Source organism: Candoia aspera, chromosome 1 (assembly GCF_035149785.1).
Source record: "Candoia aspera isolate rCanAsp1 chromosome 1, rCanAsp1.hap2, whole genome shotgun sequence".
In the NCBI taxonomy this organism is placed as follows: domain Eukaryota; kingdom Metazoa; phylum Chordata; class Lepidosauria; order Squamata; family Boidae; genus Candoia; species Candoia aspera.
The window spans coordinates 21,440,127-21,509,928 of record NC_086153.1 but is presented as its reverse complement, the minus strand read 5'-3'; the positions used below and the strand labels follow the sequence as shown (position 1 = coordinate 21,509,928).

Below are 69,802 nucleotides of genomic sequence, written 5' to 3'. Positions count from 1 at the left end.
AGTAATATACAATCAGGTCTATACTGGAAGGCAACACTCTTAACACAAAATTGGGCTAAATCTTCTATTATCTATAATCTCAGAAGGTTTATTTCACCATATAGAAGAATCCTGTACAAATATGCTTAGAGATGAATGTCTTGAGCAAGCACATGCTGACACAATACTGTCCTTTCATCAGATACTTTTTAAAAGCAGACTTTCTGCAATCTGAACAAGAACGAGCAGTTCTGGTGAGCATTCTGGCCCATCGGTCTGGCCCATTCAGACCCTACAGCCACAAGTGAGGCACTTTTCTCCCCACTGAAAACTGGCCTCCTCCACAGCAGTCAGGCATGGGCTTGTGGATGCTCCACCTTCAGCATTAATAGGCATGGTTCTTTCTACTTTCACAACATCTCAGAGGTGGTTTTTAGGCTGGTTAGAGATTTCCTAGGGGGCTGGTTCTGAGGAACATCAGTATATTGTAACATATGTATTATTTTGTTGGTTTGGTAAAGATTATTAATTGTATGGCTTTGGGCATTAGTAGTATGGGGAGCAGTGGTTTTGTGACGATGCTACAGATGGTCTCTGCAGTAAAATGGCCCAAATCTCAGAAGATCATCAAATTTCACAAAACGTTGGCATACTGTCCTATAATCTGTTGAGATCTAAATATTATTTTCCTATTGTCCTGGAGATCCTATGGAAGTGGGAAGCCCATTAAATGGCTGCATTGTGTGTAAGTTTAAGATGTACTCTCCGCTGTCTTTTTGTTATTATAGTTTTTTAACTGGGTTTAACTGGCTTTGAATGGTTGTGTTTGAATTATGTTGATCGTTTAGCTTTGTGTTTTAACTGTGTACACCACCCAGAGTCACATGTATGAGATAGGCGGCTATATAAATTTGATAGATAGATGGATAGACAGATAATTACTCCATACCTTACAACCTTTTAGGCAGGAACATCCACATTTCAGCCATTTTTTAACAATAAAAATAAACTATGAATTTAATTTGAATTTAACTTTGAGATCCCATAATCATAGCCATCAGGAGGGTTACAAGTGCCATAGAGACTTCAAGTACTATATTGCCAGTTCTTGGTTTATGGTACACTCAAATTTTAGATTTTAGTGGTCTTCATAAAAGAATAGCTTGGGACCATTGCTTTAAGGAAAGCACAAGGCCCATGTACTTCGACATATTTATTGTTGCAGTAAACCCCCTGATCCAGGTCTAGTGATAACATTGGTGTTTTGAAATATATACAGACCTTGTGTGGACACAATTCAGCTATTTCACCTAAAAGAAGACTGCAACTCAAAAACATAATCACCTTCTTAATATATTAAGGAACTGATAAGACTTTTGGGAACTGGACAAGCTCCTAAGTAAACAGAGACAATGTATAACATGATGTCAAATTATCAAACATTCAAAGCAAATATACATTAACAATTTATTTTGTATTCCATCCGGCATGTCAACATCAGAATGTGTTTATTCAGGCTGATTGCTGAGAAAATTTAGAGCACAGCTGTTGACATAGTAAAATGTTGAACCATAGAAAGGGATGCTACGAAATGGCTTTACTAAACCCTTCATAGATGGATCTGATTAAATGTTTTTCCAACTTCTTTGGATATGAACCCTGAAATATATTAATTTGCTATAAATAGTAGCTTAATTTAAATCTTTAAAAGTGAAGGATTTACTAGAAGAAATTTAGGACCTTTTATGGTAAATCTGTGTTCTAAGGAAACAATCTTTTTAGTGAAGTAGCCCCAGTAATACACTAGCCTTTATGAATTGGTATAAAAATATTCTAACATTTCCTTAACTAGAGAATGACATTTGTTTTTCTAGCTGATATTCAAATGTCTCAATCTACTATCAACTTTTCTAATTTCAACAATTCATTGTATTGGTAGCATCTCCTGTAATCCCAAAAGGCTGATTTTTTTTAAATGCAAAGCATGTGTTATGGCTGCAGAAAGGTGGCCTATTCCTGCAATAAGCCATGATGTAGTCTGGTTAGTTTTTAATTAATCTCTATTATGAGCCATCTCATTATGGTTTATCATACTAAAGCACAGTTTGATTGTATAAACTAAGAAATGCATCGTAACAGATTCCAAAATGCTCTGTAAGATTTGTTCAATGAATGGCCTAATTTTCTTACCCTGACCTGATTAATTTTGTAGCCAGAATTCTCCCAGGTCAATGCTTGTCAGTGTCCTCTTAACAGACAACTTATCTTGGTTCAGTAGAACTCTGTGGCAGCAAAGTTTCAAGGAAGACAATGGAGGCAGACACAGAAAAAAAACTGGGGCTAGCTTGTTTATTTGCTTTGTTTGTTAAATTTCTAGGCCACCCAACTCTAAAACAACTACGCAGTTTCACAGAGTTAAAACAGACATTTTAAAAAAAGGCTGTCTGAGGGAACAACATATTTCCACATCACACACCTACCCAATTAAAAGGGGCCAGCCTGAAACATCCTAATTCTATATAGTTAGGCTATAGCTTCCAAGTGAGCTTCAAGAACATATTGCAACAGTCCACCCACAAAGTGACCAAGGCATGAGCAACTGTGAGGGGGGCCTCTCAGTCCAGAAACAGGCACACAAATTGAACTGTTGGCCACAGCTGTAACTTGCTTGTCAACCAGGAGCTGAGAGTCCAAGAAAACCCCCAGTCCAGAGTGGGGCAGTGTAACCCTATTCAAAACCAAGGGTGGAAAGTCCCCAGAACTAGACAGACCAAGCGCCCATAGCTACTCAGGCTTGCTAGGATTGAGCCTGAGCCTGTTCCTTCCCATCCAGATCAACCTCCAGGCACTGGGACAAGACCTTGACCACATCACTTAGTTGGCCAGGGACAAGATGTACAACTGGATATCATCAGCATACTGGAGTACCTCCCCCAACATCCTCATGCAGGTGTTAAATAGGAGGAACAAAAGTATTGAACCTTGAAGCACCTTGCAAATCAGGGGCTTTGGGCCCAACCTCTCCCCTCCTACCAACACAATTAAACTGGCCACGGAGAAAGGAGGCGAGCCACTTTAACACCGTGTCCCTTCTCCTACTTCCCACAATGGATCCAGAAGAATATCATCATTGATGGTATCAAAAGCTGCTGAGAGATCTAGGAAGGTCAGGATGGTAGGACCAGCCACATCCCAGCTCCCCGTTTTACCATACATCATCATCAAGCCCAGGTGGGAAAGGAGGATATGCAACATATTTTAAGGGTGTCTGTCTTTTCTCACATCTAATCAATGTCTTTTATTGTTTGATTTGTTGCTTTTAGACGCATCACATATATCAAATGTATGCATTGTTTCTTTCTGTACCCTATATAAAGACTTGACCCCCCTTAATAAAATGCTTTTCACTTTACCTGAAGTACTTGTGGTTCATGTTGTGGAGGGGGGCAAAAAAGCCACTTTGCAAAGGTATTGAGTGTGTCTCTCTCAAATTCAGGGACTAGGTTCTTTCCAGCTCCACACCACTCAGGTGCCTGAGTTTCAAAGGCAACAATGTCATATCCAATTATCTGAAGCACAGAAACACTAAAACCCATCAAGACTCCCTGGAATTGCAGCTGATGCCAAACACTAAACTCAGGTGGGCGCATCTCTGAGAGGTTACCCTCCCACCTGGGCCCACCTAGGTCTTGGCCATACAACCCTGGTTGGCTGAATTCTCCACAATCAAGTCATGAATAAGGGTGGATTTACTACATACCAACCTGGCGGCAGCAGCCAGATATCAGGGCCACCAAGGATCTGATGACATGGCCCTTGGGGTGAACACTAAGCATGGGGGTGATAAGTGGGAATGATCTCAGCCATTGGACATGCCAACCCTGGGCTTGGCTGGCCCCCGTTTCCCCTTCATATACTTCTCTGCCCTAATGGCCACCTACCTTTACCTCCCCCCATTGAGCCTCCCCCACCACAACCTGTCTCCATCTTCCCAGGCCATGGGACCCATCCAAACCACATCCATATCCACTTTCACACCCCACTCCCACTCCCAACCACAACTACCTCCAATTGCTCCTGCCTCTGTAATTCAGCAGCCCAGAGGTCTGGCCAAGAGGGACCTCAATCATTGTCAGCCCCAACCAGACTAGGAAATCAACTCCACAGGAGGGCTAAAACTACTTTTATTGAGACTGGCTATAATAACAGAATCTTGCAAGTTGATTGTGCTGTACCTCCTCTTTGTTCTTATAGTGAATTGAGGAGGCATATGCCTGAGCCATTTAGGGTTGGACCCATTTCAATAGAACCCATCTTAGGACGCTGACCAGATCCTTGGAGATCTTTCTTGACTTCCTGCCTGTTCAAGGACAGCCCTGATAAGGACAGCCATAAGCAATGTAGCTTGTAATTGGTACTTGTGGTCCTGGGAAAAAGATGGACAGGTATGATCTTTATAACTTTGCATGCTCCAATAAACCTTTTTGATTTTAAAACTGAAGTACTCCACAGTCCTAATGTCTATGATTCAGGATGCAAAAATAACTATCAAGATTAATAGCTTCTGAAGGATCTGATTTACTGTCAACCCTTCTTGACTGTTAACTACAGTAACAGCAAGGACCTTATACTAGTAAGAAGTCTATGCCCCTCCTCTCAGACTGACCCTCTTGCTTGAACAATTGTAATGCACTTTTAAAGTATCTGTCGCTAAAGAAACTGGAACTTGTGCCAGAGGTAATACTCTGTGGCCTACTTGGTTAGGCTCCTTTACTTGCTAATGTGCACTGTCTGACAACTAATTCAGGACCAAAGTAGGCTTCTCTACTTGCTGAGATTGACAAGGAAATTTCCGGCACAGGTTCTGCATAATTTCAGTTGATTGCAAATAAAACTAGAGGTCATTTGGAAATAGTGTTGAACATTAAAGCTTCCCAGACAGGTCTCCTATGTAACCGCATTATTAGCAAGAGCACAGTGTATGGAAATAGATGATGGAAGTAAGGATCAAACTGAGTGGTGAGGCATATATTTTAGAGGAAAAGGGGAAGGGGAACCACTTTCCTGCCAGCTGAATTTTTTATCAGCAGATATTAGGGCTGGAAAGGATCTTTCTATTCACTTTCCCACTAGCAATTTATAGCATCTCCTAGAGTCACCCAGCCATCATTGTGCCAAAATAACAGTAAAATGAAGATAGGGCTTATATCATTTCAGGACTGTGAAGACACTATAAATCACACACAGAGAAATGGCTTATATCTCCAGCCTTAGAGAAGAGCTGCCAGTAGAGTAGTAGATCTTTTAAAGTAAAGCAAGCTTCAGTATGTTTATTGGTGCAGCTAATCAAGCAAAACCTTGATAGTAGTATCTAATGTTTCTCAACCTTGGCAACTTTAAGGTGTGTGGACTTCGACTCCCAGAATTCCCCAGTCCACACACCTTAAAGTTGCCAAGGTTGAGAAACGCTGGTAATATCTTAAACATTTGACCCCATTTACTTGGTGAGCAGATAACCCACAGGGAAACCTGCAAGGTCCTCTGGATAAGTACTTCTCCGATTTTCACGAGGGCTCCACTCTCTTTCTTCCCTTCCAGAGCAAGTAATGCAGACTGGCACAAGTGCAACTCTTAATCACTGAAGCCAAGAACCCTAAATCACCTTGATATGGATGCCTCTCTTGTTGTTTATTCGTTTAGTCACTTCTGACTCTTTGTGACTTCATGGACCAGCCCACGCCAGCTTCCTGTCGGTTGTCGCCACCCCCAACAACCCCAAGGATGAGTCCATCACCTCTAGATATCATTGACCATCTTCCAACCTGGGAGTCTCGTCTTCCGATGGTATACCAACATATCTCTGGTTGTACTGATCCATTTAGTTTTCACTGCAAGAATACTGGGGTGGGTTGCTATTGTTGAGGTTTTCCTACTAATAGATTAAGCTGCTATTGTGCCTAGTCATTTTAGCCGGGTGAAAAGGTTGCAAGTGATTGTCTCCTCTCATGTGCTTCATGCAAAATAGCCTGGGGGGAGGAAACCTGCCCGGACTTGTTTCTCACTTCCTCTTTTTTTTCTCTCTGCCGGCAATGTAGCCAAGCAAGGCTTGCTCCAAAGGGAGCTAAGTCTTTTAAATGTTTTGCTTGTTTTTGCTTTCTGTAAATAAATTATTTTTATAGAAATGCTTGGTGTGTGACTTTTTTGACCTCTCCTGGGCTAAAGGCTTTCCCAGCATCTGCCAACAGGTTATGTGCCCAGTAAGCCCAGTAAAACCCAGAGAGAAAAGAGAGATCAGCTCCACACCTCGTGCACAATTTAAAGGCAGGTAGCAAAGACCTGTGAAGATTTTCTTTGGAGCCACCTGGAGATTTTCCAGCAACTGCCGGTCTGCAGGACAAAGAAGCCAGCTGAGGTGACTTGCAAAAGAAGGAAGAAGCCATGGCTACCTCCCAGCCCTCAGCGATGCCTCTGGAGCGCCTATCAGAGACCAACTATTTGAATTGGGCCCTGAAGATGGAGATGTATCTTCGCAGAGAGAATCTTTGGCTGCCAATTGGTGAGCAAAACCCCCAAAATCCCAGTGCTGAATGGCTGAGACAGGATGAGCGGGCTAGAGCCACCATTATCTTGGGAGTTGAGGACAATCAGCTAGTCCACATGCGAGGCATGCCGTCTGCAAAGCAACTTTGGGACGCTTTGAGAGGCTTATATGTAAAGGCAACAGCAGGGAGTAAAGTTACTCTGACGAAAAAGCTGTACAGAGCCTACCTTGCAGAAGGAGATAGCCTTCCTGAGCACCTGCATTATATTCAGCAGCTGTTTGTTGAGTTGCAGGAGAGAGGAATGGAATTTACACCTCTCACAAAATCCTATATCCTCCTGTCCTCACTAAATGAAACGTGGGACACGCTGATTTGTACCCTGGAGGCTATGCCTGAAGCAGACCTCACCCCATCGTATGTTATACAGCGCTTACTCGCTGAATGGGAGAAGAGAGAGGAAAGATCCCCCCCCATCTCTTCTGGAAAGCTGCAAGACCAGAAAATGAGGGAAAAGAAGGGAAAGGAACCTGAGGCCACAGCGCTAGCAAGCCAGCGATGCTTCACTTGTGGTTCAGCTGGACATTTGCAAAGAGACTGTGCCATGAGACCCAAGAGTAGAAAGACAGAGAAGAAGAACACAAGGGCAACACAGAAGAAGGCTCTTCAGACAACCCAAATTGCACAGGTTACTGAGAAGGGTAATTCTGATGTATGGGTGTTAGATTCTGGGGCCAATGGTCATTTATGTAATTGTAAAAGCTCTTTTGTGTCACTGTCTAAAACTGAAAGACAAAGTGTATCTTTGGCTGATGGGTCTGTGACCAAAATTATGGGACAAGGTGACTTGTATTTATCCTGCTTGGGAGAAACTGTAAAGGTGTGTTGTATGTGCCAAATTTACAATCAAACCTTTTATCTGTGGCACAATTGGCTGCAACAGGGTATATCATAACATTTAAGAAAAATGGTTGTGAGATACATAAAAATGGGAAATTGTGTGCTACTGGTATGTTAAAAGACTCCTTGTACATTGTGCAAAATGCAAGGAAGCCAAGCTGCAAGGCTGCAGTTGGCAACACTCCATATCATGACCAATGTGTACACCTGATGCACAGGAGATTTGGTCATGCTAATTTCAAGTATATAGCACAAATGCCACAGCTGTGTGCTGACCTAAAGATAAAACCCTGTGATAAATACTTAGACTGTGTAGTTTGCAAAGAATGCAAAACACTAAAAGCTCCTGTGAGTAAGCACAGTGACAGAGTTACAACTAGACCTTTGGAAATTGTACACTCTGACATTATTGGTCCTTTTGCTCCAAGTCTTGGACAAGCAAGGTATGCAATGACCATCATTGATGATTTCTCAAGATACACATTTATCTACATCTTAAAACATAAAGATGAGGCATTTGAGAAATTTAAAAGTTTTGTGACATGGGCAAATGGAAAATTCCCTAGGCCTGTATCTGCACTCCAATGTGATAGAGGAGGAGAATACCTTTCTCACAAATTCAGAAGGTTCCTAGTGGAAAAGGGGATAGAACAAATTCTTTCTAACCCTTACACCCTTCAGCAAAATGGTGTTGCTGAAAGAAAGGGCAGAACCTTGCAAAATGCGATGGAATGCATGTTAAAAGATTCACGATTATGTTTTAAGTACTGGGGAGAGGCCATATCTACTGCCACTTATGTACAGAACAGGTTGTATAACTCTGTGATTCAGGACACTCCATTCCATTTGTTTTATGGTGTGAAACCAAAGGTAAGCCATCTTAAGAGTGTTTGGTAGCACTGCATGGGTTCACATTCCAAAACAGCAGAGAAGGAAAGGAGGCCCCACAACAAAGAAAGCCATCTTTGTTGGCTATGAACAAAGCCAGAGGAGCTACAGGTTTATAATGGGAGAGAAATTAATAATTAGCAAAAGCGCTTCTTTTGCTGAACAAAACTGGGGGAGATTAAATTCTAGCTCTCCAGTTGAACTGACCACCACAAGAGAACAGCAAGGACTTGCTGATGGTGATCTTTTGCCTGATGAGGACATTAAACCAGAAAAGCAAACTGAAGATCTGTCTGATGAGACAGATGCTTCTCAGGAAAGTGATAGGAGTCAAAATTTAAGCCCTGTATTACCTCGCAGATCTCAGAGGAGTAATAAAGGCGTTCCTCCATCACGTTTTCAGGCTGAAACAGTAAAGGCTTTTCACATATTCACAGAACCTGAGTCTTTAGAACAAGTGAATGTTTTACCACCAGAGATTACACAAAATTGGCATTCTGCCATGCAACAGGAATTAGCATCCTTGAAAGAAAATAAAACATGGAAACTGGTAAATCTACCTCCCAATGAACGCTGTCTGGGTTGTAGGTGGGTTTTCAAACTGAAAAGGGATGCTGATGGCAAAATCCAAAAATATAAAGCAAGGTTGGTTGCAAAAGGGTTCACTCAAAGGAAAGATTTAGACTTTGACAAGACTTTTGCACCAGTTACTAAAGGTGAATCAATTAGATTACTGTTAAAAGTTGCTGCACTCAAGGGAATGTCAGTTCACCACTATGACATTCAAACTGCATTTCTCTATGGTGATTTAGACCACAGATTATACATGCAGCAACCCCCTGGCTATGAAAAAGGGGAGAATCTAGTCTGTGAACTGCAGAAGTCAATCTATGGGTTGAAACAAGCTGCTAGATCCTGGAACCAAAAAGTAGATGAAAAACTGCAGAATTTTGGTTTTGAAAAAGGAAAAGCAGATCCCTGTGTATATATGAAGAAGGACAAACAAGGCTGTATGAATCTGTGCATTTATGTTGATGATTTGCTGCTGTTCACATCAACAGAAAAACAAAGGCTTGATTTTGAAGCCTGCATGAAAAGCCATTTCACATTAAAAAGCCTTGGAATTATAACAACCTAGGTTTGGAAAAACACAGGAAGAAGAATGGTAGCTTTCTGTTAAACCAAAGGGGAGATAATGGTAAAGTAATGTGAATGGAAAGACATATAAAGTTGTCAGAGAAGATTGGTTACGCATCTTAATCTGTAGTGTAAAAAGGGGAGTGTTGAGGTTTTCCTAATAATAGATTAAGCTGCTATTGTGCCTAGTCATTTTAGCCGGGTGAAAAGGTTGCAAGTGATTGTCTCCTCTCACGTGCTTCATGCAAAATAGCCTGGGGGGAGGAAACCTGCCCGGACTTGTTTCTCACTTCCTCTTTTTTTTCTCTCTGCCGGCAATGTAGCCAAGCAAGGCTTGCTCCAAAGGGAGCTAAGTCTTTTAAATGTTTTGCTTTTGTTTTTTGCTTTCTGTAAATAAATTATTTTTATAGAAATGCTTGGTGTGTGACTTTTTTGACCTCTCCTGGGCTAAAGGCTTTCCCAGCATCTGCCAACAGCTATTACCTTCCCCAGGGATCGTATTTAGTCCGACCTCTCTGTCATGACCTTCCTGTCTTGGGTGGCCCTTCATGGTTTAGCTCATGGCATCATTGAGGTGCTCAAGCTCCAGCACCACGACAAGGTAACAGTCCTTTGTTGAAGGGATGCCTCTCTACCATCCTAAAACAAGCACATGGGGAGAAGACAGCCTGGGAGGTTTCCAAATGGCACATTTCAGCTGTAATTGCTGATGTGGGAAGAAGTGTCAGCAAAAAGGCACTGAAACAATCTATTTGTTGTGTTGATTTGTTCAAGTCAACACATTTGCCCTGCATAAGTGTATATCCTGGACCAAGCTAGCACCATATTTAACCACTGCGTGGGCTTTTAGTATAATAAATAGTAGATGCATACCACAGCCTGGGAATAAGTGTGGAGGTAATGCCAGGTATAGAGACACTGAGGAGTTCACAGGGAAAGCATTTGACAGGCTGAGAAGTTAGTTTCTCACACATTTTAATGGGCAGTCTGTTCTGCACCCATGATCAATGAATGCTCAGTGTGTTGGGTGTAAAAGCTTTACAAACCTGACATGCCATGGCGGAACATTGCATACATACCCAGTGTCAGTCCCAGGGAGCACTGCGTGTTTACTCCTGTGAGTATTTACCTTTACTTAAAGCTTGTAATGATCACTGTAGCTTTCAGCTCCTCTTTCTTGGAAACCTCTCGTGGATGTTCGCCACTGGAGGGCATTTACATTTGCATTTACTGTACACCTGGAGAAACAATTATTAACACCAAAGTAGAAAGCTTCTGGCTGGAGTGCCAGTTGTGGAGAAGTGCCATCACCCTCTTCTGCAATTTAGATCATGCTCTTTTCAGACACATGGGCCTGAAGCCTCCAGAAATGGGGCAGAAGAGATTTTTTTTTAAGCACTGAAATGCAAATAGACCCCTCACCCTGACACTGGTTGGCTGGGTACTTATTCCTTCTTTCCAACTCCCACTTTATCTTTGCCTGCAATCTGGGCCCAACTTTACGAAGTAGCCAACAGGCAAGCCATGCATAGAACATCTGTTTATACAACCTCCAGTTAAGGTCAGTTAGTGGCTGCATTTTCACCTCACGCCACGCTTAGTGCTACCCTTGGCTTGGTTTTCTGCAACTTAGCCTCTTGTGTGAACCCAACTTCTTTATGATTCAGTTTATTAAGCCATCCCAAAAGCGTGTTAATTCGGTAACAACGTAGTATGCTGTGTGAACAGGACAGGACGGCCCTTGCCAGCTTCCTTCTGAACAGCAGTTCTAGACATGTAAGGGTAGGCAGGTGCGGCTCAGGCCGGCCTTACTTCATCCGCCCGCGGTTGAGCAACGCTTAAACCGAGTTCCGAGCTCCAAAGATGAGGAGGGGGGGGTGGCACTGGAAGGGGGGGCGCCCACTAGATTGGCAGTCATACTTCCTCGCGGGGAGGGAGAGGCCTGTAAAAAAAAAGAGAAAGAACCCTTTGATCCAAAGGGTAGGACTGATTTGCATACCGTGGAGGAAGCCAATCGGAACCGGCTGTGATGCGCTTCTGCCAATGGCTATGCGACTGCCTGGCACGAGCGGAGGCAGCCGCTGATCTGGGGTGAGATCAGCCGGAGGAAAGAGAGCGCTGAGCCCCAGCTGGGACCAGCGTAGTGACAGAAGCCGAGGAGGACGCCCACTACGACCGATGGAGGAGAAGCGTATTTTGTGCGTCGGCCTTGTGTGCCTGGACATAATCAGCGTGGTGGACAGTTATCCGGAGGAGGACTCGGACACTAGGTACCGCCGCTGCCCCCGCTGAGCAAAGGAGGAAGGCCCAGCTATGAGGCACGGCTGAGCGCAGACTGCGGAGGAGAGGAACAGAGCTCCTGCCTGGCCTCAGCACGTGCCCCAGCTTTTGCTCCGCTCGCACCAACCCGCTTTCGCGTGCGTCTGGCTCCGGGTTCCAAAGCCCTGATAAGCAGGAACCGGCTCGTACTTGGGGGATGTTCCCCCGGCCAGGGCTCAGAGCTCTCGTAGCGCGCGGAACCGGTTCCTGGAGGGGGAGGGGGAGGGGGAGGGGGAGGGGGCGGGGGAGCTGCGGCCTTTGCGTCCCGAAACGGCCTTTCTGTCTGTTTCATGATCTTTGGGCCCCTTCCGAAGAGGACTGAAATAAATGCAAAGCCCTGAAGTGCTGCGGCTCAGTTCGGCCCCTTGCCGGAGTGCCGAACCCTTGACTGCCTAGAGGGCCTGTCAGAATGGGACGCTGAGGCTGCTGTTGGCTGTGCTTCTTTCCAGGTGTTTGTCGCAGCGCTGGCAGCGTGGAGGGAATGCCTCCAACACCTGCACCGTTCTGGCCTTGCTGGGGGCCCCCTGTGCTTTTATGGGCTCACTAGCTCCTGGTCATGCTGCAGAGTAAGTGCCAGCTGAACTCAGGGACGGGGATTATGAGCTACCCCAACACTGGAAACCAGAAGGGGAAGGGGAGAGCTCTGTGTCTCCACTTCATGAAAAATGTATTTGTTTTATGTATTTATATCCCAGCTCACTACCTACGTGTTCAAAATGCTGTTTCTTCTCAGTGTCCCATCTCAAATGTTCTGCAGATTTTTTTTTTCTCTTTGTCCACTGGTGCGGCTCCTTGCCTGGAGCTGAGAAAGGTGTAGGGGATTTGTGCCATAGATGGAACCAGCTCAGTTAAAGACCCACTAACTATATTTTCACAACATGCTAAGCTTGTGGGCTATTTTGTGGCTTAATGTTTTTTTTATGAGCCTAGTCATTTAGTTTATAGTTCAAGGTATGGTGCAGATCAAGAGAATTGGATTAATTCAGTAAACAAACTATACATGTTGTGCAAATCCAACTGTACTGTTATTTGGTTGTGACAAGTAAGGAATGGGACCCTAATATATGTCCTCTGTTATGCAGTGACCATAAGGTTCACTCTCACAACAGCAGAGTTCATTCCACATGTTAAACCAAGTCAGATAAAGACCTGGGGCTGCATTCACATAATACATATGTGAAATAGGTTAACTACTGTAAAAACTTGTTTTGTATGGCTTAGCAAGTTGTATGAACCCAGCCCATTTAGTTCATGGTTCAGTGTATTGCTGGTACAACCCTGAAAATGAATTAATTCAATTATCCAAGTTAATTATCCATTAATTATCCAAGTTAAAGGTTTGGTCTAGTGGTTAAGGCTCTAGGCTAGAAGCCAGGAGGCTGTGAGTTCTAGTGCCACCTTAGGCCTGAAAGCCGGCTGGGTGACCTTGGGCCAGTCACTCTCTCTCACTTCACAGGGTGGTGGTTGTGGAGAAAATAGGAGGAAGAAGAAGTATTAGGTATGTTCCCCACCTTGAGTTATTTATAAAAATAATAAAGGCTGGATAAAAAATCTAAAAAAAAATCTAAGTGTCTTCTGGTATTCCAAATAAGGTTCAAATTAGGCTACAGGGGATTTGTTTCAATGTGATGGTGGGCCTGGGTTCCTTCTGGCTCTAACCATTCTCCAAAGATCTCCCTGATTTTTGTCTCTTATTTGCCTTTGTTCTCTCATTTCACCTTGTCTCTCTTCCTAGCTGGGAGGTCCCAAGCCATGTCCTTGGAATGAAAATCTATCACGTGCTGGTGATAGTCAGATGATGAACATGTTAGACTTGGCATGAGATTCAAACACAGATGCCAGGCACAATTCCTGTTTCTGCCTCTGCTTCTAGAAGAACTTACCTTCATTAATATTTTTCTATTTTTAGAAAAGAATTGTTTCTTTTAAAATAATTAATTTCAACAAGGAATCTTGTGACACTTTAAAGACTAATCATATTATTTTATGCCCAATGAATAACACAGTTGTGAAATTCTTAAAGTGAATAATAGAGTAATCCTCTGCATGCCTACTTAAAGAAAGAGTAATTAGCTCTTACTCCTAAATATGCATGCCCAAGAGCACAGCAAAGAAATGCAGTACAGTAGAAGCTTCTGTGAATGAGATGCTGCTTCACTGCATGTATGAATTATTATCCTCAATTAGCCAATCTTTGTGAGGTATAGATAGAAAAAATAGAAACTAGGGAGTAAGTCAATGAAAGGCAAAAAGTATGGGCTGATAACTTAATTAAAGTTTAAATTACATGCGATACAAACACAATGACCATTCAGACTGGCAGTAATTGGCGATTACACAGAGTTATTCTAGCATTGCTAAGTTAATTAACACTTGTGGTAGGACGGAAACTGTTAGAAGAACAGAGGCAACAGTTAATTAACTAAGTGATGCTAGTCTTATCACGGGCACCAACTATTAAGAAATGGCCATTATGTTTCTCTGTGTGTGTGTGTATGTCTCTGTGTGCGTATGTGTGTGTAAATATATATATATCTCTGTGTGCATATGTGTTTATGTAAGTAAATGGTCAGACTATAAATTTCATTGCCACTTGACCTTATAGTTTATACTACACTAAGCTTTCCATCCAGATATGTGAAGGACGTGGAACTTGCAGTCCCAAGTTTTCATGTGGTCCCTATGTCTCATTTTTGTGGCCTTCAGGGTTGACTTCAGCCATGGTTGCTGAAACTGCTGGCACATTTTCCTACCTTCTTTTAGATGGGAAACACATGGAAACAATCATGTAAGCCCTAGAAAAGGTACTTCACAAGCAAAGGAAAGACTCCCAAGAACACCCAAAATTTACTTACCTACTTACTTATGTATTTATTCAGTTTAGGTGCTGACACCAAACCAATCCTGGGTGGCTTGCAATATAGCAAACCGAAATAAAAAGACAGTACAGAATAAATAGACAAGATGGGAGTCCAGCTGCTTGATCCAAAACAGACACAGAAAACAGATGCAACAAGGAGATCCACCCTAACCCAAGGTGCAACGGCCCATCCTATTTGCATCGCTAAGGACCACAAAATGATAAATGTGCCTCTTGGTTCACTGCTGAGATGTGCAGGTGGCTTTCATCCATCTGGAGTTTGCATATCTGATTGGAAGGCTTAGACCAGACCTCATTAACTGCAGTAATGAGTTTCATATTTTAGGAGGGATTTTGATGTATTTTGCACATGTGCAAAATGATAGGCTTTTGCACATGGTAAAATACATTTTTCATTATCTTGTTACCCGTTGACTCATTAGCCACGGTGGTTCAGCTGTAACAGAATCCTACAAACAGTGAGGGCCACTTATATAGACTTAAACTCCCAGAATCCAGCCATCCTGGTCATTCTGGGGGATGAAGTCCATACTTCTGGAGGTTGTCTAGACTGGGGAAGGCTGCATTACACAGTATAGTATGTATATACACTGTAGTGGAATGTGCACCCAAAACAACTGGGTAGGATGTGAATGGTTATTGTATTCATTACAATGAGTCACTGGACAGATCTCTGTCCCATAAGTATTGCAATCTAAATATATACAAAGACACAATGCAGGAAGATAGAAATGGAGGGAGAATATGCAGGTATAATAATTTTAAATGTTGCACCTTAGTTATAAAAGAGAATCACAATAAAGGAAATACTTTGGGATATAGGTAGCCCATGGAAGCTCTAAGGCATATCTCAGCATAGTCCCACTTTTTACCATAGGTTATCCTAAAGCTCAAAAGGTTGCCTACCCCAGCAGTCTGATATAGGGATTACAAAGGAGAAGTAATCCAGAGTCTTGCCAGAAAAGGAGGAGTGTGAGGAGAGAACAGCAAACATCTGGAGATATTCTGGGAAGCAGTTCCCAGTATTAAGGGACAGCAAGGAAATAGGAGAGAAGTTGTTCTAGGGCAAATAAGACCTTCAGATGGCTGAGAACACAGGATTGGTAAAGATCACAGAGAGGGAGGAACTATGGAAATACTGTATAAATGCAGAGAGATAAAGAGAAGCAAGGCCACTGAAAGATTAGAAGGTAAGGGCAAGACATTTACTGAGGAACTTATTCAGACTGAAAGCCAGTGAGGGAATTCAAGGAGTGGCCTTTAATAGATGAATAATCTTGGCAAAGAGAGCCTGGCTGGACCCGGGGAATGAAACCCCCTGGATAATTTGATCTGAACCCAAGAAATCTGCTACAATAAAATGTGTTTGTATGTAACACTTAATAACAAATCAACAGGACAATCGAAAGCACATTTATTGCCAAGTATGCATTGGAACACAGCCAATTTCAATTCATTTATTTTTAGCTGTTGTAAAAACTTCAAGAAATTAGAATGCGCAGTACTTGTTTACTTTTGTCTATTAATAATCACAATATTAAATCAGTTCCTAGTTTTCCAAAACAGTATTTTTTCATAGCTGATTTGAGAAGGCAAGCAAACCATGATGTCTCAGTGAATGGCCACAGAGCCATCAGCCCTGAGCCTCAGTGTTTCATCCTGGTGAATCAGTCAAATCTTTATTACAGCCATAGACCAGCATAAATTCTTTTACATGATTTCCAAAACTTGACAAAATCAGGCTGATGTATAGTCACCTTATTTCAGTTCTGGAGCCTGGTTTTAATGTCAGGGCTCACTTTGCCAATTAGAAAGAAATCAACACAAATAAATACAAAAGACTGTCTTGATATGTACTGAATGTACTGGAGCTGCTGAGAGTGCAGTTTCAGGTAAAGAGTTTTAACAGGTGTGGATGGGCTGCCGAATGGCTACTGACAATAGTTGGACTTTCAGATGAAAAGGTAATGGAGAAGTCTGAGCTTAGTAGCTTGTTCAAAACAATTAACCTGAGGTATTTGGAAGTGAGATTTTATGGCCATATTTGCACAACATGCTTTATCTGGGTACTGAATTAATCTCCTTTTCAGCTCACATACAGTAATACATTGAAACATAAACTAATGACGCAGATGAGTTCACCCCATATGCTAAGCCACAAAATAATTATTTTATTTATTTATCAAATTTTTATCAGCGCCTATCTCCCCCTTAAGGAGAGACTCTGGGCAGTTTAAATTAATTAAACACAAAGCAAACGGCATGTTGTGCAAACACATCTGCTAGATCCTGAAGTGAACTGGTGAAGCAAGTTGGTGAACGTAGCCTATGTAAATCAAAGATTAAGACACTCTCAAGCTCTAAATTTATGATTGGCTTCAGGAAACAGGCTTTTATGGAACTGATCTGAGGCAGATCAAGTACCATCCTATTCCCATCCTTCTGCTTACTACAGCAAAAGCCCTGCTGGTTGACTCGTGGGCAGCATATGCTGTACTGGGCAGAACTCTGGAGCAAATGAAATGAGATTTTTTTTGTAATGAGTACTAAGCACAGAGGGCATCAGAGCCCTCAGCTTCCAAAATGCAGAGTTCATTTTTATCTGCTTTCTTCAGACAGTTACCTCCCTCTGTCCTCACGGCTCCTAGCACACTGACAACCCTTGCCAAGCAGCAATAACGGCCCTGCTGTCTGGAAGAGAAGCTTTGGAGCATCTGCCTTCTATTCCTCCAGACAGAGAATCTCACCCCCCAAGAAGATGCTCATGTTTTCTGCCCTCCCAGCTTCGTCCGTGACGATTTCCAACGCTATGAGGTGGACCTCACCCATGTGGCTTTGCATCTGGCTTGCAGCTTGCCCATTTCAGTGGTGATCAGCAACTCAGCCACAGGCACCCGCACGATCCTGCACGCTGCTAGGTGCGTAGGTTGAGCATTCCTCACAGTGAATTCTAATGTTTTTTTCTCTCCTCTTCCCTGGCCCCAAGCTTCATCTTGTCTGATTTCCAGCGCCGCAAGGTGGACATTGCCCACTTGGTCTGGCAGAGCCAGGGGGAGACACCGTGTGCCTGCTGCCTCATCAACTGCCGCAACGGTTCTCGGACAGTCACTCTTTATGACACGTAAGGCCTGGCCCACTTTGGCTCTGCTGCCCCCAACTCTCCCCCCTCTGCCAGTGGGTGGCACAAAAGGACTCTGCAGCCCAGGAAAGGCCAGGTGGCCTTGACTGCTCTGTGGAGGTGGGGATTGGCCTGCTACAGCAACCATCTTTGTCTTTTTAGGCAGACATTGCAAAGGTTACAATTAGGACCACGTTTATACTATTAAACATGGTTTTTTATTGTAAACCACCCAGAGTCCCTCCTTTGGGCGGTGATAAAAATCTGATAAATAAAATAAATAAAATGGTTTAATAGACCCTTCTTAGTTTCCTATTCTAGCTGCCTGCATACACAGTGGAGAAGCAGGCTCATAAAATTTCATCCTGTTTGTTTCGGCACATGGTTCAAGCTTGTCTAGATGTTTTTCATTCTTCTTTTCTCTTTTAAACAGCTTCTCCTTCCCCTTCAGCCAAGTCATTAATAAAAATGGTAAAAACCTTAGGAAATAGCTGTGTGGCATTCCACTTGATACTACTCTCCAAGATGATGTGGAGCTATTTATGAGTACTATTGGGATGCAATCACTGGGTCAGTAGTTGCATCATGTAGCCCATATTTTACCATTTTATTAATGAGGATATCATGAACCTTGACTGAATGCTTTGCTGAGGCCAAGACGTACTATGTCCATGGCATTCCCAAGATCTATTAAGCTAGTAATTCTGTGGGAAAAGGAGATAAGTTTAATCTTGTTTATGACAAGCCCATGCTGGCTGCTATTAATTCTTGCATTCCCGTCTAAGTGCTCATAGACATGATGTTTAAAATCTGCTTGAAGATCTTGCCCAGTATAGAGAATGGGAAGTATGAAATGAGAAATATGAAAAAGGATGTTTGGTAGAACGATGAACAAGACGTCAATGAGAAATAGATGCATATAAAAGAAAGATTGCTCAAAACTGAGGATGAGAGTAAGAAGTTACATAATGTGTATAGGGAGAAAAGGTAATCACAAAGAATATGGTTAAGGAGAACAAGGAACAGTTATGATGAAAAGAGGCAAAGAAGATGCTAAACAGTTTGAATGGAAATAAAAATTGTTTTGGAAGTGGGTTAAGACAACTAAACAAGGACCTTCCAACAATTTGAGTGGTTATGAAATTAAAAATAAAAGTGATAAAATTATTTGGGATGAAAATGAAATTAGGAGAATTCTGAAAGGAGTATTTTGGAGTTGTGTGAGATGCTATAAAGGTCAGTGTCCAAATACATATTGGTGATAAAGAAATCATAAATCCTGTGAGAATATTGGAAAATATTAAGACTGTGTAGCTGTAGGTATTGTAACTGTTTTACCTATGGAATGATTGTGGTTTATTTAATGTGTTGGAAGACTACTACTGAGCCTGAAGATGTTATGCTGTTACTATTCCCCTATATAAAGGGAAAGGTAAGAAGAGTGAATAGAGCAGAAGCTACAAGTGTATTAGTATGTTAAGTGCCTGGTAAGTGTTTGGTAGAATTCTGATTGAAAGGGTATGAGAAGTGACAAGGAGCATAATTTCAGAAGTGCAGTGCAGCTTCATGCTAGACAAAGGATGTACAAGAGAAGTTTTTTCCTCTTCAGTAGATAATTGAGAGAACTATGTGTGAGAAGAGCATTGCTAATAACAAGGCAGCAGGAGACGACGGCATCCCAGCTGAACTGTTCAAAATCTTGCAAGATGATGCTGTCAAGGTAACGCATGCTATATGCCAGCAAATTTGGAAAACACAAGAATGGCCATCAGATTGGAAAAAATCAACTTATATCCCCATACCAAAAAAGGGAAACACTAAAGACTGTTCAAACTATCGAACAGTGGCACTCATTTCACATGCCAGTAAGGTAATGCTCAAGATCCTGCAAGGTAGACTTCAGCAGTTCATGGAGCGAGAATTGCCAGATGTACAAGCTGGGTTTAGAAAAGGCAGAGGAACTAGGGACCAAATTGCCAATATCTGCTGGATAATGGAAAAAGCCAGGGAGTTTCAGAAAAACATCTATTTCTGTTTTATTGACTATTCTAAAGCCTTTGACTGTGTGGACCATAACAAATTGTGGCAAGTTCTTAGTGGTATGGGGATACCAACTCATCTTGTCTGCCTCCTGAAGAATCTGTATAACGACCAAGTAGCAACAGTAAGAACAGACCACGGAACAACGGACTGGTTTAAGATTGGGAAAGGAGTACGGCAGGGCTGTATACTCTCACCCTACCTATTCAACTTGTATGCAGAACACATCATGCGACAAGCTGGCCTTGAGGAATCCAAGGCTGGAGTTAAAATTGCTGGAAGAAACATTAACAATCTCAGATATGCAGATGATACCACTTTGATGGCTGAAAGCGAAGAGGAACTGAGGAGCCTTATGATGAAGGTGAAAGAAGAAAGTGCAAAAGCTGGTTTGCAGCTAAACCTCAAAAAAACCAAGATTATGGTAACCAGCTTGATTGATAACTGGCAAATAGAGGGAGAAAATGTAGAAGCAGTGAAAGACTTTGTATTTCTAGGTGCGAAGATTACTGCAGATGCTGACTGCAGTCAGGAAATCAGAAGACGCTTAATCCTTGGGAGAAGAGCAATGACAAATCTCGATAAAATAGTTAAGAGCAGAGACATCACACTGACAACAAAGGTCCGCATAGTTAAAGCAATGGTGTTCCCCGTAGTAACATATGGCTGCGAGAGCTGGACCATAAGGAAGGCTGAGAGAAGGAAGATAGATGCTTTTGAACTGTGGTGCTGGAGGAAAATTCTGAGAGTGCCTTGGACTGCCAGAAGATCAAACCAGTCCATCCTCCAGGAAATAAAGCCAGACTGCTCACTTGAGGGAATGATATTAAAGGCAAAACTGAAATACTCTGGCCACATAATGAGAAGACAGGACACCCTGGAGAAGATGCTGATGCTAGGGAGAGTGGAGGGCAAAAGGAAGAGGGGCCGACCAAGGGCAAGGTGGATGGATGATATTCTAGAGGTGACGGACTCGTCCCTGGGGGAGCTGGGGTTGTTGACGACCGACAGGAAGCTCTGGCGTGGGCTGGTCCATGAAGTCACGAAGAGTCGGAAGCGACTAAACGAATAAACAACAAAATGTGTGAGAAGGCTGATTGTACTATACAGTTTATTTCTTGATATGTGATAAAAGGAATAGGATTGCATAACTGTATAGAATTTTGTGCAAAGATGGAGTTGAAAGTTGATTGCTGAATGCAATGAGATGGGAATAAAATATACATGAGAATAAATGGAATGTTTAGAGATTAGTCAGCCTTGAGCAGGGACTAAGGCAGGATGTGTGATGTTCCCTTACTTATTTAATATAAGAATTGATAAGTATATAATTAGGAAAGCTTGTGGTAAAGTTAGAGATGTGTTGGTTGGGAATATAAAAGTACACATACTTTTTTTGCAGATAATGTTGTGTTGTTGTCTGAGAAACTAAATAACTTGCAGCAAATATTAGATTGTATGATGCACCAAGCAATATGGATCTGAAAATAAATGTTAAAAAACCAAGGTGGTTGTGTCTGACAGGAAAATTGATTGAAAAATTGTGAATTATATATAAATGGTGAAGAACTAGTAGATGAATTTGAGTAACTTCATAGAATGTTTACTAAAGACATAGAAAACTGGATAGATAATTTTTTTAAGACATGCAACATGTTGGTAGAAAGGTATATGGTCTATTGTGAGGAAAGATTTGCCTCTTGAAAGGAGCAAAAATGGCTACACATAAGTTGAAGGCTGTTGGAACTGGGTACTTTGGAGGACACTGTATGTATGTATGTATGTATGTATACTGCATATGTGAACTGAACACAAAAGCGAATGACTACAGTAGTATGAAAGAAGTAAGTGTACGTGGTTTGGTTTTATAGAATTAATGAGGATCAAACTGCAAAACAAATGTACAGAGAAAGAGTGAATGGGCCAAGGGGAAGACAGAAACACCTGTTGCATGGAGTTGATGAGATCTTGAGAAAAGAGAGGGCTGAGAAGTTAAAAAAAACAAGCACTGTATGAAGTGTGTATGAAGAAGTGAACCAAGGATGGAAAGGTCTTGAGAGTATTGTGAATGGTGTTGGTGTAAACTAGATTTAGTTATAATTCCTTTTATTAATCTCGCTCCTTTAACAGCTTTGCCTTATTATTTCTTTTCTAAGCTCCGTATAATATTGCTTACCACAAAAGGAAGTAGCCTGGTGGGTGTGTATGTATGTAAGTTTTCTTCCTTCCCATCTATTACTAATTACTATTTGCTAATATTAATTATTAATTTCATAATTATTTGATAGCCAAAGCAATATAAATTATAAAGCACTTTGTACTTTCAAAGTGCATATGGATTAATTATCATGCTGGTTATCAAATATTAGTAACTTGACTCTTTTTGCCTAGTAAGGCTTTTAACACCTACACAACGTTCACGCATCACTTAACCAGATCACTGAATCAACCCATTTTCAGCTCATGGACTGACGCAATGCATTAAACCATAAAGTAACCAAATGTAGTGGATTTGCATAATATGCTAAGCCATTAAAGAATCACACACAAGTTAATGCTAGCCAATGCTAAATGCAGTAACTTGTTCTTTATCTGACCTGGTTAAGCATATTGTGTGAACGTTGTTTGTGAGGAGAAACTCTGCTTTGCATGCAGTAAGCAGTGTGCCACTGCATGAACTTTTCTTTGCCTGATAGCTCATAGTTATCAGCCCTGTTGATAACTTACCATCATTGATTCCATTTTACAGATTGGAATCCCTGAACCTGAAATGGATATCACCTAATAAATAATGTGGTTGAATAACCAAGAAATCCAGGGTCATATTGAATTACTTACCTTTCATTATTATTTTGAAGCGATAAAGGCTACCTTGCGCTGAGCTCCTGATTTATTTTGGCAACAGTATGACAGTGGTTTCCCATTGCTTTCTTCCAGGATGTTTTTTCCCAGACTTATCTTACACCTATGGAATTTCTTGGTCAACCTGAAACCCAACCAGGACAACCTGTCTTGTTTTTTTAAAGATCAGCCAAGATAACCGGAAAATAAGAAAAATATCTTAAAACTACCCCCTCCTCATCGGAGATTCAACAACAGTGATTCATTTAGAGTCCCCTCTCTAAGTTCAGAGCAGAACCACATAAAAGTGATCCTAACTTTGTTAAGAAATAGCATGTCCAGTTCTTGACTCCTTGGACCACATAACAATTCATATTGCTCTTGTTCCAGTTTATTGGGGGAAGAAAACATTGCTTAAGCGGGTCGAAATGGGACTTAGGCCTCTCCAATTCCTTCAGAGGTGCCACCCAATGGGAGAGGAATAAAAGCATCCATGCATGAGCTATTAAAATCTTATTTATTATTAATTCTTGGTCAATTGGTAATTTAGTCCAGATTGCTGCCAATCATCATTGCCAATGTTAATTCTTGATGGCCCTTCCTGAGTATGATTGTGTCATCTTGTGACCCTCCCCATCCCCACAAAGCTTTTTGGCTCACAGAATGAGAGATGCAAATGTGACTCCCACCAGCCTACAGCAGGAAAGAACCTGGGCTTTTGACAATAGCAGGTGAGAAGCAGGCTGGACAGAGCTAAACAAATCAGCCCTGTAGGATACAGGAATCAACTATCCCTACAGGCTGGGTCTACACAACTACAAAAGCAGAACAAATTAAATATCCAAGGGTAACCCATCCAAGTTTGTATCTTTGTAAGTGCAACTATCTGGTCTTTATCTGACCAAGTTAAGTGTGTTTTGGGTCCACAGCCAGTGTCTGTGCATATGTGTGTATTCTCCCTCCAGAGATTAGGATGGCCCAGACCCTGCTGGCTGTTGGTAAAGCCCTAAAGCCCTGGTTCTGGGCCTGGGCCTGGGGACCCAAGTGGGTGAAGGGTCCCATCTGTTTCCTGTGCAGGCAACTGTCGATTGTGATATCTTCCTACTGTGTATTTTAATTTTTATATTTGTGATGGGAATTTAATTTATTTTAGGATTGTTCGCTGCTCAGAGTCACTTGTTGAGATGGGCAGCCATAATTGAATAAATAAATAAATAAATATGTGCAAATGTTTGTGTGACCCCCTTGCCCTTGGCTTTTCTCAAGTGGTAGGAAGTGTACAGCTTTCCACCTCTCATTACCAGTAGAGTTATCAAGGCCTGGTTAATAATCTGGGGAAATGCAGAAGGCCCAAACCTACCATCTTACTGAATGGTGGTTCTTGTGGCCTTTGATCGAAGTGCAGGTTCTGTGTCTCCTAGGCTGGTGTGTTAATCATTAAAACTGGTCCCATTTCAGCTAAAGTTAATACATACAAATGAGGACTGAGAATTAAATGTTAACCGTTTCCATGTTGAATATCTCCAGTTGAAGCTATTGAGTATGGCCTAGTGCTAAGACACTGTTTTCAGTGTGGGGGAGCTATGAAGTAAAAATAGCATGCCAAGAATGGAGGATCAGACTCAGTTCTACTCAGACGTCCTTTTTCCCCCGGAGTAGCATAAGGAAAGGAGGGACAATGTCCTGGACAGTCCACAGAAGCAGAACAAGGGTATGCAGGCCAATCCCATTATTGCTGAATGGCCCTATTAGGGCTGAATGTGCAATTATTGCAGACTTAGCAAGCAGTCAAGATTAGCCTTTTTTTCTCACATGTTTTTGTCTTTTTTTTTAACACTGCACAGAATTATGGCCATCACTGTTTTCTATGGTAATGTGTTTCACAGTTCAAGTATATACACTGTCTGCTTTCTCTGTTCTCAGTACATTACAAATTAACTGTAATAGATGGCCCCAAATTCAGATTATCATTATTATGGAAAGCAGGCCAGAGGTTGGCATATTATAGCTTATTATACTTCAGTTAGATGCCTAAGTACAGCTTTTGATTTCTAAGGTAAATAAATCCCATTCCAATTGCAGTGGTGCATCTACCAAGAGGTTTCTTTATATCTCTTTTTTGTCGAATTTGGGGAAAAGAATGAAATTATAGAGACATTCTTACATGAGATGGCTGCTTAGAGATACACAGCCTAAAGCCTTTGGATGTGTAGATCAAAGCCAGTACTTTGGAATTGCTCCCAATAGGAGGTGAAATTAACTTTAAGTTTCCAAAATCAGTCCTGCATATAACTAAACCACCATATTCAGAGGTAGTATGTTTATTCATTGGAAGCTTGGGACAAACAATAAGGAACCATTCATGCCCTGCTTGGATTGGCTAGATTACCTGGATTGGTGCTAAGAAAACAGTACACTACACCAGGTAGAGTACTTTGAGCTTAAGAAGTCAACAGGTGTTGGGTTTCCTGTCTTAGTTAATTGTAAGGATGTATGTGCTTGCTTACTGTTTTCATTGATTTAAGATGGAAGAGAAGCCATTGTGTTGCATTCATTAGACATTTGTCTTCCTATCCCCACTTTCCATTCTCCTGTTTGCAGCAATCTGCCAGATGTGACAGCTGCTAACTTTGAACAAGTCAACCTGTCTCAATACAAGTGGATCCATTGGGAGGTGAGACCTTGTGTGGGGTTGGTCTCAATTGTTTATGTGGTGAGGTGATGGTGGTAGGACTTACTACCCTTCCACAATATGTGGGCACCCTTTTGCACACAGACAGATGATGTTTCATGGCAGTGAATTGTCAGTAGCAATTTGAATTGTGCCTTCCTCCCTGAGTAGCTGCCTATGGTTGGCTTGCTCTGCTTCTTTACTTGGGCCAGTCTTCCACTCTTCCCTCCTACCCCCTTTGCTTTTTATCTTCTGCATGTGATTTTTTTTTTGAGTCAATATAGCTTTGAATGCAAATTTAAGTGAGATGTATTAATATAAAATGGAGAATAATCATAACTAAAATCCAAATACCCAGTAAAAGCAAAGCCAATATATAAACAATAGAACAAGGAAAAGCAGAAACTGTGGCTGTGTTCATGTATATGTTTAACAAATTCATTTGTCCAATATACTATGCTTGGTTAGAATTAAACCATAAGTTAACCAAACAGAATGGGTTTGTACAACAAGATGATTTATAAAATTGTTCTGTAAATTATCATGTATGAACCTACCCTGTTGGTTAGTTTATGGTTCAGTGCATAACCCAGAAAATGGGTTAATGCAGTAACCACATTGAGTATTTTATGTTAACATAGCCTATAATCAAAAACTGGAACCTTTAAATGATCATGGCAATAGGCTGAACAGTTAATGCAAAACTTTCCAAATACATACCAATGTGCCTGTTCACTGTTGAGAAAAAAAGTATTCCATCCTAGCTGGAGTTTCTTGGATCATCAAGCACACTGCAGTCCCCTAGTCCAAACCATAAGTGAACGTGGCTGGGTCTCTATTTTGAGTAGCAGGTACAAATGGCCCAACCACTAAAACTGGTGGAGGCATCTAAGGTCACAGAGGCAATCAATAATTCTAGGAATAATGTCAAGTCCAGAAATCCCAGTTTCTCCCACTAACAGTAATATTTTCTCCCAGGGGAGGAATGCTTCGGAGCAGGTGAAAATGCTGCAACGGGTGGAAAAGTATAACCAAACCTGCCCACCATCTGAGCGAGTGACCACATCTGTGGAGGTGGAAAAGACAAGGCCAGAACTGTACCAGCTGTTTTGCTACGGAGATGTGGTAGGGGGTCAAGGGTGAAGGGCTGATGTAGGTGGAAAGCAGGACTGGTCAAGAAAGAAACCACAATGATGAAGAGCAACCTGCCCTTCAGTTAAGAACCTCACATAGGATTAGACCTGAGAGATTTTGCCGCCGCCGCCGCCTCCTCCTCCTCCTCCTCCTCCTCCTCCTCCTCCTCCATTGGCTACCAAAGATGTACTTGCATCCCCTTTACAATCATCAAGGATTCCAAGTTCACTTTCTGAATGAATAGTAGCTGTTTCAGTCACTCATTTCTAAATAAGTTGTTCTGCAGATGAATCTTGTGTGCACACCAGAGTAAACAGCAATACTCTTAGGGGGTTTCTACAGCTGTCAAGTGATTGTCTCTGAGAGTCTGGCCAGAATACACCTCCCACCCCCATGGTCTTGACAGTCACAATCATTCCCACACAGTACTCTGAGCACTGTCTGGCCACCCAGAGATACTATATAATAAGGCCAGCCAAAAATTGGTGACTTTGTTGTGGTTCTCTTCCTCCAGGTCTTTGTCAGCAAAGATGTGGCCAAGACATTTGGATTCTACTCAGCTCCTGAGGCTGTGAAGGGGCTCTACGGGCGTTTGAAGCCAGGGTAGGAGGGAACCAAAACATGAAGAAGGGGACAAACCTGAGTACTTCACCAGTTGTGGGTGGTATGAAACAGAATAGCAGAATGAGGAGTATCTCAGAGGCAAAAGTGGGAGCCCATTAGAGGGCATCTACACCAACTTCAGCAATTGTAAGACACCTCAGAGCCCAAATCACAATGGTCATTTTATGCTTTGGGGAGCATGATCCTCTTCTCCAGCAACTTTAGAGATATTTCCTAACAGCTAAGCTCAGATTGGATTCACACATGAACTGTGCTAAACCATGTATAACTGGGCCTTGTTGAATAAATTGCAATAGGCTGGGTTCATACCATGCTAAGCCAGAACTGCACCAACCATAGTTGGTTGATTGGTGCTACAAGCTGATCTGCCAAAACCAAATTAAATGCTTGTTGTGTGTGATATATAACCCAGGGTATTATCTTTTGCAGCAGCTTTTGTTAGCAATCCTATGTGAGAAGCACTTAATCCTTTTAATACTTCATTGATTGGATTTATATCATGCCTTCCTACGTAGTGTTCCCTTATGGTCTATCTTCCATCTTTCCTTCTGTTTAGGCCAAAACAGGCTGAGATGCACACACCTCCATTTTGAGAGCTGAAAGGAAAGCCAAGGCAGGGGAATAGTTCAGCTTCTTGCCTGGGTACATGTTGGGATGGGTGAGGACAATCAACAAAGTCAGCCTCCCCAGCTATATGGCAGAGTCTCTGGCAGCAGCTCATCCTTCTTCAGCAGCTTTGCTGTTAGGTCCCAAACAGCTGGAATAGAGAATGCTTTGTATGGAAGTGATGGGAAAGGAGGTATCTGTTAGTGCAGGGTTCCTCAACCTTGGCAACTCAAAGCTGGCTGGGGAATACTGGGAGTTGAAGTCCGCACAGCTTAGAGTTGCCAAGGTTGAGGAACCCTGTGTTAGTGCTGTCCAGTGCTTTGGATTCAGTCCCCCCAAGTGCTGTGGGGCAGGCAGGTGTGCAAACGTACCACCTCTCTGCAACCTGAAAGCAGCGGCACCCTTTCCTGGGGTCATGCAGTTTAGGCTGTTGCAGACAAGGAGTACATTCATGCTTCTGCCTGCTTGTGTAGTGCTTTGGATTCATTCTTCACAACTACACAATCTTAGTTTCTATATTCTCTCCACTCATCCCATAGCCATCCACCTACCTTGTTGGTCCCTTTCTAGAGCCACCTTGATCTGTGCTTGGGCTGAATATGGAGCTGATGCAATGGGACCAGATGGGCTGCTGGTGCATTCAGATGCATTCCCCCCTGAAACACTTGTGGACACTCTGGGGGCTGGAGACACATTCAACGCTTCTGTGATCCTGGCTCTAAGCAGGGGTGAGTTCTGGGTGCTTCTCCTCACTTTTCTGTAGGTACAGCATAAACGGCTTAACGTTTTAAAATCGCTTCTGTATCTTGCACAGAATACTTTTCAGTGGCACAACAAGCCACTACCTTATAGCATCAGGAAGCAGACCTGAATGGTGAGGAAACTCCTTGCCACCTTATTCCATCCAGGGCCACAACTGGGGGGGGGGGGGGGCAACTGGGGCATGTGCCCCGGGCGCCGCACTGGTGGGGAACCAAAAATGAGCGCTGGGGGGGCGCCAAAGTGGGCGTGGAATCCACGTTTGCCCCAGGTGACACAGACCCTGATTGCGGCCCTGATTCCATCTGCTGTGCTTTAAAGGAGAACAGCAATTATGCCCATCTGCCCTAAAGCTAAACTGATTTCTCATTTTCTGTGGCAGGAAGAACACTTCCTGCAGCATTAACCTATGGATGCCAGGTGGCAGGCCGGAAGTGTGGGGTTCACGGCTATGATGGGATCGTGTGAGCAATGTGATGAAAGCTGTAGCTGCTGGATTTCACTGGACCACGGACTAATACTGTATTTCCCACGGTAGTGCTCCACTTGTTGGTGGCGCTGGTGCTGCCCCCTGGCATCTCCTGCAGGTGGGAAGGCATATCAGGCTGCCTGCCATACATACCACGTGCAGTCTGGCTGAGCTGGCTCAGATGCTCCGGACTCTTGCTGGGAGGGAAAGAGGCTTCGCTGTATAACCATGAAAAGATCAATAAAATACTTGAAGCTGCTGATTGCTCCTGGTTCATTATGCAAGGAATTCCAGCCAAGGGATGTGTGTGTATGCCTGGAAGGGGAGGGATCGGCTCTGCCTCAGCCAGCCAGATCCAGGAGTGCCAGATGTAATGAGAGGAGAGAGGACATAGAATTAAGATGAGCTGATGCACTTGTTGCTATTCAGTATGCCAAGGTTGGAAGTGATTTAAAAGGGGTTCAGTGAAGTAACAGAGAAAAGGGGAATACTAACCCACACCACCCAACAATGGCCAGAACGCCCCTCCCCACTACCGAGCTTACTTCTGCTCCTCCTAAAGACATGTGAGGGAGAACACAGTACAAACAGCCAGTTGCCCAGTTGATTAACCTGATGTGACAGTCCTTGACATCTTGAAGGCTTTCTCTTTGCCACATGCCTGTGCTTAGCAGCTCCCCTACCCTGTAAGGGAAGTTCCACCTTGCCCCGATAAGCCACTAAGATTCCCTGTAATTTGTTGTTCTTCCTTTATGGTCCGGAAACACATTCAGTTTGAAGATGATTTATTGGCAGATTTGGAGAAGCAGAAGTACAGGAGAAGCATAGGCATCTCTGGCTGTTCCCCAGGCATTTGGGCCAGGAGGTCAAGTGAGCTCTGCTGTTGCTGATGCATTTTCTTTTGTGATTGGGGTTTACCGGTTTAACCTTGGGCGTCATGGGTTTTTAGGTTGCGGTGGTTGTTTTAATCTCTGTACGCCACACAGAGTCACTTTTGTGAGATGGGCAGCCATATATATTTCATAAATAAAAATAAATAAAATCCCATGGCAATGGACACAAGTGATGCCTTCTGCAGTGTAGTGTAGGCTTTTCCCCAAAGGCACCAGCTGAGAGAGTGACCATTTGACATGCACAGATGGATCCTTGGCCAGAGTGGGAAATTATAGTGGTGAGTGCTGTCTGTCCCTCTCTGTAACAGCTCCTTACTTGAGGAGGGCAGAGTGGGAGACCCTAAAGGAAGCTCTTTTCTGTTGGCTCTCTATTAGCTCAAAGTGGCTGGAGCCTGCTCTGTAAAGAGAGAGAGATTATCCAGGAGGACAACCTCCTGGGGCAGGCCTTCCAGTTTAGGGGGAGCTTTTCTACCCAGGTAGCATCACCTCCTGGAAAGGCAGTGGTCCTCTGTGCTGGGGGAGGGAGGGAAGAGGTTTCCATATTTAGATGGAAAAAGTGGAGCCATTGAGGTGTGATAACTTTTTAGTGGCTTCTGTTTCTCAAGTTTTGAATGGGATAGCTTGGGAGAATGTATCCCTTGAAGGCTGGAAAGGGATCTCTATAGACAACAAGGTGCAGAGCTGACTGAACAGGAGTTCTATTCTATGTTGCTTTGATAATGAGAAGAGTTGGAAAGCCAGAACAGATTGCATAGAAGGAAAATGCTGTGAAAGGGGCAATTATCTGCATTCCGTTTCTGAAATTGACCTGCAGACCTCCAGTCCTCATTTCTTGGCCGATCACTTAGGGTATGTACAGGGCGTATTTCAGTCTCCTGGAGCAGAAGGCATCTCTTCCCCTTGCTGGTCTGGGTCTCCCACATGTTTCTGCGGGCTCAACAAGAGGTCCTCCATCACTTCTTGCTCCTGAACTACTGCTGGTGCAGCTGGGGAGCCACCATTGCTTTGTTGGTCAGAGGGACTTGGGAAGCCAATGGCTTGTTCATTTGGTTTAGGAAGTGCCCACAGGACTGTGCCATCTTCTTCACTGCGGGGAGTAAGGAAGCCTGGGTTCTTTCCCTGCCGGGGAGGAAGAAATAACTCTGAGGGCTCCAATAGTCCATCCCAGTTGAAGTCCTGAGTCTCCAAGATACTGTCCACCATTGGCACTACCTGAGAGGAGGAATACAGAGGGAGTCAAGGCAGCTTTCCAATTAGCAACACAATTTTAACATAAGGAACAATATAACTGACATCTTTTACAGACAGAAGAAAGATAAAAAAAGCTGAGCCGTATCAGGCCACTTCTAGTTTAGCATCCTTTCCCTACCATGGCCAACAAGATACTTTTTGAATAGACACAAGTGTCCATTATCTACTAAGAACAGGGATTCAGGTAGGGTTCAACCAGACAAGAAGAGAGAGGGCAGCTACAGGCAGAGTCTCCGTCTAGTGTATTACTCAAGAGTTGGCAAAGGTGCCAGCCTTACCTTGTTGTTTATTCGTTTAGTCGCTTCCGACTCTTCGTGACTTCATGGACCAGCCCACGCCAGAGCTTCCTGTTGGTCGTCAACAACCCCAGCTCCCCCAGGGACGAGTCCGTCACCTCTAGAATATCATCCATCCACCTTGCCCTTGGTCGGCCCCTCTTCCTTTTGCCCTCCACTCTCCCTAGCATCAGCATCTTCTCCAGGGTGTCCTGTTTTCTCATTATGTGGCCATAGTATTTCAGCTTTGCCTTTAATATCATTCCCTCAAGTGAGCAGTCTGGCTTTATTTCCTGGAGGATGGACTGGTTTGATCTTCTGGCAGTCCAAGGCACTCTCAGAATTTTCCTCCAACACCACAGTTCCAAAGCATCTATCTTCCTTCTCTCAGCCTTCCTTATGGTCCAGCTCTCGCAGCCATATGTTACTACAGGGAACACCATTGCTTTAACTATGCGGACCTTTGTTGTCAGTGTGATGTCTCTGCTCTTAACTATTTTATCGAGATTTGTCATTGCTCTTCTCCCAAGGATTAAGCGTCTTCTGATTTCCTGACTGCAGTCAGCATCTGCAGTAATCTTCGCACCTAGAAATACAAGTCTTTCACTGCTTCTACATTTTCTCCCTCTATTTGCCAGTTATCAATCAAGCTGGTTGCCATAATCTTGGTTTTTTTGAGGTTTAGCTGCAAACCAGCTTTTGCACTTTCTTCTTTCACCTTCATCATAAGGCTCCTCAGTTCCTCTTCACTTTCAGCCATCAGAGTGGTATCATCTGCATATCTGAGATTGTTAATGTTTCCTCCAGCGATTTTAACCCCAGCCTTGGATTCCTCAAGCCCAGCATGTCGCATGATGTGTTCTGCGTACAAGTTGAATAGGTAGGGTGAGAGTATACAGCCCTGCCGTACTCCTTTCCCAATCTTAAACCAGTCCGTTGTTCCGTGGTCTGTTCTTACTGTTGCTACTTGGTCGTTATACAGATTCTTCAGGAGGCAGACAAGATGACTTGGTATCCCCATACCACTAAGAGCTTGCCACAATTTGTTATGGTCCACACAGTCAAAGGCTTTGGAATAGTCAATAAAACAGAAATAGATGTTTTTCTGAAACTCCCTGGCTTTTTCCATTATCCAGCGGATATTAGCAATTTGGTCCCTAGTTCCTCTGCCTTTTCTAAACCCAGCTTGTACATCTGGCAATTCTCGCTCCATGAATTGCTGGACCTTACCTTAGACTTAGGAATAAAATGTGCCTACCAAGTCTGGTGCAGGCTGCCCTTTTGCCTGTTGGGACACCAGCTCACTCAGCAGCCTCATGAATTCCAGACCATCCAAGCGCCCGCTTTTGTCGTAGTCATGAAGAGCAAAGAGAAGCAAGAGTGCTGGAAAGAATGGGAGTGGAGAATGAACGCACAGTGAACCCAAAGAACAGCAAAGGCCAACACTGCTCAGAGCGGAAGCTACTGATGGGAACTGTTCTCCATTGTACCAGGGTGTAGGATGTAGAATAATGGATTTAAGTTAGAGCATGGCAGACGTCTGCCTTTCGCAGCAGACCAGACTAGGAAACCAAAGTTATGAATGCTATTACTATTTTTATTATAAGGTTACAATAACAGAATCTTGCAAGTCTGAAAGTGCCTCCCCCCTCCCTTCCTTTATCTACAAGAGAACTAGGGAGGGTCAATTCTAGATGTTTTCTCAAATTATATTCCTGCTTTGGACTCAGATTTCTTTTATCTGACCGTTGTCTTGGTTGCAGCTCTTCCTCCTGTTCCTCAAGGTTATTCTCACAGCCCATTACAGCAAACTCCAAGTGAACGTTAGCAAAAGCTTCTTAATTCTGTAGTAAGAGCAGTTTGACAGTGGAATCAATTCGACAGAGATGAGGGGGGACTCTTCTGTGGGACCACACAGCTCTCTGCCAAGAATGCTTTCATTTGGATTCCTGCATGGAGCAGTCGGTTTGGACTCCATGACCTCAGAGACCCTTCCAACTCAATGATTCTATGAAGGGCGATGTTTTTCTTAAACACAATATTCCCACCAAACCCCACCTTTCTTGATCACTGGGGGGAGGTGGCTAAGGAATCTGGTTTCCTCTCCCACAGTGCAACCCCAGATTGCTAGCTTCTCATTCTTGACCATACATGCTGGCCCAGGTTTATCTCATTTCCTGTTGGCACCTGCTAGGGCTTAAAAAAAACAAAGGTAAGATCACTGCATTTTCGGTTTCTTATGATTCCAAGCATGTGGTCTAAAGGCATTTTTGAAGCTAAGCAAGGTTGGCCTGGCTAGTTCACGAGTGGCAATTCATGCCTGGAAATATTGCGTGCCTGCCTGTCTACTGCTTAACTTGTCCAATAAGAGAAAGGCAGGCTGCAAACATCACAAGCAACAATTTCCAAATTAAGTATAACAGAATGAATTCATCCTGAGAGGCAGTATTTATATCCATATTAGCACCAACAGCAGAAACAAACCTATATTTCATTACAAGAACATTTCATTTTGTCAGTGTCCAGTAACAGCTTTGACTGCTTTAGAGGAAATCATGTATTTCTACACTGAGCTTGCTGAATTCTAGTAATCCTGTGCATTCTCTGCCATGGACCTTCTGTGCCTGGCATAGCTTGCTGCATGTCTAACATTTCTTAGCAAGTGGTACATTTGCAAAGAGACCCGGGGTGAGGGAGACTGATTTAGAGCAGGGTTTCTCAACCAGGGTTCCATGGCACCCTAGGGTCCCACAAGAGGTCACTAGGGGTTTCCTGGGAGATCATGATTTATTTTAAAAAATTATTTCAAATTCGGGCAACTTCACATTAAAGAGGTAAGTTTCATTCTTTATTTTTAGTTTAAGAACACTGTTAATGCACATATACAGGCCTACACATGAACCAAATATAATAATTTTGTAACTTCTGGCCTATATCTGAGCCCAAATGTGCAGGGGTTCCCCGAGGCCTGAGAAATGTTTCAAGGGTTCCTCCAGGGTCAAAGGTTGAAAAAGGCTGATTTAGAGTGTTCTGGCTTTATTTGGGAGAACAAGGGTAGGAAAGAGGGCTCTGAGAATCCTGAACTGTCTCCAGTGAACTGAATTCCTTCCCTTCTATCTTGAGGAGAACAGAGGAAAGGGCAGCCACCCAGCACAAGCCCAGCCATCTCACAGTACAAGGCAAGCTGGGGATTTATTTTAGGCCCCAGTTTTACTACATAATAATAGGCTTTGGATCAGCTGGTTCAGCCTGACCACAAGATTAAAAAGCAAAAGCAAAATATCAGAGATGGCCACATTGGATGAGGCAACCTCTCAAACTACAGCATAAGAAACAACCATCTTTTTATTGTCTATCAGAGCCAGGCTTGCTGTGATCAAAAAGGTAATTTTTAAAGGGAAACGGCGATCGATTCTCCTTTGCATTTTAATTAAACCTGAGGGGTTAACTTCAAAAAAGGTTGAAAAATGACTGCTGACTCAAAAAAAGCTCTGCCTTCCAGCAGAATAATTCGAAGGAGGCAAATTGATAGAGAAGTGGCACCTTTCTGCAGCCAAGCCATCTGATTTCAAAAGGAGATGTTTTCTCTTTGGTGAAAGATATCCAGGCAGCTTATATAATTTGTTTTGCTTTCTTTATTTGCACTGACGGTGTTTCTCTCAGTCTGTTAAAATCAGCTGTTGTGGACTCAGAACTTAGGCTGTTTTTCTTACATGTTGTTGTTGATGTTTTCTCAAATAATCCTGCATAATTTGTTTGCTGGAACATCTCTTCCAACCTCAAATAGGACAACAGAACGAGGGGAACTCTTGCATTGCTGGCATGTCCCTAACCCCCTTTTTTTAAATGTGTGCTTAAAGCTGGGCCCGTTTCCTAAAGCAAGGAGCTGCCAGCTGCCCTCATCTTGCCCTCACAACATGCATGAGGTAGTGAAGTTCTTACCCTGTTCCCTTGTCATGGCAGCAGCATCCCCATCCAGATGCCCAATGTTCTCCAGGTAGTCTTGGAGCACCCTAGGACAGACCAAGCCATAGCTCCGTCACATTGCACAGTGGAGCAAGCCACAGCACAGATACAAGGCTGACCGACTTGCAAAGGACAAGATCATAACAACCGCTGCCACAGAGAATACTGTAGCTGTCAGAGTAGATGGGTGGGAAGATTGGCAGACAAAATCATTTGGGCCTCCAATCCTTTTTGTTGGATGCCTGCCCAGACTCAGTGGGGCTACCAAGCCCCATTTTAGCCTAGGCTAGTGAGTAATTTAAATCCAGCTAGTATATGCCTGATTGATTATGAATATTAACATAGGTTGGTAGGCCAAGGCCTGTGGAAACCAGCTCTAAAAAGCCCCCAGGTTCAGCTGGAATACACAAATGACCTGAATGGGAAGATGGAATCTTTCCCTGTGTTATTTTTGGAAAGAAAGTGGGAAGGGAGCTGTCCTGGGATGGATTGGGACAGAAAGACAATCAGTCAACCCTCAACCAGCTACAGAAGCACCACATTTTGGACTTCTTGGACCTCAACCTTTCATCTGTGGCAAAAGGGCTGAATTTCAGGAGAGGTACACCTGTTGGTGACAAGTACTCACTTTAGAGAATCTTGGCCTGGGTGCAGAGGATTCAGGATGGGTTGATCCATGGAATCGTGGGGGATCTCAGGCCTAGAAGATATATATAAAGTGGGGCAGGCACAAAGGGGGCAGGCAGAAAGAAGTTTAACCACCTCACTATATGTTCCTCTGCAGTATGGAAAATGGGTTGCAGACCCATTCTCAGTTCTGACGGCTCCTTTAGGAGACAGTTTGCTGCCCACCTCTGTGGTCACAGACACCGTTATCCCTTTCTACTGGGTGGTACCTGCCACTGCTGTTCTTTGGTGCTGCCCAGCTGGCTGGCACAATGAAGAACCAAACTGCTAGAAGTAGCCTCTTCATTCTGGTCCTGGTGGGCAGAGGGGAGGCACTTCAGTTCACGTCCTGCAGATCACTGGGGGTAAAAATATCTCTCAGGAATGGACGCCGCTACCTGCAATGACAAAGATACATGTAGTGCTACAGGAACATTGAGGTTCCCTTTGCACACTGTGGGCTAGCAAAAGCAAAGCTTCCAGCCAGAAGAAAGCAGAGAAGAGTCATGAGTTGTCCATCAGGAAGAAGTCAGTCTGGTCAAATTTGCCAACAAGTACGGGTATGCTGGTTCAAGAACTAACAGCCTAAAATTCATTTCCATAACTGCTTCAGCTAACCTGAGTCAAGCAGGGAGGCAATACTTCGTTCTTCCTTCCCGCACATAGTTCTACATTCCAGTCTACCTCACCCCTTTCATGCTGCTCCCACACATTACCTGTCAGAAGATGGCATGCAGTGGTAGTAGCATGTCCTTTACTACATTCAGCTGCAGCTAAGGGGAATCACATTTCTCGGTATGTCCCCTCCCATCATTCACTGCAAATAGAAAATTAGCCCACAAGAGAAACACATTGCAGCAGGGACCACCATTTGCTCCATTAATTTCTACTGGCCGGTCAGCCTTTTTGCTTTAAAATAGATAGAATGGTTAAAAAGCATCTCTGACCTGTCGATGGATGTGGCACGGTCTTCCCTATCTTTTCCCACTGCTAGTGTTCCAGCTGCAGGGAACGGAGCCAGCGTGGAAAAACCTAGGGCCCAAGCGCTCTTGCCTCCATTCCTGCCCTCAAGGACCTCGGGCTGGAGAGTCCGGCGGCGCCGTCCTCCCTCCCCCTCTCCGTTGCACACCCATTCCGCAGGGCAGCCCTCACCCTCTGCGGGGCAGGGTGTGGCACAGCAGCAGGGAGCAACACTGTTGCGCATGGATCTCCTCCGGTTAGGGACTTTGCCTCGCAGCACGGACCCGCGTGCTGGGGTTTGGTCGGGAGGGGCGTAGAGACAGACCTTCTCTCTTTCTTCTGCTGGCGCAGTCGCTTCGCGGCGCCGCAGTCTCGCGGCCGCAGTCTCGGGGCCACGTGGCGGAAAGGCGGGTGCTGGCAGACACATTCATTCCCGCCTCTCTCCCTCTTGCGCGTCCTGGCGCTCCTCTAGGACAGTTAACTTAGCTGCTCCCCGCGCTCTTTGCCAGCCGGTCACCGGCGCGCGGTGGAGGGGCATGATCTATGAAGCACCGAGCCCGGGAACCCCAAAGGGAATCTCTCTTCCCAAAGAGCCCTCACAAGGGTCTCGTCGTGATTCCTGGACGGGAGAAGGAGAAAACTGCGGGTAGTGTCTTTTTTCCAGTTCCACAGAGCTCCTGAGGGCATCGCTCCGGGTTGTGCCTGCCCTACAGAACGAGCATTGGTAAAATTTCCTTTTGCAGTTCCTCTCCCACGGAAGACTCCATCCTCTGCTTTTGAGCTCAAGGAGCCATACATAGCGTGGGTGAAATTAAGGAAGGAAGTTTCATTTTTAAGTAATAGTGCTGTTAGGGCGGGAGGGCTGGCTCATGTTCAGGGCCTCCACGTTCAATGCCACATACATACACACTTCAAAATACGTTTTAAAAAGTCTGCAGAGGACCTGCTCTGCTTCTTCCTATTCCTTCAGTTCCAGATCCTCTTGAAAAATGAAGTTGGATGAAACTATAGCTTAGGTTTCCCTTACTTTCCATTACGAACTTTTAAAGTGCTAGAAAGAAGAAATGGGAAGAGAAACTGGAACCTAGAACATCCAGGGATGGGAGAAGGGGGCATGTTACTTTGTTCTGGATCCTTAGAGAATTGTGGCCATCAACCTGTTGCCATTTCTTAAAGTTCCTCTTTATTTGCAGCAATTGTGCATGCCAACAGCTCAGATCCAATAAAAAGATACCAGTCTACTTCAAATAATTCCTGGTGATTTCATAGACTGTCCATGGGGCTTTCTTGGCAACATTATAAAGTGGTTTGCCCTTGCTTTTTTTTCCCCCTTTCCTAGCTTAGTCTTTAACCCTGGGATTCCTTAGAAGTTCTGTTAAAAGGCTACTTCATCCAATACTACCTTTAAGATGACCCAAAGTTTGTGATGTGCTGCCATCTAGCTGTAGGTAGCTGTGTTACTTTCCTAATTAGTTATTTTTTTTCCTAAAAAACATGGCCAGATGTAAATAACAGAGTATTTAAACGCTTCTAAACTTAAATAACAATTTGAGTTTAAATGTTTTTTAACAGCTAAGTTCAAATTGTAAAAACATGTAGTGGCATTTTTCTAATTCTACTCTCATTTATTTTATTTTGCTGAAAGAAACTATTTTGTTTAGTTATTTAAATCTAACTGGCCAACACATTCTTCAAGAAAAGGCCTACACATCTCATCACCTACACCAGCGGTGGGCGCAGGACTCAGATTGATTATCTTCTCGTGAGACGACGTAACCAGAAATTGGTGACCAATGTAAAAGTGATCCCCTCGGAATCAATCGCCCCCCAGCACCGGCCTCTCGTCATAGACCTCCAGTTGAACATCTTAGGCCGAAAGCGACCCTGAATCACTGGAGTGGAGCGGACAAAATGGTGGTGCTTACCGGAGCGCAAAGCTCAGTTCACGGCTGCCCTTGGTCCCATCAGTGTGGACATGGACCAGCCAGCATCGGCCATGTGGGACAAATTGGTCAGACAAGTCCACACTGCAGCGAGAGCCATCCTTGGGAAGACAAAGCCAGGGAAATGGGCCATCGATAAGCAAGTTTGGTGGTGGAATGAAGAAGTGCAAATAGCTGTGAAGGAGAAGAAGAAGGAGTTAAAAGCGTGGTTTCAGTCTCGCACCGATGAAGATCTCCGGCACTACACGTTGCAAAAATTGGTTGCCAAGAGAGCAGTAGTGGCAGCCAAGACTGCTTACTACAAGCACGTATATGACAAATTGGACACGCCCGAAGGAGAAAATAAAATCTATCGCTTGGCCAATGCACGTCATCAACCACTCAGGACATTGGCCAAGTCAAACACATAAAGGACGAAGACCACTGACTCCTTTGAGACCCACCCTCCATCCTCCGCCAATGGAGCGATTACTTCTCCAAAATTAGCAATGAGGAATTTGATCACCCTCCAATCCAAAGTGCCGATCTGGTCTCTGGACCTGTGCCCCCAATTACCATCAATGAGGTCGAAGAAGCGATGAAGAATGGGAAGGCAACCAGCCCTGACGACATCCCAGCCGAAGCATGGAAGATCCTCGGCTGCCAAGGTGCCACGATCCTCGCTGCCCTATTCAACCGAATCATCGATGAGGGTGCAGCCCCAGCAGCTTAGACAACCAGTACCATGGTACCAATTTGGAAGGGCAAGGGTGACGTGACCGAATGCTCAAATTATCGGCTGATCCGGCTGCTGTGTCATGCCATGAAAATATTTGAATAGGTTATTGATGCCAGGCTCTGCAAGAGTCTCCATCACTCCAAACCAATCAAAGGGAGTGGAACGATGGATGCCATTCATGCTGCTCAGTTGCTTTTGGAGAAGCACCGCAAGAAGACCAAGCCTATCCACATGGCATTCCTTGACCTGGACAAGGCCTTTGATCGTGTCCCACACAAACTCATTTGGCACGCCCTACAATCTCATAATGTCCCCAAAGCCTATGTCCGGTGGATCCAACTACTGTACCGCAGCATCACCAGTATGGTCCAATGTGCAGTGGGAACATCACCTCCCTTCACCATCAACATTGGAGTACATCAAGGATCGGCACTTTCGCCCCTACTATTTGTCCTCTGCATGGACACTGTGACACATGACCTCCAATCATCTCACCCATGGTCACTCCTCTATGCCGACGTCTTCTTGGCGAATGAACAACGTGCAGACCTCCAAAAGCAAATGCAGCAATGGAATGAACGGCTCGGCGAATTTGGACTTCAACTGAACATCAAGAAAACGGAGTATATGGAAAGCGGCCCCCAAACCAATGGAATCATCAGCATTGGTGGAGAAGACTTGAAGAAAGTAGAGCAATTCAAGTACCTCGGCTCCCTCATATGCAGTGATGGCGATAGCTTTCTGGATGCCCGCACCCATGTCAACACCACCTAGATGAAGTGGCACCAGGTGACTGGAGTCCTGTGTGATCGTCGGATGCCCCTACGCCTCGAGTCAAAGATCTACAGAACTGTAGTGCGCCCAGTCACCCTCTACAGATCGGAGTGCTGGCCAGTGACAGCAAAGCACGAGCAGGCCCTGCACGTGATGGAAATGCAAATGCTCCGGTGGTGCCTTGGACTAACACAATTTGGCCACGCCATGAACAATGACGTCCGACGACTGGGAGTCGCACCAATTATAGCAAAACTGCAGGAAGGAAGGCTCAGATGGTATGGACAAGTCACACGCAGCAAAGAAGACTCAGTGGCAAAAACAGCCATGTGCCTGCACCCTGGTGGCCGGCGGCCCTGTGGTAGACCCAAGAAACGGTGGATGGACCGCATTAAGGAGGACATGGAATGCGTGAACGTCACCCCTGAAGATGCCTTGGAGATGGATATGCCGACAAGCAGACCCTGCCATAGCGTGGGAAAAATGCTAAGAAGAAGAAGAAGTCATTTAAATCTAACAATTCCAGTCTTTCTATATAAAATGGGCAATGAAATGACTTGATGGCACATGATCAATCAATAATAAATAACTGAGCACATTCCTGGCAGATGGTGAAACATTAACCACATTTAGGAAGCTTTATGACAAAATAATTTGCCAAATAAATTCCATGACTGGGTTTCATTCCTATAATGAAATAAAGAGGAGTCGGTTTTGTTTACAATGTGAAATGTTAATTGTCCAAGACAATAAACTACTTTTGGGCTGATTAGTTCCTGTCGCTACTGAAACCTTAGGAAGAAAAGCCAGCTTTGTGCTAGATGATTAAGGCAGAATTTTTCACTGATCTTACAGAATTGGCTGATGCTTCTTTCATAATACAACTATCAGGTTTAAATGTTCCACCATGATTTTTTGTTGATGTGGAGTTCTGGAAATTGTTAGCCATGTTCACAACAAGCTACTTATTTAAATATGGTGAACCGAATAACCGATATTTAGTTAGGTTTGTAAACTACAGTGATTATTTTTGTTTCAACACACCCATGCACCACGCCAGAAAAAAGAAACCTCACATTTTGGCTTAGTTTATTACATGAACCCAGCCAGTGTATAAGGAGCAATTAACTGGCAGAGTTCTGAGTCTGTCTTGGCTAAGGAGATCCAACTACTTCATTTTCTCAGTGGCTGAGTTTGCCCAGTATGCTTAAAGAGGTGCATTTTCATAATACATCAGGCTTGATTAATTTAACTCTTGATTAGTTTTTGTATGTGCATGACTATGCAAGTTGTATGAACCCAGCCCTTTAGTTTACTGTGTGTGAATTCAGAGAATGGGTTAATTTAATAACACAAAAATCAGAAGAAGTTTTGTAGCACCTTTTCCAACTAACAAACTTGTTACACCCCCTCTGCAAGAAACCATCACTGGACCCTACTGTGTTGGACAATTTTCGTCCTGTCTCCCACCTGCCCTTTTTGGGGAAGGTGGTTGAGAAAGTGGTGGCGTTGCAACTCCAGAGGATTCTGGATGAAACGGATTATCTAGACCCCTTCCAGTCAGGTTTCAGGCCAGGATATGGGATGGAAATGGCATTGGTCACACTTATGGATGATCTCTGGCGGGAGTAGGATGGAGGGAGTGCATCCATCCCGGCTCTTCTTCACCTCTCAGCAGCTTTCAATACCATCGACCATGGTATCCTTTTGGGGAGGCTCAGGGAGTTGGGGGTGGGCGGCATGGTCTTGTGCTGGTTCACCTCCTTCCTCCAGGGCCGGTCCCAATTGGTGGTAATAGGGAGCAAGAGATCTGACCCTCGACCCCTCCTTTGTGGGGTGCCGCAGGGTTCGGTTCTCTCTCCTCTCCTATTCAACATCTACATGAAACCGCTAGGTGAGATCATCCGTCACCGTGGGATGAGGCATCATCAGTATGCTGATGATACTCAATTATGTATCTCCATCCCAGGTGAGGTAAGTGATGCGGTGACTGCCCTTTCTCAGTGCCTGTGGGCTGTGAGGGTCTGGATGGGGAACAACGGGCTTCAGCTGAACTTGGTAAGATGGAGTGGCTGTGGGTTGATGGCTCCTCTGTATCTGGGAAGCTGTTGTCATGAGTAAGGATGGCGAGCAGAGGGCTCCCATCCAGGCTGTAAAGCGCATGCGTAGCACTGAGGAATTAGGTAGCCATTCCAAGAGACACCGATCGGGCCCGCCTTAACCTTTGGGGTTTATATGTCTGGGTTTTTCCCACGCTGCTTCAGTTTGTTAGGATTTCCCTGTTATGTAGCAACAATAAAACACTAGAGACCTGTTCCTTGTCTCAGCGTGGTTCCTGGCTGATAGGACAGCTGTCATCTTTAGTTCTGGATGGGGTTGCATTACCCCATTCAGACCCAGTGCGTAACCTGGGGGTTCTCCTGGGATCATGGCTCCTGCTTGAAGAGCAGGTAGCAGTCGTGGCCAGAAGGGCCTTTGCAGAACTTTGTGTTGTGCACCAGTTATGCCCTCTCCTGGATCAAGATGTCCTCCAAACAGTTATTCATGCCCTGGTCATCTCCCATATAGACTATTGCAATGCACTCTACATGGGGCTACCCTTGAAGAGTATCTGGAAGCTTCAGCTGGTCCAGAATGCAGCTGTGCGGGCAGTTATTGGTGCCCCAAGATTGGCACATGTGACACCACTGCTGCATGAGCTGCACTGGGTGCCAGTTTGCCTCCAGGTCCAATTCAAGGTGTTGGTTATGACCTTTAAAGCCCTACATGGTGTGGGGCCAGGTTACCTGAGGGACCATCTCATCCCCATGACATTGACCCGTCCCACTTGGTCATGCAGAGAGGGCACTTGTGGACCCCGTCAGTAAGGGAATTCCACTTGGTGGGGTCCAGGAGGCAGGCCTTCTCTGCAGTGGCACCTGCCTTCTGGAACATTCTGCCCCAGAAGGTGAGGCAGGCCCCTTTGCTCCCAGCCTTCCAGAAGAATCTGAAGACCTGGCTCTGCCACCTCGCCTGGGATGGGAAGGGCAATAGTTCTTCCTGGGTGTGGCTGGCGCCGTAGCGCCCTCCCCACTGAATTAGATCTCATCACTACTTGGATTTTATATTTCTTTTATTCCTATTTATATTTGGCTCTTTGTACTGTATTTTACATGTTTAATGGTTTTAATTGTTAATTTTATTGTAAACTGCCCAGAGTCCCCCTTTTGGGGGAGAAGGGCGGTGATAAAAATCTGAAAAATAAAATAAACAAACAAACAAATTTATTAAAAGGCATAAATTTTCATGAGCTACAGCTCACTTCCTCAGATGCATCATCAGAAGATCAAATGAATGGAATAACATAATGTCCATTTTTTCTATTGTCAACTAATATTATTAATCATCAAACCCATATATCATAAATCTATTCTTTTCTATTTCACACAAAAAGTCCAAAAGGGGCTTCCAATTTGCCATAAAATTAGTCATGTCTTTTCTCTAATCAATGTCAATTTCGCCATCTCAGTGAATTCCATCAACTTCACCATCCATTCGCCCATTCCACCTTTAAGCATATAAAAGTATTGATGAGGTTATCATATATAAAAACAAAGTCAAATCACTTCACCAGATCACAAAAGCTTAGGCTTTTAAATAAAATTTCTTACAAAAGATACTACCCAAATCCTGATTTTTGGCTACCGTAGACAAACACAGCTCTCCTACAATGTCTTTAATAATCAAGTAAACATAGTGTTTGAACTCAATCAGTGGCTTGATTCCCACACCCGCTTTTAATCTAGTTAGTAAATATATTTGTGCGGGGGGTTGCGTAAATACTATACCCCCAAACTTAATTTAGTTTAATATAACCAGACTTGAAATGTGCAAATGCAATCTCTAATTCTTTAGGTAACTTTAGTGTGATGGCCAGAAAAACCAGTGTCAGCCTAGCCTTCCTGTTGCAGGGTAGCTGTGTTGGATGAAATGGGACACAATTACACTGCCTTTGATTTTAATCAACACAAATATGATTAATAGGAATGAATGAAAAGGTTTGACCTTCTTCCACCCATGTATTAGTGTGGGAAGTCCAAGCTTCATCTGGCAAACATGACGAGAGTGTTTGTCCACGTTCAGAAGTTCTCTTTATTTCCTTGTGAGTGGAATCATAAAACAGCAGTCCCTCGTTATATCCTTCTCCCCACCACCCCCGACGCCCTCGATTAGCTCGGGGGAGACGATCTTGTCAGTTTAATGCTTCCTTATTGTATATCAGATATACAATCATCTTTCCAGTAACCCTAATGCTTTCTTTCTCCTCTGGTCCCTCTTCCCTTTATTGCCTTCGGAAGTTTTTTTCTCATTAGTCTCTCTGCTCATTCTCCCGATTTTTCCCCTCATCTGATTGTCGTAGGGAATCCGGCTGGTCTCCTGCGCCAATTTTCGTGCAGTGCAAGATCAGCGCGGACACGATCGTGATGGAAATGAATGAAGATTCAATAAAGGTGAGTTAGTCCCTTACAAGGAAACGCTCGGGAAAGATCGCCGCGGACTCTTCCCTTCCCTCTCCAGAAAAGGGAAGGAGAGCCACTGTGAAATGGCATTAGAAGTGGGAGAATCGCAAGGCCGCTCTTCAGCGAGCACTTGAACCCGGCAGTCCTGGCACAGCAGATCGGACTTCGGGCCTCTTTCGCCTCCCGCCGGGTGGGATGAACGGGAATGCCCATCCCAAAGATGGCCGCAGCGGCTGACGGAAAAAAGGCGCCCGCCTATTACAAATGGGGCGGTGCCTGTCCTTCTGGGCTGAGTTCGCCTCGTTAGCCCTAGCAGCGCCTTCCTTGCCTGGCCGCCGGCTGAATCTGACTCCCGCCGACGAGGAGGACAAAGTCAAGACGATGCTGGGACTGTCGCTGTTGGTGGGCTTCAGCACCGGTTGGCTCCTGTACTATTGGGTGTGCGTCCCCAAGGTCAGCCTTAAGCACTGGCGCTGCAGCTTCTCTGGGCACCCTTGCGGGGATGGGGCGGGCAGGAAAAGTTCCGAGGCGATGGAGTGGAGCCTGTTTGCACGCGAGGGGCGAAGCGGCTTTTGCCTTTTTTCCCTTTTCTTTCTTCGGGGGCGACGGAAAATGAAAACGACGCTGAATTTCCCTGGAGTTTATCAGAGGGTTCCCACCAAGCTCCAAAAGGGAGCCCCACGAAAGGGGGCGTAGGGTCTCTGGAGGCCCAGCTTCAGATGTTTTCCTGTCTTTCTGTTGGCCCCCAAAGCAAGGTTCTTTCTCTGACCCCCGTTTTCTATCCTTTCTGCTTTTTACTGCCTTACTACCGGGGGTGCCCCTGTGGGAGCTTGCCAGAAAGCCACTAAAATGAAGCATTCTGCACTTACAAGTTGTAATTTCTGCTCTTGCTAGAGCAGTGTTTCTCAACCTTGGCAACTTTAAGATATGTGGACTTCAACTCCCAGAATTCTGGGAGTTGAAGTCCACATATCTTAAAGTTGCCAAGGTTGAGAACCATTGTGCTATAGGAATAATTAGGGACAGAAACTCTCCACTTGCTTTCTTGCTTTCCCCTGCCCACTCCTTTCTCTCCTTCATTTTAATTGTCAGATGTTGGCTTGTTCTGGCCAACATACAATTGCCTTTATGTAGTTTTATTTTTTCTATGGAATATACATTTCCACCTCATTCAGGGATGTCCAAGCTGGTCTTTGGTCGATTTTTATCATACCTCTAGCCAAAACCTTGGCAGGTATTTTGTTTGTTTGCAGTTAGCCCTTCCTGTGGGTGGAGGCATGCTTGCTTTTGCTGCAAGGTGTTCCTGGGGAGAGGCCTTTGCAGCTTGGCTAATTCACATTATAAATAGTTCATTTAGATGTTTATCCTGCTTTTATTTTGTACAACTGAAGGCAACATACATAATGCTCCCTCCTGTTTTCCCCCCAGCAACCATGCTGTGAGGTGGGCTGGGCTGGGCTGGGCTGAAAGAATGCCTGGCCCCAAGTCATCCAGCCAGTTTCCAAGCCAAAGGGAGTTGTTTTCTTTTTTAAATTTGCTGGTCATTGACTATTTTTTAAAATTTGCTGGTTACTACTACTACTTAACTGCTACACCAAACCGGGTCTCGGGAACATGCTGGCCTAGACAGCTGGACCAGTGCCCCATCAAAAGCCAAGAAGCCCTAGACAGTCCCCATTAGGAAGGCTAAACTCCATTTCACACACTCAAGCCTGCCACAAAAGACATTAGCCTTGATATCCAGGGGGAAACCCATGCAGAGTTCACCATTTCACACTCAGTTGAACCCTGTATTACAGGTTTAAATTTTAAGAAACCAAAGCCATTTACAGTATAAGGACAAACTAATTGCCTGCTGAGAAGCAGATCCTAGGATCCTATTACAAAATCTGTGCCTTCATTGTTATGGCTGTAGGGTTGCTAAATTAGGGCATATCTTTCAGAGGGATCAGCTTAACTCCCTCCCAGAAACTGGCAGCTCTGACACTAATGACCCTCAAAAATAATTCCACAGGTGACTATTATCACTGTAATCTTGATTTGCTTGCCTACACATACCTGTATATCTATATTATGCAAGAATAGCCCTGCTGGATCAGGCCAATCTCCATCTTCAGTAGTTTGTTGTGTTGGCTACTGTGGAAGTTGCCAACCAGTTGCCTCTGGGATGCTCACAAGCCGGAGAGGCAGACATGCCCCTCTCAGCCATTATTCATTCGCAGCTTGTGGTTGGGAGCAGGCAAGCCCCAACCCTGAGATGACACTAAGTCTTCCAGTCCAAGGACCCTTAACAGGCTTCCCTTCCGTGAATGTATCCAATCCCCCTTTAAAGCCATCTATTAGTGGTCATCACCACATCTTGTGGGAATGAGTTTCATAAATCAATTATCTGCTGGGTGAAGAAGTGCTTCCTTTTGTCTGTTCTAAATCTTTTCCCAACCAGCCTCATTAGATGGCTTCTGGTCCTAGCATTTTGAGAGAGGAGGTAAAACTTATCCTTGTCCATTCTTTTTATATGCTTCAGTCAGTTAAGGCAACGGGCTAGAAACCAGGAGACTGAGAGTTCCAGTCCCGCCTTAGACATGAAAGCCGGCTGGGTGACCTTGGGCCAGTCACACACTCTCAGCCCAACCCACCTCGCGGGGTTGTTGTGGTGAAAACAGGAGGAGGAAGGAGTATTAGGTATGTTCGCCGCCTTGAGTTATTTATAAAAATAAAGGCGGGATAGTAAATAAATAGATAAGTCATAACCCCCCTCAGTCACTGTTTTTCCAAGCTGGAGAGTCCCAGCCATTCTAGACTTTCTTCATGGGGAAGGCGTTTCAGCCCTTTGATCAATTTGGCCGCTTTCTACTGTACATTCTGAAGCTCTGTTATATCTTACAATTAAAATATCATATAAACCTTTCATTAGCTACTTGTAGTACTGAGAGGAGGTTTTTTTGCGGGGGGGGGGACACTTTCTTCTAGTTTATGCTTTCCTGCCTTGTTGCTTCAGTGTGATTCATCTTTTTCACAGGCAGCTAGATGAGTAGCTGTTCTTCCCCAGATGTTGAGGGACAGTGGGAGACATCTTGAGTTTGGTTTGCTTTGCAAGCCCTTTATGATTCCACCTGTTCCTTTGCAGCACCCACTACTGGTAGCTTGTCAGCCTTTCCAGGCCTTCTTGGAGAAATATTGTCCCATTGTGAAGGAGACGTTCTACCCTACACCATGGTGCTTTGAGGGTCGGCTTCAGACCATTGTCCGTGTCTTTATCAAATCCTGCCCATTTGTCTCCTACCGCAGGTGGGTCCACTGTGAGGGAGGGAGGCCACTGTTACTTCTGGGCACTGTTGGGTTGGGGCAGTGGATGTGACCTTAAGTGCCACTCTGTCCACATTGCCTTGTCTTTTCACTTCTCATTCAGTGAACTGCTACAAACTGCAGATGGAGGACAGCTGTTCCTGGACTGGGCTGATCCTGAGGAAGGAAGCACTTGCCACCCTGACCCAGAAAATTGCCCCATTGTCCTGTTTTTGCCAGGCTTGACAGGCAACAGCCAAGAGACGTATATTCTGCATTTGGTATGCAGGACTCAGTGCCAGGGCTACAGGTGAGAATAACAAAAAAAACACCACCACCTGTGGCTTTGAGACTTGGAGAACTGGATTCCTTGCCACTTTGGGTCAAGTGTTACATTCATTTGGGAGTCCAGTTCTGTTTGAGGGCTAATAAGTAGAGGGGCTGTGTCAAAATGAAGAATGGTGTCTTCTCATGGAAACCACCCTTCTCCCTTCCAGGGCTGTTGTGTTTAATAATCGAGGGTGCAAAGGAGAAGAGCTGCTGGTAAGTGCTATTGCAGTCTAGCACAGACTTGCCTTTGTGTGTATATGTTGGCAGTTACATGCTTTGTAACTTCATGGGGAGGGAGGACCTGTCTGTCACAGCTGACCCATAGGTATGTATGCCTCTCTCTTTTAGAAGAGGCAGCTCTTTGTTGCTGTTCTGGGATTGCTTCTGGGTCCCCCATCCATGTCCCTCTCTCTTCTTTTCAGACGCACCGGGCTTACTGTGCCACCAATACTGAGGACTTAGAGCTTGTGGTGGGCCACATCAAGTGCCAGTTCCCTTGTGCACCATTGATGGCGGTTGGCATTTCTCTCGGCGGGTGAGGTTCAGGTTGGGCAAAGGAAGGGAAAATGGGGAGGCACATTTTTCTGGCCCCAGGGAGCACACCTGGAGGCAGCATCTGAATGCGTATGTGTGTGTATACACACACACAGAAATATAGATAGATAGATATAGATTAGATAGATATAGGTATGGATATGGATAGATAGATATAGGACGGGATGAGCAATCCTCAGGTTCTGTATGGTTTCTAGCATCCATTTTGTGGACTTAGAGCGTTTCTAGATTGCACCACCAATATTTAACAGCACAATTTTCAGTAGCCTGAATTCCTCCAGTTTCCTAAAATAAGGGGCACCATGTGCACATGAAAACTTGATACACCTATTGGGCTTCTTTAAACTCCCCAACCCAACACCCTATCAACAGAGCCAAAAAGTTTTGCCCTGCGTATTCTGATGAAGTCAACTCATCATGAACCATGCCTCCAACAGCACTTGGAGGCTTAAAAACAAACAATGAAGATGTGACCATCAGCCACAAAAAGTTCACTGTCTTGACCTAAAGATGCCATGAAAAGAAAAGGGTTGGGCCTTAAATGAGCTTTCTGCTTATAGCCTCTCAAGAACTTTTAAAAAGGCTTGCAGCACAGAAGCTCTGATTGTACTGTATCTTCAGCCTAGTTCTTGTCCATCTCAAGCTCATAATAAGGCACCAACCTCTACTAAATATGACTTTCCCTACCGATCTAAAAAGCCTCTATCCAACCTTCTGAGGGTAGCTTTGCTTTCCTCCTTTGGGACAATGCTGTTTGCCATGCCTACCCCATAAATTGCATCATACATTGATTGTTTGCAAGGTATGGCCACAAGTATGACTTCAGCAGCACGGTATTCCCTGATTTTCATCAGTCTTTATAAATTGCCATAAGCACTTTTTTTTTAGGTGGGAAGCAATGTAGAACAAAAGTGCAAAAGCTGGCTTGCAGCTAAACAAACCAAGATTATGGCAATCAGCTTGACTGATAACTGGCAAATAGAGGGAGAAAACGTAGAGGCAGTGAAAGACTTTGTATTTCTAGGTGCAAAGATTACTGCAGATGCTGACTGCAGTCAGGAAATCAGAAGATGCTTAATCCTTGGGAGAAGAGCAATGACAAATCTCAATAAAATAGTTAAGAGCAGAGACATCACACTGACAACAAAGGTCCGCATAGTTAAAGCAATGGTGTTCCCCGTAGTAACATATGGCTGCGAGAGCTGGACCATAAGGAAGGCTGAGAGAAGGAAGATCGATGCTTTTGAACTGTGGTGTTGGAGGAAGATTCTGAGAGTGCCTTGGACTGCAAGAAGATCAAACCAGTCCATCCTCCAGGAAATAAGGCCAGACTGCTCACTTGAGGGAATGATATTAAAGGCAAAACTGAAATACTTTGGCCACATAATGAGAAGACAGGACACCCTGGAGAAGATGCTGATGCTAGGGAGAGTGGAAGGCAAAAGAAGAGGGGCCGACCAAGGGCAAGATGGATGGATGATATTCTAGAGGTGACGGACTCGTCCCTGGGGGAGCTGGGGGTGTTGACGACCGACAAGAAGCTCTGGCGTGGGCTGGTCCATGAAGTCACGAAGAGTCGGAAGCAACTGAACGAATAAACAACAAAACAATGTAGAACAAAGTGCATCACACTTTGATCGTTTGCAAGGTATAGGCAAGGGAATGACTTCAGCAGCACTGTTTATTTCCTGATTTTTGTCAGTCTTTGTAAATGGCCATAAGCACTTTTTTTTTAGGTGAGAAGCAATGTAGAACAAAGTGATTTTTTTAAAAAGCTGTAAAGCACAGTAGTCTGTTGCAATACAGTAATCTTCCCAATGAAAATGCAGGTCTCATTCCTCCTCGTATTGATTCTCCAGTACACTCAGACCTTCCATTCCTGCTGATGGAGCCCAGCAAGATGATGTTTTGTTAGCTTTTTCAGTGGTCTTTCCTCATCCCCATGCAGTCTGGGGGCTAAGCTGCAGATATAGAACAGGATGTGCAACCTTTGGGGCCGATGATTTAACGACAACGGAGCAGGAATGGCTGATTTGGGAACTTTTTTCTGCATGTGCAAGAGCAAAATCAGTGCTTAAACCAGAGGCACTTTATCCCTTAATTTTTCCAAGGATCAGGCTAATTTTGTTACGATTCAGGAGCTTTTAAGGATTTTGTTTTTAATCCATTCAGTCGTGTCCGATTCTCAGAGACTGCCTGGACAAGTCCCTGCAGTTTTCTCAGCAAGGTTTTTCAGAAGTGGTTTGCCACGGCCTCCTTCCTAAGGAACTTAAGGAATAAAGCAGATATAAATGCTTGTGGCACCCATTTCAACCCTTAGCCCTCTCATGGGAAAAAAATCAAAACGAAAGTGTTGGAGGCTGCAGATAGGGTGTTGATGGCTGCATGTAGGTCAAAGGCTGCCTACTCATTTTGTAGATACTCTTTGTGGAAATACTGGAGATGAAGGTCTAAAGAGGCTTTTTTTTCCCTTCCCAGCTGCTTATGGACTGTCTGATCTTTTATCTCAGAGTTCAAGAGAGTAGCAATAGCCAATGAAACAGCTTCAGAGAACAACCTGACAGAGCACCATGTTCTTTCATGTTGGAACCAACCATGAAGCTGCAACAAAGCTTTTGAGATGGAACTTTGTCCCTACTTGATAAATCTGGATGAAAAGCAGCCCAGATGTCTGTTTGCTCAGTCATGGTGGCGGTGGATATGAGTCAGCAACACCAAACTCTCTCTTTTTTCTAGAACATCCTGTGCAAAATAGGAACTTGCCTCTGGCATTGTAAATCTCTTACTATCTTCTTACTGAGCAGATGCCTCTTGAGGTAAAAACGTTTTCTATATGCAGAGAAACCCCATCTATTACTCGTAGGTAACTATTTCAGGAGGATATATAGCCAGGACTTCTTTAGTTGGAAATGAAAACCACAGATGCAACTTGCTTGGCCAAAGGCAAGCTTTGGTGTTTCAAATCTGTTTTACCACTGACCCTAACTTGCTTATACCAGAAGGCCCTGGGGCTACTTGGCATTTTGATGAAGCAACTGAATGTGGTGTACTTCTGAAGATGCCATCATTTGAGTATTTTTAGGCCAGTTAAATATTTTAAATCTGCCTTGTTTTTTCCATTAGAAATAGATCTAGCTGAATCCATTCATAATGCTTCTGTTTTTGCACCAATAAGGAGCTATGACTCCGATGCTTTTAAACTAACAGCCAGGTCAAAAGAGAGGTGGCTATGTACTAGCAGCCAACCTGGTTGAGAAGGCTGGGGAGAATCCAGGTTTCTGAAGGGCATCAAGTTGAGGGAAGCTGTCCAGTGGGAACTTAGTACAGGTAGCTGCTGTGAAAGTAGGTCCAAATAATCTCTTAGGGGTTTCATTTTTCTCTCTCATCCTCTGCTGGAGAGGACTCTACTCCAGAAGATGAGATTTGATACTGTCTGGGGAGGAACAGCCTTTAGCTTGAATCCTTCTTTTCTGAAGAGTTCTGTGTCACTTGAAAGCTATCTTGAACTTTTATCCAGCAAAACATGTTCTTTTAATAGATTCCTGAATTGGAATTTCTTTAGGAAAGTTTAACATTTATAATGTGAGAATGGGATGGGATGGCAAAGCTTCAAGCAGGCCTTCTCTCTGCTCCCAGCTGTCTTTTGAGTAATAAATAGAAGGTCAGAGAGGGATAAGCCAGGTGTCCAGCGCTGCCCAACCCAGCCCAAATCCACTCAGACTCTCTTCTGACAGGGTCCTGGTGCTCAACTATCTGGGGCAGAAGGGACAGGAGGCTGGACTGGTGGCTGCCATGACCTGCTCAGTGAGCTGGGACTCATTTGAGACAATCTACTCCCTTGAGCAGCCCCTCAACCAATTCCTCTTCAATCAGTACATCACAGCCAACTTGTGCAAGCTGATCAAACGGTGAGTGCATGTTACAATGAGACCTTGCTTGGCTCAGGGCTGAGAAACTCGGGCAGGCAAATCCCAGCTCTGCCAACTCAGGCAGGTATCACTGCTACCTTCCAGGAAGTCTTCCTTCCCTCCCCCACTAACCCTCTTCTTCTTCCAGACACAGAAAGGTCATTGAAGAGAGATTAGATGTGGATCACGTGCTGAAGGTACCACCACTCCACCCTCCCCACCTTTCCTAACCCTGAGCTCTGCTCCATGCCTTGACCCTTATGTTGTCTCTTCTCCCCCACCCCATTTGCTCTCCCAGGCTCGCAGCATCCGGGAATTTGATGAGCGCTATACAGCTGTGGCCTTTGGTTACAAGTCATGTCAGGAGTATTACCAGGCAGCCAGTCCCTGCCAGAAGGTACATCGCTTCCACGTGCCAGTGTTGTGCCTGAATGCTTCAGATGACCCCTTCTCCCCTCAACATGGTGAGTCCTATACTTTCCCTGGGGTAGAGAAAGGCCGCTAGGGAGCCTGCTTTGATTTGTTCTGTCCTCTTCCAGCTATCCCCACAGAGACAGTGCAGCATGTGCCCACCCTGGCCCTCTTAGTGACCACACGAGGTGGCCACATTGGTTTCCTGGAAGGGCTCCTGCCTCGGCATCAGAGTTACATGGACCGTGTCTTTACCCAGTTTATGGATGCTGTTTTCAAACATCAGGAGGAACTGGCAGCTGTAGTAGCAGCCATGGAATGCCAACAGTTTGGACAGAACTTAAATACAAAGATACCCAGCACGTGATCAAGAGCCAAGATGATCCTCCTTCCCATACAGAGGGAAGGTGTGAATGTGACCTCCGTTAGAGGAGACACCTCTGAGGCAGAACTGATGGCACTACCATGCACAGTGTCGCTTCTGTCCTCCTGGGATACCTGTTCCTTTTTCCAAGGGGCTTCTAGCCAGAATCTGCTGCTATGAAGGGCAAGCACGGATGACTGTGGAGATGCTGTAATGATGATCAGCAGAATACAGGATTGCTTTCCTAATATTTTGGCATGTGGCTGTTTGTTCCAAGCATGAAGTTGGCATCAACTATTCCCTATTGTTTTAATACCTCCACCCTGGATTCTCCTGTACAGAACAGCTCTGTGTGCCTTTCTCTAAAAAATATTTGGCTAAAAGTTTAGAGAAACTGCAGGTGAAATAGTGGGTTTTAAATTGTGCCTGAGGCCATATCTTAGAATGACGCTTTGCAAAAAAGGAGATGGTTACCAGACACTTCATCCTACAATCCCCTGCCCTGTTTTCAGCCTGAATCTCTGTCAACCAGCCTCTGCTGCATTTGGGAAGGTAACTTGTTAGATACTTTAATACCATCTTCTGGAATGGTTTCTGCCTCGGGGAATAGTTAATAGTGTTTGGTCCTTTTCCTCTTCTGAAAAATCAGCTACAGTACTTCCATTGCATGAAACCTGGATCAATCTTCCCCAAGAGAGGAGACCCCAGGAGAGGGGGCCATTATTTTGGTTTTGGTAAAAGTAAAGTTCCCTTGGTCAAGCTTGAATCCTGCTGATTTTTGGCAACACAATGGGAGTGATTTGTCATTGCCCTCTTCCAGCATGATTTGTCAATTTCCTGGTCTAGCCAACAACACTGCAATTTCCTGGTGATGTCTCATCCATGTACCAATTGAACCTGCCTTACTTTTTCAAGATCAGCCAATGTTGTTCAGTTGCTGCCATCTTTTACAATAGCTTTTGGTACCTAGACCAAATCAGCCATTTCCAATAAAAGCATATATATTTCTTTTTCCCAATAAACTGAAAAACTGGGCTATTTCATTATTATACAATTGAAAAGATCACAGAAGCAGAATGAAATCGTAAAAGCTGGTCATTTAGCTAAAAAAAAAAAAAGACAGTTAATGCTCCCCCTTTCATTTTGGAGACTCAGGAAAAAGAACAGAAAAATAGTGCTGCTATATCATAATACATACCTCTTGCTCAAGTTTTCCCCGTCAGGAAATATGGCTGCAAGCAAGAATGGCAATAGCCCGGATATATGTACACTGATTCAACTGTTAAAATACGGTCCAGTAAAAGATCTGCTGCTTAAAACCCTGGAAATCATCTTCCTGTCAGCAGAGAAAGCCCTGGTAGGTAGACTACTCATCTGAATAACAGACAATGTTACGTTCTCTCAGTAGCTTCTGAATTTTTTTAAAAAGAAACTTCACTCAAACCACCAGTATCATGCAAAGCCAAGTTACATATTAGGGCAAATGTAGACTTAACTGCAGACAGACTGAGTTCACACATTGTTCTAGGCAATGACTTGCTGAACTGTGATTTACCATACTACAATTGTCTGGCTTTAAATTGTCTAAGAGAAAAACCAAAGCAGCTGTGGACTGTGATGTGTAAGCTAGGGCACAGAGTGGTGAAACCCTTCACTTGCTCTGAAGGACTCTGTGATTTTGCCAAGTCAAGGTTCCCCCACCTTCTTACGTTCCCCGCCATAAGACTTGATGCAGGAATGTATCTGATATATGGAAGAATTAACTAAACGAACATCGCCAAGCACATAGAAGTCAAAGGCCCATTCTTGAATTCACTGTCGCAGTTGTATAACAGGCTTAACCTAATGACTGAATTAAGTAACTTTCTGGTTTTGTACTACACTGAACCTTTATCTAGCCAAGTAAGTTGAGCACAAAAAGTCAGCAATAAAAAACCTTCACAATGGTGTGGTAATGCAGCCATGATCTAGTTAGTTAAGCATGGTGAGAACACAGCCAAAAAAGATTTCTATTAATATTAGAATAGAATATATGAAGGCCATGCAGCAATAAACCAACGGTGGCTGACCCTCAACAGGTATTCTGACAAAACGCAGTACTAGAACCAAGGCTTTCTCTACAATTAAGGACAAGAAACTTCAAGTTTCAGTTCATTTCATCTTAGTTATTGGCTCAGAGACTGTACCTGGACTATCAAGATTTATTCCCCCCTTTGCTTCCTGATAAAAACAAGTATTGATGCAGGATGCAAAACCACCTATCTCAGCATTCTTTTCAGGCTGTGACCATTTTGATTAATTTTTTTCGATTGGCAAATCCCAGCACACCATACCAGCAGTCATGATTCCCATATCTACAAATACATGATAACCTAATAAACTCTGGGAATTTAAAATAATTGAACAACTGTGGCATTCCAGACATCTTTCCAAGTCACAAAATAAGAAATCAACCTAATGTAAGAGGGGAGGGAAAATTTACATTGCATGGAGAAATCTGTACTGGAGAGTGCTTGGAGCCAGATGTGAGGAGGGACTGTTAATTGCTGAAAATCCTGTTTTTTTCATGAGAACAGCTACAGTTTGCCAACATAAGCAAGCTGTAAACGGAGCATGCACGCACATAGACACACACATCCTTGCTCTCTCCGTGTGTACATTCACAGTATTTTAGAGAGATTCCTGCAGTCAAGCCGTAGATGTTCTCATCCTGAAGCCTTGCTCAAGAGGGAAGGAATTCCAAAATCCCTAATCCTCTCCATCCCCTCTTCTTATGCAGCCATGGCAGAAAAATAAAAAATAGCAGCTTCATCCCTGCTAGACTTGGGAAGGCAGAGCTATTGCCCCAAATGGCAGCACCCTGGGGACTCTTCATGGAGCAGCCACAGCCTCCCTCATTTCTGGCCCCAAAGAACCCCCTTTGCAATTATGTCCTCCACCTCTGTGCAAGCCAGAAGGAAATGGAGAAGTAACCAACAAGGCAAGCAGGGAGGAGAGATTCTGCTCCATCATTGTGTTTAATAATCAAGGTGTTCAAGCCCTGCACTTAAACAGGAAACCTCTGCTCAGAAAAACAAAACTGGAATGTTTCTCGCAGATCAGTCAAAAATGGAGAAGGATCGTTCCTCCATCCCCACTCAGGGTAATGGGGTTAGACAAGAAGAGTTCAAGGCCAAAACTTGATCAACGTGAGGTGCGGCCTCCAGCTTGGCCAAGTCCACCTGACCACTCACTCTGCTAGGGCAACCCTTGCCCTGGCTTCTGAGTTCCCTCCAGTCTTTCGGGTTAGAAAGGAGAAGATGCGTCCCTTACAGAAAGGGCAGAGAAGGTCCAAGCTTTCCAGGAGCCTCACCATGAAGAAAGGTTAGAGGAAGCCTGGGAAGGCCGACTGTAGTAACAGGACTGTGCCCACAATCAGCCCAGCACAGAAGAGCAGCAGCAGCCAGATGGGGAAACTCCCTGTGAAGAGAAAGAGCGCTGAATCACCAAGAGTTTGCAGGAGGCCCCATACCAGCAGGGCAGGACTCCCTTCCACCTTTAAATGTACCCTCCCAGCTTTGAACATACGCCGGCAGGCAATCTGGTGCAGGCGGCAGCGGCTGTCAACCGCCACGCTTAGCAGGGCTGCCTCATTGCTCTTGAGCAGTTCAGGAGTCTCAGGCAGGAAGGCCACAGCGGTGACCACTATGCCATGTGCTTCCCGTACATAGTACAGCCTCTGGGGAAGTAGAAGGAACACAGAATTGGAGGCAACATGCCAGTGACTCAGGCGGCATTCAACACCATCTTTGGATTTCACCCTCTCAGGAGTAAAGGTAACCCTCCCCTTTCCCTTGGCTTTATTTACAGTGCCTGCTGCAAGGTCTTGCAGCTGCACACATACCAGCCCTACTCCAGCCGTGAGTTTGAGCCATCACAAGCATCAACATCCTCACCCCTCACTCCAGCAATGGCCTGTGCCTTGACCAGGCTTTGTGTGTGCTGGGGCTGGCCCGGCTAGCTGAGTATATATACACAACCTTGGAGGGGCATGCTCATACCTGCAAAGAAAAGGCGACGAAGATGGCAACCGAGCCTGTGACAGTGCCCAAACCCAGGAACGTGCCTGTCTCACTGAAAGCACAAAAAGAGAGCCACGTGCACTCCCCATGATACTCACACACACAATACATAGAGAAACGTGTTTCAGAGGACTAGCATTTCCTCTCAAGGCCAGGCAGACTCCAGCCTTGAAACATCTGAACTAACCCTTCTCTTCCAGATGTCTGCAAAGTCCCTTCTTGTTAATCCCACCGGCTATTAGAGGAGAAATGGATTTGAGAGGCTGCAGTTTGCTAATAAGGAGCTTCAGCTCCTTTTTGGGCAGTTGTATAACACCACCAGTTTACAACATACAGGCTATGTTCATAGGACACAATGAACCACAAGTGACCCAAGCATCCTTTAGCTTCACATATTGTGCCAATCCAGTCTATATGGTTAAATTCATGGTTCAGTGTATTGTGCAAAAGCAGAAAATTTGCAGAACAGCATTGTTCAGTCATCCTTAGGTTCAGGGTGTATGCAAACAGAACCAGGGTTCCTCTCTCTTCTGTGAAGGAGGAACACAGAAAAATAACACTTACAAGAGAAGTTCTCACCTGACAGAGAGGCAGGAAATGACCTCATTGCCACAGGGACGGGTGAGCAGGGGCAAGAAACTATGTCCATCCCACTTGGTGATGTAGCAGGGAAGTGGACGTCGCTCACGCTTGTAGGGGATCTGCACAGTGTACAGTCGCAGTGCCTTGGCTTGATCTTCAACTGTACCAAATCTGTGGCAGAAGGGAGAAGCATCCCCATAGAAAGCACGCACATGTGGCCCAGGCCAACCATCCTGATATTCCCCTTACCTGCAAGACTGGTAGCGGTAGGCCTTGTCAGGGATGCCTGGAAGATTCTCATTCCAACGCAGACCTGTCACCATCTGATCTCGTTGCCACACACAGCACTGAAAGTCCCGTCCCACCGTCACCACCTGTAGAGATGCAATACCATGAGCAGCCATGACACCCACCACAGCCACCACTATCTCTTGTCCATAAAAACAATTCTACCCAGACAAAGGTAGAGGAGTTCCCAACGATTCCACTGTGCTTCATCAAGCCTTTTAGATAAGAGTGACCACTATAGTCAAACTGTTCTTTATCTTATTTATTTTATTTCCTATCCCGCCTCTATTGTTTTTATAAATACCTCAAGGCGGCGAACATACCTAATACTCCTTCCTCCTATTTTCTCCACAACAAGAACATGTTCTCACGTATTTGCTTGTCTCTGAATGTTTTCCTCCCTTCTATGGTTCCTTGCAACTAACAAGGCTAGCAAGCAACCAAAAATCTGATACTGGTGTCTGATGGATCTGAAATCCCTTCCCAGCTTTCAGTGGTATGCATGCTTCGTACCCAGCAGCAGGGGGTTTGTGACATGTTTCTGGCAATCGCTACTTTTAAAAACCTATTCCTTTTATTTTGATTTCAGAAACAGTTCTGGGTAATGGAAAGCTTGCTCCAAAGACTTTAAATACTGCCTAGTCATTATGGAAATACTGCATTTCCTTTGCTTTCTGTGCCTTTTCTTTCTTTCTGTGTCTTTTCTTTGTCAGCCTTTCCTTACTCCAGAAAGTAGCAGAAAATGCTGTGGACTGTCAGAGGCAGCTACATAATCCAATGATGCTCCACTCCAAGGCTATTCAACTTGCCTAGATGAAGAAAGATGTGTAATTCCTTTCACATTACTCTCTCAAACAAAGGCTATTCACCTATAGCACTAAACCAGGATTTGTTTCACCACAGTTAACTAACTAATCTATAATTGCCTAGATTCACATCAGCATGAAAGCCTCCTGGGTGACTTTGGGCACTCTCTCTCAGCCTAACCCACCTCACAGGATTGTTGTTGTGGGGAAAATAGGAGGATGGGGGCCAGGCTTGGTATTTTGAGGGTGTCCCATGGCAAAGTAATGATACAAAGTGGAGAAAGACAAGCTTTTCTGAGGTTTTTTTCCTTTGGAAATGGAAAAATCCCATACGCTCCCCTGTTGTGGCAATCTTTTCATTAATTATCCTACTATTCCACTACCACAATTAAACCGCCAAGGATTTAGAAATCCTTTCAGACTTGAAGGTAACAGTAAAATGTGGGGAACGTTCAGGATAGCACAAACATTTGACTAATGCAGGAGCAAAGAACTGAATTTGTTGTAAACTGCCCAGAGTCCTCCCCAGTGGCTAAATTTAATAAATAAATTAGTTTGTATTAAATAACTTTAAAAAGAAATGGGTTTTAAAAACTGTTATACTTACTTGTGCAAAGTCCTAGTAATTTCTACCACACATCCTTCCAGAAACTATTCCTAACCCTGCCTCCCTGGGCCATCTTCAGTCCTGGCCTAGCACCTGCACCTCCCAAACGCTTCTGTCCTCTAGCTCCCTCCTCCTGCTGGAAGATAATCTGGGAAAAATGCCCAATGTTGCCTTTCCCTGATTGGGCATCGCTCCATCCAATCATCCCAGGGACTATTTTGTTTTATAAATTATTTCATTATCTTTTCTGTGTTTCCCACCTCAGACTGGTAGGAAACCTTGCCATTGATTTTTGGAGACAGATGGAGCTGAAAAATCAGGTGGGACTGCAGCAGCACTAGGGCCTCAAATTGACCACTATTATGCTAAAACTCAAACCATGGCTTAAACAACACAGCCACAAAAAAGACAAACCATATTTTGGCTTAGCTCAATGTGCAAATCAAAGTGAAGATGGGACCTTGAAAGTGTTTCTCATTGCAAAGAGAAATATTCAAAAGACCATTCCAACTGGGACCATAGGCCACTAAGGGCCATCAGCACCTCAAATCACTTCCCTGAACAAGCAGTAGAAACAAAAGAAACCCAATCCTCTCACCTTGTTATCAGGACTCAGAGCTATATCCTCTATCTCGCCATTGTGTGCCTGGAATTCAAGAGTTTTCTTCATACTGGGAAACTGTGGAAGGTGTGAGAGAGATTTGCCATCATGTCCACTCCCACACTCCTAATCCACAGAAGGAGTGCCTCCCAACCCAAAGTCCTTCTCTTCCTCTCTCCACCATTGTAGAACCAAACCAAAGCGTGGCCCCCCAACACACAGTGGACCATTTCTCCATCTCCCCAAATAGGTTACCTCCCAAACTCGTAGGAATCCATCCACACCACCAGTAGCCAGGAGTGTATAATCATCACTGAAGCACACAGCTTTCTGCAAGGCATCTGGGCTGGTGTCTGTCTGGACACAGTGCAAGGTTTCCACCGCCACCTCCTTCATCTCACTATGCATGCTGCCATTGCTTTTCTCACTGGGGATGGGGGCCTTGCGCCTCCGCAGATCCTTATCACCAGCACCTAGGAGCACAGTGGCACATAAGGAACTATTCTACAAACCCCTCTGACCAAAGGGTCCCAAGTTTCCTGGCTGTACTGCAGATCTGGGGTGTTTTCAGCATTGGCAGGATTTTCAACATGTTGCCGTTTCCACAGGACATTTACTTTTACACTGCTATTGTTCTCGGCCTTAGCATATTAGGAATTCAGCTCTGTAGCTAAATAAGTGTTAGGCGCTCACCTGCTTTATTGGGAGCGCTATCGCCGCTGTTGCCATCTGTTTTCTGTCCGGATTTAAAGAGGCGGAAACTCAAGATGTGGCAAGTAGCATCCTGCCCTGCAGCAATGACATTTCCTGCCAGCGCCATAGTCATGGTGGCCCGGGTCTCTGTGTCATGAGCATGCAGCAGTGAGGCAGATAATTTGCCTTCTCTCCAATCCAGCTGCAAGAAATGCTTGGGGAACAAAGCAGGGAAAGGAAGGCTGAAGCACCAAAAAAGCCTGCAAAATGGCCTTCCTTCTCTCTACCCAAGGGCGAATCTTGCCAGGGATGACAAGATTTGCCCTTCCTAACCAATATGCCAAAGAGTATGCACACAGTGGGTACAACTTTCCCCCTTTTCTTCAAGCATGGTTTCACCCTTGCTTGAAAGGACAACCCCAGTACCTGCATAGCCACTCTCTCCCCCAAACCTTGAGATCCTTTTCATGTTTCCCTTTAGAGTCCATATAATGCTCTCCACCCCGCCACCATTCCAAGGAGGCAAGCTTGACTCCCAGCTTCATGCGTCTCTTCACGGATAATTGTACCGCGCACTTCAAAAGGCAGCTTCAGTCAATGCTGCCCAAACCTTGTTCTGACAGCCGCAGCGAACATCACTGCCCTCCCCATTCCTAACCCGGGTGATGGATGGGTTCAGCTCTGGGGGCGAGAGGGGAGCTCCCGGCCAAAGGCACATAAGTCGAATCGGGGGCAGGGTGAGGGGTGCAGCCTATTCCCTTACTCTCCGTACCAGGCCGTTCGTGATCCCCGTCTTGGCAGCGCCGCCTCCCCCCGCGATCAGCGCCAAGCCAGCTTCACGGTGTATGCGCAGGGCATAGAGCGGGAACGGAGCCCGGTAGAGCTCGGGCGGCCGGCGAGGGGGCATGGCTGGGTCAGCGAAGCCGCGGTCAGCGGGGTCAAAGGTCAACTCATGCCAATTCCGCACTAAGTTGTTCCTTCCTCGACTCCCCTCCGCTCAAGTGTAGCCCTCTGCACAACGACGCTTTGATCTCGGCTGGGCAGGCGCAGATCCGAGTTCCTCGACGTTGCGCAGGCGCAGAATTCTCAGCACACGTCGGCACAAGAACAACCGGCCGGCGATCAAACCTCCGGTCGCATGACCGTCAAAAGAACGTCCGCGTCGTCGCCGCCGCTTGGCGTCTGTAGTCAGGGCGGAAGCCGGGCAAATCACGCGGTGTTTAAGAAGCAGGAGCACGTTAGTGACTTCAGCTCCATTTTCTCCTTGGGGAAGGGCTTAAGAAGTTGTAAAGCAGTGGGGCAGTTACCGGAATTACCATGCTAACCTCCGCGCGTGCGGATCATGTACTTTGCACGATCCGCATGCGTTCATATATTGTACCAGCAAACGTTCCCATGAGCAGAATTAGACGCGTGTTTTTCTGTTGCGTTCCCGTGGGCTTACCTAATGAATCTTTGAGCACATTCCGCAGCGTTTGCATGCAGTCTTTCCTCTTAACCTTCTCCCTGATGTTGTGACTGCTCTGACTGATTTAGACTATATGCTCCTTGGGATTTCTTGTTTTTGAATCTTAAGATGATGTAGCTACTGTAAAAAAATTTTAAAAATGCATTTAAATCTGTGAGACCAGTTTGACCATCTTCTAAAAAAAGCCCCTAGACTCAAAGAGCAAACAAAAACTACAGTGCTATATGTACATCCCTGCCTGGCAGTACCAGGTCACCCTAAATAGGACTGCTGGATACCAATCAGCAGATGCAATAACTGTGGAGAAATATTGACGTTTTGCAACCCCTATCGCCATGAGGTAATCACTAATATATACTCCTATCTGTGTTTGGTCAGACTTGCTTCAAATCTTCCTCCAACAACACTTCAGGTGTTTTTTCTGGCACTTCATGTGCTGGAGCTACTCAGTAAATCAAGATGCACCCAGGATCAGCACCCAGGGAGAAGCTGTGTAGGGGCAATGCAGACCAAGGCCCCAGCCAGCCCCCCATTGCAGGCAGCAACTAAGGCCATGGCCGAACCGCTCACCAAATCCTTGGGGAAAGGATCCCAGCTCTCTGGAAGTCTGTTGATCCATCAATCATCTGGGGTGAGCCAAGTGAATAGGCTCTATCTCCCCATGGGGAAGGATAATACTGATAAGCTGAAGAGTGATCTATCCATGGCAACAAACTTAGTCAAAGTTCTCTCCACTGCCAAATCACATCGCAACTGCCCCAAGACAAAAAACAGTGGCCATTGATTACTTGGGGCAGGTCCATGGTTGTCATGAAGGCAACAAACTCCTAAGCCACCCCAGACTCTGCCACTATGTGGCATATAGAAATCCCCAAGCACTAATAGCCTCAGGGACTCTAATGCCAATTCAGCAACAGAATCCAGCAGCTCAGGCAGAGAAGCTGCCGGGCAGCAGGGAGGCTGGTACACCAGCAGCAATCCCAACTGTTCCCTTAAACTCAACTTCAGCCAAAGCATGTCACATCTGATTATCTGTGGAACAGAGCCTCTGAGAGCCCTCAAGGACTCACAAATGACAACAGCCGCCTCTTGTCTCCTCCTCTCTCCTTGGGTTTCAGCTGATGCAAAACCTGAAACTGTGTGAGCACAGTTCCAAGAGAGGTACACTCCTCTCTGGGCCCAACCAGGTCTGTGCCTTCACCCATGATAAGATCATGAATGAAGGCAGCTTTGTTATACACTGATCTGTCATTCAAAAGCAGCAACCAGAGCCCAGGGCCACCAAGGATCCAACAGCCTGGCACTGAGGATGGAGCCAAGGGCTGGCCAGTAGGATCACTTCCAAACAGTGAGCCAAATGTCCATGAATGCGGCCTGACCCCTAGTTCCCACCATACTTCCCTCTGCCCATCACCATCATGATGTTCCTGCCTGCCCTCCATCCCACTCCCACCTCCTGCTCCTCCCTCCAAGGCCAAGGGACACATACTTAATCCCACCCACTCCCCATATCCAAACCAATGCCCCAATGACCCCATCTACCCACATGGGACTCAGCCTACTGAGTCTGTGGCCTCTGTGGGAGCCAAACTGCTGCGCCCAGATCCCACCTACCACCCCACTCCTATAGAGGGGGAAAGATCACATCCCAAGAGATGGAAAGAGCCAAGAAGACACCACCCCCGGAAGCCCAAGAAAGGGCCCCCACCAGACAGCTCCAAAACCCAGCAAGATAGCCAAGGGTCAGGGTCGCCTACAGCCCCCAAGTTATCTGTGAGGGCCCAAGCACAACAGGAATAAGAGGACCATTTTTCAAAATACGTATGTTTGTTAGATTTATATCCTGCCTTTCAGCACTGTTTTCTTTCTCACAACCACCCTGTGAGATTGAGCTAAGAATGAGTGAGGGGTCCAGAGTCACACAGTGAGCTTCCATGGCTGAGGATGGACTCAAACCTGAACCTCCCTGGTCCACGTCCAATACCTTAAGCCACTAAATTTTTATGAGGAAGGTGGGGCTGGAAGGTGAGAAAGAGGGACAGGAAAGGAAAGGAAAAGAAAGGAAAGGAAAATATTGTTTTAATCAAAGAGCCACGCAACTAAATTGATTCTGGGCAACTTAAAATAAAAGCCTCATCATTGTGGGATGGTAGCAACTCTATTTATTTATTCGTTCCCATATCTAAGAAATTATCAATTTTTGACCAAATAAATTGGTCTTAGCACACAGCCATCTCTGTCCCTTCCCAATACAAAAGCAGCACCTCTCTCCAGGCACATGATGGTATTGAATTGTTGGGGTTCTGTTTCTGTTCTACAATTAGTTTATCTTTGGCAGAAATGGCCCATGTGGGCCAGCCTTTTTTGGAGATCCTTTCCCAGAAGCTCCTTGGCCTGAGGAGTTCCCTTGGTCAACCAGCTGGATGGCCTCAGCCGGGCCTGGTCACGGAAGGGCTGATGCTGGTGAGTCAGAAATTAGTGATTCTCAGGCCAGACAAAATTACTATGTAAACAGTTTAGTAAAAAGAATAACCAAATGTCTGCTGACATATATGTAGGTATATGGCTAGCTCCCTGCATTTTGCAGTAGGTACATCTGCGTCTATATGACTTCTTTCTTGTCTGCAATAAAGCAACTGATCCAGGCGTATCAAGTCTGTGAAGTTTTTTCTGTTACCAAATTTTTTTGGGGGGGGGTTAAGATTCTAGAGTGTTTATACGTATTGCACATCTGGTAAGCCTGATAGGCCATGAGACTTGGAGATTAGCCCACATGCCTGGAACAATCTGCCTCTGTGAAGCACTTTGCTGTCATCATCCAAATGGCACCATAGGAATAATCTGAATGAACAAAATCTACTGGAGGGTACCTCTTCCTCCCCTCCTAGTCAAGATGCAAGAAGTCTACTGATTGTTTTCTCTATCCAGCTGTTCATCAGTCTTAAGGATACAATGGGGAAATGAATGGGACACTGAGTTTATTTTGATGAAATCAGAGACACAGAATCCCTTTAGTGCTCCGATCTGCTGTAAGAAAACATCTGTGGTGGTTGTTCAAAGATGTCTAGTTGGGTGTGTTTTTATATGTATATTCAGCATTATCCGTTGGTTACTTATGCCTAATGGTTATTTTGTTGTTTATTCGCTTAGTCGCTTCCGACTCTTCGTGACTTCATGGACCAGCCCACGCCAGAGCTTCCTGTCGGTCGTCAACACCCCCAGCTTCCTCAGGGACGAGTCCGTCACCTCTAGAATATCATCCATCCACCTTGCCCTTGGTCGGCCCCTCTTCCTTTTGCCTTCCACTCTCCCTAGCATCAGCATCTTCTCCAGAGTGTCCTGTCTTCTCATTATGTGGCCAAAGTATTTCAGTTTGGCCTTTAATATCATTCCCTCAAGTGAGCAGTCTGGCTTTATTTCCTGGAGGATGGACTGGTTTGATCTTCTTGCAGTCCAAGGCACTCTCAGAATTTTCCTCCAACACCACAGTTCAAAAGCATCGATCTTCCTTTGCTCAGCCTTCCTTATGGTCCAGCTCTCGCAACCATATGTTACTACGGGGAACACCATTGCTTTAACTATGCGGACCTTTGTTGTCAGTGTGATGTCTCTGCTCTTAACTATTTTATCGAGATTTGTCATTGCTCTTCTTCCAAGGATTAAGCGTCTTCTGATTTCCTGACTGCAGTCAGCATCTGCAGTAATCTTCGCACCTAGGAATACAAAGTCTTTCACTGCTTCTACATTTTCTCCCTCTATTTGCCAGTTATCAATCAAGCTGGTTGCCATAATCTTGGTTTTTTTGAGGTTTAGCTGCAAACCAGCTTTTGCACTTTCTTCTTTCACCTTCATCATAAGGCTCCTCAGTTCCTCTTCGCTTTCAGCCATCAAAGTGGTATCATCTGCATATCTGAGATTGTTAATGTTTCTTCCAGAGATTTTAACTCCAGCCTTGGATTCCTCAAGGCCAGCTTGTCGCATGATGTGTTCTGCGTACAAGTTGAATAGGTAGGGTGAGAGGATACAGCCCTGCCGTACTCCTTTCCCAATCTTAAACCAGTCTGTTGTTCCGTGGTCTGTTCTTACTGTTGCTACTTGGTCGTTATACAGATTCTTCAGGAGGCATACAAGATGACTTGGTATCCCCATACCACTAAGAACTTGCCACAATTTGTTATGGTCCACACAGTCAAAGGCTTTAGAATAGTCAATAAAACAGAAATAGATGTTTTTCTGAAACTCCCTGGCTTTTTCCATTATCCAGCGGATATTGGCAATTTGGTCTCTAGTTCCTCTGCCTTTTCTAAACCCAGCTTGTACATCTGGCAATTCTCGCTCCATGAACTGCTGAAGTCTACCTTGCAGGATCTTGAGCATTACCTTACTGGCATGTGAAATGAGTGCCACTGTTCGATAGTTTGAACATTCTTTAGTGTTTCCCTTTTTTGGTATGGGGATATAAGTTGATTTTTTCCAGTCTGATGGCCATTCTTGTGTTTTCCAAATTTGCTGGCATATAGCATGCATTACCTTGACAGCATCATCTTGCAAGATTTTGAACAGTTCAGCTGGGATGCCGTCGTCTCCTGTTGCCTTGTTATTAGCAATGCTTCTTAAGGCCCACTCAACCTCACTCTTCAGGATGTCTGGCTCTAGCTCACTGACCACCCCGTCAAAGCTATCCCCGATATTGTTATCCTTCCTATACAGGTCTTCCGTATATTCTTGCCACCTTTTCTTGATCTCTTCTTCTTCTGTTAGGTCCTTGCCATCTTTGTTTTTGATCATACCCATTTTTGCCTGGAATTTACCTCCAATGTTTCTAATTTTCTGGAAGAGGTCTCTTGTCCTTCCTATTCTATTGTCTTCTTCCACTTCCGCGCATTGCTTGTTTAAAAATAATTCCTTATCTCTTCTGGCTAACCTCTGGAATTTTGCATTTAATTGGGCATATCTCCCCCTATCACTGTTGCCTTTTGCTTTCCTTCTTTCTTGGGCTACTTCTAGTGTCTCAGCAGACAGCCATTTTGCCTTCTTGGTTTTCTCTTTCTTTGGGATGTATTTTGTTGCCGCCTCCTGAACAATGCTGCCAACTTCTGTCCAGAGTTCTTCCGGGACCCTATCTACTAAGTCCAGTCCCTTAAATCTATTCTTCACCTCCACTGCATATTCCTTAGGAATATTAGTGAGCTCATATCTAGCTGATCTGTGGGTCTTCCCTAATCTCTTTAGTCTGATCCTAAATTGTGCAAGAAGAAGTTCGTGATCTGAACTACAGTCAGCTCCAGGCCTTGTTTTTACCGACTGTACAGATGTCCGCCACCTTTGGCTGCAAAGGATGTAATCAATCTGATTTCGGTGTTGTCCATCTGGTGAAGTCCATGTATAAAGCCGTCTCTTAGGTTGTTGGAAGAGAGTGTTTGTTATGCAGAGTGAATTGTCTTGGCAAAATTCTATCAGCCTATGTCCTGCTTCATTTTGTTCTCCCAGGCCATACTTACCTGTAATTCGAGGTGTCATTTGACTGCCCACCTTAGCATTCCAGTCTCCCGTGATGAAAATAACATCTCTTTTAGGCGTGTTGTCCAGTAGGTGCTGCAGATCCTCATAGAACTGCTCTACTTCAGCTTCTTCAGCATTTGTGGTTGGGGCGTATATTTGGATCACTGTGATGTTAGATGGCTTGCCCTGAATTCGAATTGAGATCATTCTGTCGTTTTTTGGGTTGTATCCAAGCACTGCTTTAGCCACTTTACTATTAATTATGAAGGCTACTCCATTTCTTCTGTGGTCCTCTTGTCCACAGTAGTAGATCTGGTGGTCATTTGATGTGAAGTGGCCCATTCCAGTCCATTTCAGTTCACTGACGCCCAGAATGTCTATCTTTAATCTTGACATCTCACCAATAACCACATCCAATTTGCCCTGGCTCATAGATCTTACGTTCCAGGTTCCAATGGTGTGTTGATCCTTAGAACATCGGATTCGCCGTTCACCACCAGCACTGTCGGCCGCTAGCCGTCCTTTCGGCTTTGAGCTAGCTGCGTCATCACGTCTGGGGCTAGTTGAGCTCATCCTCTGTTCCTCCCCAGTAGCATTTTGACCATCTTCCGACCTGGGGGTCTCACCTTCCGATGGTATACCGACATATCTCTGGTTGTACTGATCCATTTAGTTTTCACGGCAAGAATACTGGGGTGGGTTGCCATTACCTTCCCCAGGGATCGCATTTAGTCTGACCTCTCTGTCATGACCTTCCCGTCTTGGGTGGCCCTTCACGGTTTAGCTCATGGCATCATTGAGGTGCTCAAGCTCCAGCACCACGACAAGGTAACGATCCTTTGCTGAAGAATGGTTATTATATCCCATTATTATTTCACACAGCAATTTCAGTTCTCTAGAGGGATATAACAACACAAAATTCAAGTTTTATAAAACAAACTGCATTGATTTCTTTGTGTGGTGGTTTCTTGGCTTTTTTCCTGTGTGTGATAGGTTTGTCTCCTTGTTTCTCTAGAATATAAGAGCAAACTCAAACACTGTAAATTAACTCAGTTCATTTTTATTGGTTCTTAATCCATTTCAGGATTCAATTAAAAGTGTTGATTTTTTTTTATTTTGAAAGCTCCATACAGTTAAGATTATGCATCCTAAAGGAATAGTATTTTCCACATATTCTTAATACTCACCATCTTGTGACAATTATTGAAGTCCTTGTATGCAAATCCAGATTACTAGACAACTATTGGGAATGGAAAATTTTAAGTAGTGGTACTATAGGTATGAAATGCTGTCTCCAAAATAGGAAGCCATGCTTCTCTTTTTAGTTCCAGGCAAATAATTTTCCCAGATTTTTATAATATACAGCAAACTTAGATTTGTTTTAGTCTTATTTGTCTGTTTTATTTTACTATAATTATTTTGCCTTTTAGGTTTTGAATAGGTTTTTAAACCTGACTTTATAATGCATACTACTTCAATTATATTTTGTTT

General features: G+C 44.5%; 5 protein-coding genes across 11 annotated transcripts; 3 read left to right on the top strand and 2 right to left on the bottom strand.

Moving 5' to 3' along the window:
* The first annotated feature begins 11,534 nt into the window (after positions 1-11,534).
* Positions 11,535-29,164, top strand: KHK (ketohexokinase). 4 transcript variants are annotated; one of them, XM_063299915.1, is made up of 8 exons: positions 11,535-11,713; positions 12,212-12,328; positions 17,630-17,764; positions 25,244-25,316; positions 26,292-26,438; positions 26,962-27,050; positions 28,248-28,405; positions 28,819-29,164. In XM_063299915.1, exons 1-8 carry the CDS (start codon positions 11,622-11,624, stop codon positions 28,902-28,904), a joined length of 897 nt encoding a protein of 298 aa, XP_063155985.1. In that variant the 5' UTR covers positions 11,535-11,621; the 3' UTR covers positions 28,905-29,164. The 4 variants fall into 4 exon arrangements, with proteins under 4 accessions (XP_063155985.1, XP_063155981.1, XP_063155992.1 ...); XM_063299911.1 differs by lacking the exon at positions 17,630-17,764 and adding an exon at positions 17,427-17,561 and having other exon boundaries at positions 11,536-11,713; XM_063299922.1 differs by lacking the exon at positions 12,212-12,328 and having other exon boundaries at positions 11,537-11,713.
* A 509-nt stretch (positions 29,165-29,673) lies between these two features.
* Positions 29,674-37,313, bottom strand: CGREF1 (cell growth regulator with EF-hand domain 1). Of its 4 annotated transcripts, none has more exons than XM_063299891.1 (6): positions 37,242-37,313; positions 36,187-36,354; positions 35,919-35,990; positions 35,267-35,337; positions 32,583-32,707; positions 29,674-31,010 (listed from the first exon to the last, which is right to left on the bottom strand). In XM_063299891.1, exons 2-6 carry the CDS (start codon positions 36,261-36,263, stop codon positions 30,666-30,668), a joined length of 690 nt encoding a protein of 229 aa, XP_063155961.1. In that variant the 5' UTR covers positions 36,264-36,354; positions 37,242-37,313; the 3' UTR covers positions 29,674-30,665. The 4 variants fall into 4 exon arrangements, with proteins under 4 accessions (XP_063155961.1, XP_063155952.1, XP_063155956.1 ...); XM_063299882.1 differs by lacking the exon at positions 37,242-37,313 and adding an exon at positions 36,904-37,235 and having other exon boundaries at positions 36,187-36,270; XM_063299886.1 differs by lacking the exon at positions 37,242-37,313 and adding an exon at positions 36,904-37,013.
* A 1,578-nt stretch (positions 37,314-38,891) lies between these two features.
* LOC134494267 (uncharacterized) lies at positions 38,892-40,351 on the top strand. The gene is given in 3 exon segments (XM_063299756.1): positions 38,892-39,228; positions 39,297-39,671; positions 39,735-40,351. Coding segments are annotated over 3 exon segments (1,329 nt in total).
* Positions 40,352-45,005: 4,654 nt separating this feature from the next.
* Positions 45,006-54,462, top strand: ABHD1 (abhydrolase domain containing 1). The gene is made up of 9 exons (XM_063299863.1): positions 45,006-45,303; positions 47,978-48,138; positions 48,260-48,445; positions 48,633-48,678; positions 48,888-49,000; positions 52,755-52,928; positions 53,077-53,125; positions 53,227-53,392; positions 53,468-54,462. The coding sequence occupies exons 1-9, from the start codon at positions 45,115-45,117 to the stop codon at positions 53,704-53,706; spliced, it is 1,323 nt and encodes a 440-aa protein (XP_063155933.1). The 5' UTR covers positions 45,006-45,114; the 3' UTR covers positions 53,707-54,462.
* A 2,239-nt stretch (positions 54,463-56,701) lies between these two features.
* PREB (prolactin regulatory element binding) lies at positions 56,702-62,354 on the bottom strand. Its single transcript, XM_063299853.1, has 9 exons — positions 62,114-62,354; positions 61,342-61,555; positions 60,904-61,121; positions 60,646-60,726; positions 58,596-58,720; positions 58,344-58,517; positions 57,744-57,816; positions 57,271-57,421; positions 56,702-57,162 (listed from the first exon to the last, which is right to left on the bottom strand). The coding sequence occupies exons 1-9, from the start codon at positions 62,246-62,248 to the stop codon at positions 57,068-57,070; spliced, it is 1,266 nt and encodes a 421-aa protein (XP_063155923.1). The 5' UTR covers positions 62,249-62,354; the 3' UTR covers positions 56,702-57,067.
* Positions 62,355-69,802: the final 7,448 nt, after the last annotated feature.

Coding starts and splice junctions, on each gene's coding strand:
- KHK (XM_063299915.1), top strand. CDS start 11,622: ATGGAGGAGAAGCGTATTTTGTGCGTCGGCCTTGTGTGCCTGGACATA. Junction 11,714..12,211: donor GAGGAGGACTCGGACACTAG/GTACCGCCGCTG, acceptor GCTTCTTTCCAG/GTGTTTGTCGCAGCGCTGGC. Junction 27,051..28,247: donor TACGGGCGTTTGAAGCCAGG/GTAGGAGGGAAC, acceptor GTCCCTTTCTAG/AGCCACCTTGATCTGTGCTT.
- PREB (XM_063299853.1), bottom strand. CDS start 62,248: ATGCCCCCTCGCCGGCCGCCCGAGCTCTACCGGGCTCCGTTCCCGCTC. Junction 61,556..62,113: donor CGGGGATCACGAACGGCCTG/GTACGGAGAGTA, acceptor TTGTTCCCCAAG/CATTTCTTGCAGCTGGATTG. Junction 57,163..57,270: donor GCACCAGATTGCCTGCCGGC/GTATGTTCAAAG, acceptor TTCTCTTCACAG/GGAGTTTCCCCATCTGGCTG.
- ABHD1 (XM_063299863.1), top strand. CDS start 45,115: ATGGGGCGGTGCCTGTCCTTCTGGGCTGAGTTCGCCTCGTTAGCCCTA. Junction 49,001..52,754: donor GTTGGCATTTCTCTCGGCGG/GTGAGGTTCAGG, acceptor CTCTTCTGACAG/GGTCCTGGTGCTCAACTATC. Junction 52,929..53,076: donor TTGTGCAAGCTGATCAAACG/GTGAGTGCATGT, acceptor TTCTTCTTCCAG/ACACAGAAAGGTCATTGAAG.
- CGREF1 (XM_063299882.1), bottom strand. CDS start 37,160: ATGCGCAACAGTGTTGCTCCCTGCTGCTGTGCCACACCCTGCCCCGCA. Junction 35,338..35,918: donor CCAGGCCAAGATTCTCTAAA/GTGAGTACTTGT, acceptor GGTCTGTCCTAG/GGTGCTCCAAGACTACCTGG. Junction 32,708..35,266: donor TGCCATGACAAGGGAACAGG/GTAAGAACTTCA, acceptor CATTCTTTCCAG/CACTCTTGCTTCTCTTTGCT.